The 72,089-nt window shown below is 40.2% G+C and overlaps 2 pseudogenes; both read left to right on the top strand.

Annotated features, from left to right (window-relative positions):
* Positions 1 to 45,770: 45,770 nt before the first annotated feature.
* LOC132413614 (centrosomal protein of 78 kDa-like) lies at positions 45,771 to 66,146 on the top strand (annotated as a pseudogene).
* LOC132413987 (U6 spliceosomal RNA) lies at positions 46,486 to 46,575 on the top strand (annotated as a pseudogene).
* Positions 66,147 to 72,089: the final 5,943 nt, after the last annotated feature.

Below are 72,089 nucleotides of genomic sequence, written 5' to 3'. Positions count from 1 at the left end.
ATTGATTGGAGAAAGCCAAGGACCCTGGGCGGTAGCAATGTCATGCATACATTTGGTAAAAGACAGCATTAAACTTCCAGTGGTTCAATACTTTAAGTGAAAAATACCTGCCCAGCCATTTCCACCTACAATAGTAATGTGGTATGCTGCCCAGATGTCTCCCTTCAGGAAGGAAGAACTGACTGCTTGGAATGTCGATGGCTGAAGGCTGTCTGCTTAGTTCTAAGTTCTCTCCCTGCAGTTGACCTTATCTGAAGAGAGCTGCCTTGCCCATAATTATGCTCACACCCTGGAGTGACCTGAATCCAATGACTGTCCAGTGTGGAGTAACAATATCCATGTCCCTTGCCCTAACTACAAGGAACTCTGTATGACCATCCCAGCTCCAGAACTCCCTGTGGGACTGACTGAAACTTTTTTTTTTTTTTTTTGTGGTACGCGGGCCTCTCACTGCTGTGGCCTCTCCCGTTGCACAGGCTCCAGACGCGCAGGCTCAGCGGCCATGGCTCACAGGCCCAGCCGCTCCGCGGCATGTGGGATCCTCCCGGACCGGGGCACGAACCCATGTCCCCTGCATCGGCAGGCGGACTCTCAACCACTGCGCCACCAGGGAAGCCCATGACTGAAACTTTTATTATGACTTCATTCGAATTCAACTTCTCTCTTTTCCAAATCTTGTTTTCTTCATTTTTATAGGTAATCTCCAGTAACTTCCTACATGAATCTCCTTCTGAGTCTCCTTCTCATGGATGGACCTAACCACTAAGTTAGCTGTGGGAGAGGTCCAAGAAAGACTCTAAACTAGGATTTTGAAGTTAGATCTTTGTCAGTCAGCTGACAATGAGGGCCCCATCACACTAGTCCTAGGTGTCATGTTCAGACTCCCTGGTATGTGGGAGCAGAACAATTATTCAAATGGTCACTGGACTAAGCTGCCATAATGGTAGAAGGAAATGTGCTGGTTGAGGCAACATATTGGGCATTTGAGTTGTATTAGGGGCACCAGAAATCTTAGTTAAAATGACAGTGGAATTAGATAGCTGTCACATAAAACTTTTGGAGAAAGACAACTGGAGGGTGAAAGCCAGAAGGCTTCCTTGAAATCTACAAGGAGACTCATTTCCTGTACCCACAGAGCAGAAAAAAGTGAAGTCTGGGCCTGGGCCTCGGTCATAGGAGTCAGCAGGAATCCACAGAAGCTTGAATCCTCTGTCCTGACAGGCCAGGGACTTGACTGAGAAGTAGAAGACTAACACATGTGATAGGAATATTTTCGTTGGTTTGAATTTCCAGATTTTCCTGAGAATCAAATTTCTCTACAGGTATGACCCACATCTCACTGTTAAAGCCTCCCCCTTTTTGGAAGGCAAGACCAAGACCTCTTCCTTGCGAGATACAAACTATTCCCTATTCTCAGAAACTATTTTCAATATTTAAACCAATAAATAGGATTAAGTAAAAAATAACCTTCCCAGCATAGTGAAAGACCTCCCAAGGAAGGAATGAATCTGTATCCCAAAAAAGGTACAGGAACTAGCCAAGATGCACCCATAGGAGTCAGAAAAAATACATATGGGACTGGACTGTGCAGGTGCTGAATCAAGAAAAGATGTGCAGAAAACAAAGTTAAGGGAGATTATCAATACGGAATTGAATATCCCAGCAAAGACACTTAGAGACGATGCTCTTAGGATGGCTACTAGAAGCATGAAGAAACAGATGGGCACACTAAATAAAGTAAAAATACCAGAACTGCTATGAGAGATGGTGGAAGAAAGACTCTAAAGGCCCAGATAATTGGGTATGTTAGTGTGGACTTACGATGTAAGGTTAAAAAACTCACATTATGACTATGTTCTGTGAAAGGGTCTGGAGAACATTGGATTTGTAAAATCAATAAGAGATTGTTTATTAAGAGGGGCACCAACATCACTAAGAAAATCAGAGGTGGTAGTTCTCTCTAGGTCAGGGCTGATGGTAAGAGCTGCAGTAACTGGGTTCCCTTACTAGTCATGAGGATGATAGGAATTGGAAGTAATAGAGGCATTTTATTTACTTTTATTTTTATTTATTTATTTATTTTTTGCAGTACGCGGGCCTCTCACTGTTGTGGCCTCTCCCATTGCGGAGCACAGGCTCTGGACATTCAGGTTCAGCGGTCATGGCTCACAGGCCTGCGGCATGTGGGATCTTCCCGGACTGGGGCACGAACCCATGTCCCCTGCATCAGCAGGTGGACTCTCAACCACTGTGCCACCAGGGAAGCCCAAGGCATTTTATTTTTTTAATTTTTACTTATTTAGTTTTTTAACATCTTTATTGGAGTATAATTGCTTTAAAATGGTGTGTTAGTTTCTGCTTTATAACAAAGTGAATCAGCTATACGTATACATATATACAATATCTCTTCCCCCTTGGGTCTCCTTCCCTCCCACGATCCCTATCCCACCTCTCTAGGTGGTCACAAAGCACCAAGCTGATCTCCCTGTGCTATGTGACTGCTTCCCACTAGCTATCTATTTTACATTTGGTAGTGTATATATGTCCATGCCACTCTCTCACTGCGTTCCAGCTTACCTTTTCCCCTCCAGATGTCCTCAAGTCCATACTCTAGTAGGTCTGCATCTTTATTCTGGTCCTGCCCCTAGGTCATTTATGACCTTTTTTTTTTTTTTTTAGATTCCATATATATGTGTTAGCATACAGTATTTGTTTTACTCTTTCTGAGGTACTTCACTCTGTGTGACACACACTAAGTCCATCCACCTCCACCTCACTATGAATAACTCAATTTCATTTCTTTTTATGGCTCAGTAATATTCCATTTTATATATGTGCCACATCTTCTTTATCCATTCATCTGTAGATGGACACTTAGTTGCTTCCATGTCCTGGCTATCATAAATACAGCTGCAATGAACATTGTGGTATGTGACTCTTTTTGAATTATGGTTTTCTCAGGATATATGCCCAGCAGTGGGATTACTGGGTCGTATGGTAGTTCTATTTTTAGTTTTTTAAGGAACCTCCATACTGTTCTCCATAGTGGCTGTATCAATTTACATTCCCACCAACAGTGCAAGAGTGTTCCCTTTTCTCCACATCGTCTCCAGCATTTATTGTTTCTAGATTTTTTGATGATGGCCATTCTGACTGGTGTGAGATGACATCTCATTCTAGTTTTGATTTGCATTTCCCTAATGACTAATGATGTTGGGCATCCTTTCATGTGTTTGTTGGCAATCTATATATCTTCTTTGGAGAAATGTCTATTTAGGTCTTCTGCCCATTGGTGGATTGGGTTTTTTGTTTTTTTGATATTGAGCTACATGAGTTGCTTGTAAATTTTGGAGATTAATCCTTTGTCAGTTACTTCATTTGCAAATATTTTCTCCCATTCTGAGGGGTGTCTTTTGGTCTTGTTTATGGTTACTTTGCTGTGCAAAAGCTTTTAAGTTTCATTAGGTCTCATTTGTTTATTTTTGTTTTTATTTCCATTTCTCTAGGAGGTGAGTCAAAAAGGGTCTTGCTGTGATTTATGTCATAGAGTGTTCTGCCTGTGTTTTCCTCTAAGAGTTTGATAGTGTCTGGGCTTACATTTAGGTCTTTAATCCATTTTGAGTTTATTTTTCTGTATGGTGTTAAGGAGTGTCATAATTTCATTCTTTTACATGAAGCTGTCCAGTTTTCTGAGCACCACTTATTGAAGAGGCTGTCTCTTCTCCATTGTATATTCTTGCCTCCTTTATCAAAGATAAGGTGACCATATATGTGGGGGTTTAGCTCTGTGCTTTCTATCTTGTTCCATTGATCTATATTTCTGTTTTTGTGCCAGTTCCATGTTGTCTTGAATACTGTAGCTTTGTATTATAGTCTGAAGTCAGGGAGCCTGATTCCTCCAGCTCCATTTTTCATTCTCAAGGTTGCCTAGGCTATATGGGGTCTTTTGTGTTTCCATACAAATTGTGAAAAAATTTTTTCTAGTTCTGTGAAAATGCAATTGGTAGTTTGATATGGACTGCATTGAATCTGTAGATTCCTTTGGGTAGTATAGTCATTTTCACAATACTCATTCTTCCAATCCAAGACCGTGGTATATCTCTCCATCTGTTTGTATCATCTTTCATTTCTTTCATCAGTGTCTTATACAATTTTGCATACAGGTCGTTTGTCTCCTTAGGTAGGTTTATTCCTAGGTATTTTATTATTTTGGTTGCAATTGTAAATGGGAAGGTTTCCTTAATTACTCTTTCAGATTTTTCATCATTAATATATAGGAATGCAAGAGATTTCTGTGCATTAATTTTGTATCCTGCTAATTTAACAAATTCATTCATTAGCTCTTGTAGATTTCTGGTAACATATTTAGGATTATCTATGTATAGATATATCATGTCATCTACAAACAGTGACAGTTTTACTTTTTCCTTTCTGATTTGGATTCCTTTAAATTCTTTTTCTTCTCTGATTGCTGTGGCTAAAACTTCCAAAACAGTGTTGAATAATAGTGCTAAGAATGGGCAACCTTGTCTTTTTCCTGATCTTAGTGAAAATGGTTTCAGTTTTTCAACATTGAGGATGATGATAGCTGTGGGTTTGTCATAAATGGCCTTTATTAAGTTGAGATAAGTTCCCTCTATGCCTACTTTCCAGAGGGTTTTTATCATAAATGGATGTTGAATTTTGTTAAAAGTTTTTCTGCATCTATCGAGTTGATCATGTGATTTTTATTCTTCAATTTGTTACTATGGTGTATCACATTGATTGATTTGTGTATAATGAAGAATCCTTGCGTTCCTGGGATAAATCCCATTTGGTCATGGTGTATGATCCTTTTAATGTGCTGTTGGATTCTGTTTGCTAGTATTTTGTTGAGGATTTTTGCATCTATGTTCATCAGTGATATTGGCCTGTAGTTTTCTTTCTTTGTGAAATCTTTGTCTGGTTTTGGTATCAGGGTGATGGTGGCCTCAGAGAATGAATTTGGGAGTCTTCTTCCCTCTGCTATATTTTGGAAGAGTTTGAGAAGGACGGGTGCTAGCTCTTCTCTAAATGTTTGATAGAATTCGCCTGTGAATCCATCTGGTCCTGGGCTTTTGTTTGTTGGACGAGTTTAATCACAGTTTCAATTTCAGTACTTGTGATTGGTCTGTTTATGTTTTCTATTTCTTCCCGGTTTAGTCTTGGAAAGTTGTGCTTTTCTAGGAATTTTTCCATTTCTTCCAGGTTGTCCATTTTATTGGCATATTGTTGCTTGTGGTAATCTCTCATGATCCTTTGTATTTCTGCAGTGCCAGTTGTTACTTCTCCTTTTTCATTTCTAATTCTATTGATTTGAGTCTTCTCCCTTTTTTTCTTGATGAGTCTGGCTAATGGTTTATCAATTTTGTTTATCTTCTCAAAAAACCAGCTTTTAATTTTATTGATCTTTGTTATCGTTTCCTTCATTTCTTTTTCATTTATTTGTGATCTGATCTTTATGATTTCTTCCCTTGTGCTAACTTTGGGGTTTTTTTGGTTCTTCTTTCTCTAATTGCTTTAGCTGTAAGTTTACATTGTTTATTTGAGATGTTTCTTGTTTCTTAAGGTAGAATTGTATTGTTATAAACTTCCCTCTTAGAACTGCTTTTGCTGCATCTCATAGGTTTTGGGTCATCTTGTTTCATTGTCATTTGTTTCTAGGTACTTTTTGATTTCCTCTGATTTCTTTTATTTTTTTAAAAATAAATTTATTTATTTATTTTTGGCTGCATTGGGTCCTTGTTGCTGGGTGCAGGCTTTCTCTAATTGCAGCGAGCGGGGGCTACTCTTCGTCATGGTGCTTGGGCCTCTCATTGCAGTGGTTTCTCTTGTTGTGGTGCATGGGCTCCAGGCACACGGGCTTCAGTAGTTGTGGCTCACGGGCTTAGTTGCTCCGCGGCATGTGGGATCTTCCCAGACCAGGGCTCGAACCCGTGTTCCCCACATTGGCAGGCAGATTCTTAACCACTGTGCCACCAGGGAAGTCCCTCCTCTGATTTCTTCAGTGATCTCTTGGTTATTGAGTAGTGTATTGTTTAGCCTCCATGTGTTTGTATTTTTTACAGATTTTTCCTGTAATTGATATCTAGTCTCATAGCATTGTGGTCGGAAAAGATACTTGCTACGATTTCAATTTTCTTATATTTACCAAGGCTTGATTTGTGACCCAAGATATGATCTATCCTGGAGAATGTTCCATGAGCACTTGAGAGGAAAGTGTATTCTGTTGTTTTTGGATGGAGTGTCCTATAAATATCAATGAAGTCCATCTTGTTTAATGTATCATTTAAAGCCTGTGTTTCCTTATTTATTTTAATATTGGATGATCTGTCTATTGGTGAAAGTGGGGTGTTAAATTCCCCTACTATGATTGTGTTTCTGTCAATTTCCTTTTTTATAGCTGTTAGTATTTGCCTTATTTATTGAGGTGCTCCTATGTTGGGTGCATAAATATTTACAATTGTATATCTTCTTCTTGGATTGATCCCTTGATCATTATGTAGTGTCCTTCTTTGTCTCTTGTAATAGTCATTGTTTTAAAGTCTATTTTGTCTGATATGAGAATTCCTACTCCAGCCTCTTTTGATTTCCATTTGCATGAAATATCTTTTCCGTCCCCTCACTTTCAGTCTGTATGTGTCTGTAGGTCTGAAGTGGGTCTCTTGTAGACATCATATATATGGGTCTAGTTTTTGTATCCATTCAGCCAGTCTATTTCTTTTGGTTGGAGCATTTAATCCATTTACATTTAAGGTAATTATCAATATGTATGTTTCTATTACCATTTTTTAAATTGATTTGGGTTTGTTATTGTAGGTCTTTTCCTTCTCTTGTGCTTCCTGCCTAAAGTAGTTCCTTTAGCATTTGTTATAAAGCTGGTTTGGTGGTGCTGAATTCTTTTGGCTTTTGCTTATCTGTAAAGGTTTTAATTTCTTCATCAAATCTGAATGAGATCCTTGTTGTGTAGAGTAATCTTGGTTGTAGGTTTTTCCCTTTCATCACTTTAAATATGTCTTGCCAGTCCCTTCTTGCTTGCAGAGTTTCTGCTGAAATATCAGCTGTTAACCCTATGGGGACTCCCTTGTAGGTTATTTGTTGTTTTCCCTTGCTGCTTATAATATTTTTTCTTTGTATTTAATTTTTGATTGTTTAATTAATATGTGTCTTGAAGTATTTCTCCTTGGATTTATCTTGTATGGGACTCTCTGTGCTTCCTGGACTGGATTAACTCTTTCCTTTCCCATATTAGGGAAGTTTTCATCTATAATCTCTTCAAATATTTTCCCAGTCCCTTTCTTTTTCTCTTCTTCTTCTGGGACCTCTATAATTCAAACGTTGGTGCATTTAATGTTGTCCTAGAGGTCTCTGAAACTCTCCTTAATTCTTTTCATTCATTTTTCTTTATTCTCCTGTACATTAGTTATTTCCACTATTTTATCTTCCTGGTCACTTATCCAACATTCTGCCTCAGTTATTTTGCTATTGATGCCTTCTAGAGAATTTGTAATTTCAAATATTGTGTTGTTCGTCATCGTTTGTTTGCTCTTTAGTTTTTCTAGGTCCCTGTTAAATGTTTCTTTTATTTTCTCTACTCTATTTCCAAGATTTTGGATCATCTTTACTATCAGTATTCTGAAATCTTTTTCAGGTAGACTTCCTATTTCCTCTTCATTTGTTAGGTCTGGTGGGTTTTTACCTTGCTTCTTCATCTGCTGTGTGCTTCTCTGTCTTCTTATTTTGCTTAACTTACTGTGTTTGGGGTGTCCTTTTCGCAGGCTGCAGGTCTCTAGTTCCTGTTGTTTTTGGTGTCTGCCCCCAGTGGATACAATTGGTTCAGTCGGTTCTGTAGGCTTCCTGTTGGAGGGGACTGGTGCCTGTGTTCTGGTGGATGAGGCTAGATCTTGTCTTTCTGGTGGGCAGGTTCACATCTGGTGGTGTGTTTTGGGGTGTCTGTGACCTTATTATGATTTTAGACAGCCTCTCTGCTAATGGGTGGGAGTGTGTTCCTGTGTTCCTAGTTGTTTGGCAAAGGGTGTCCATCACCGTAGCTTGCTTATCGTTGAGTGGAGCTGCGTCTTGGCGTTGAGCTGGAGATCTCTGGGAGATTTTCGCTGTTTGATATTATGTGTAGCTGGGAGGTCCCCGGTGACCAATGTCCTGAACTTGGCTCTCCCACCTCAGAGGCACAGCCCTAATGCCTGGCCGAACACCAAGACCCTGTCATCCACATGGCTCAGAATAAAAGGGAGAAAAAAAGAAAGAAAATAATAAATAAAATTAAAAGTTATTAAAATAAAAAATAATTATTAGAAATTTAAAAATATTTTAAAAGTCATTAAAAAAAAAGAAAGAACGAAGAGAGCAACCATACCAAAAAACAAACCTACCAATGATAACAAGCACTAAAAACTATACTAAAAAAAAAAGAAAAAGAGACCAGAGAGACGAAACCTAGGACAAATGGTAAAAGCAAAGCTATACAGACAAAGTCGCACACAGAAGCATACACTTAACACACTCACACAAAGAGAAAGAGGGAAAAAGTATATATATATATCGTTGCTCCAAAAGTCCACTGCCTCAATTTGGGATGATTCACTGTCTATTCAGGTATTCCACAGATGCAGGGTACATTGAGTTGATTGTGGAGATTTAATCCACTGCTCCTTAGGCTGCTGGGAGAGATTTCCCTTTCTCTTCTTTGTTAGAACAGCTCCTGGGTTCAGCTTTGGATTTCACCCCGTCTCTGTTTGTAGGCCGCCTGAGGGCGTCTGTTCCTGCTCAGACAGGACGGGGTTAAAGGAGCAACTGATTGGGGGCTCTGGCTCATTCAGGCCGTGGGTAGGGAGGGGTACGGATGTGGTGTGAGCCTGCAGTGGCAGAGACCAGCATGACATTGCAACAGCCTTAGGCACCGTGTGTTCTCCCAGGTAAGTTGTCCCTGGATCACAGGACCCTGGCAGGGGTGGACTGCACAGGCTCCCAGGAGGGGAGGTGTGGAGAGTGACCTGGGCTTGCACACAGGCTTCTTGGTGACTGCAGCAGCAGCCTTAGCGTCTCATGCCCATCTCTGGTGTCCGCACTGATAGCCGTGGCTCGCGTCCATCTCTAGTGCTCATTTAGGTGGTGCTCTGAATCCCCTTTCTTTCCGCACCAGGAAACAGAGGGAAGAAAAAGTCTCTTGCCTCTTCGGCAGCTCCAGACTTTTCCCCGGACTCCCTCCCGGCTAGCCGTGGCGCACTAACCCCTTCAGGCTGTGTTCACGCAGTCAACCCCAGTCCTCTCCCTGGGATCCGACCTCCGAAGCCCAAGCCTCAGCTTCCAGGCCCCACCCCTCCCCTGTGGGTGAGCAGACAAGCCTCTCGGGCTGGTGAGTGCCGGTCGGCACTCATCCTCTGTGCGGGAATCTCTCCGCTTTGCCCTCCACACCCCTGTTGCTGTGCTCTCCTTCGCGGCTCCGAAGCTTCCCCCCTCCGCACCCACAGTCTCCGCCTACGAAGGGGCTTCCTAGTGTGTGGAAACCTTTCCTTCTTCACAGCTCCCTTCCACTGGTGCAGGTCCCATCCCTATTCTTTTGTCTCTGTTTTTTCTTTTTTCTTTTGCCCTACCCAGGTTCGTGGGGAGTTTTTCTTGCCTTTTGGGAGGTCTGAGGTCTTCTGCCAGCGTTCAGTGGGTGTTCTGTAGGGGTTGTTCCACATGTAGATGTATCTCTGATGTATCTTTGGGGAGGAAGGTGATCTCCACGTCTTACTCTTCCGCCACCTTGAAACTTTTCCTAGAGGCCTTTTAAAATCAGCTCTATGTTATTTAGATGAGGTTCCACCTTTCTTTGAGCACTTTATTTTCTGGTGCATATTTTCCAGGTCCATCTTATATTTTTCTTCCCTAACCTAGGAATCAGTCGTTTCTCTCAGAAGTGCTGTTTACTTTTAGTATGCCAAATCAAATTTAGAAACCAATATCTGGATGCTAGGTGTGGGACTATCAGTGCTCCTCTGTCCTTTTAGTGGGCAGAGCAAGGGAATATATATATATATATATATATATATATATATATATATATATATATATATATATATATACATCTACATTAACATCTGTGCTTATTTCTATATTGAACTACATGAGTTCTAACTGATTAATTCTAATGCAACATGACAGAAATTGTTCTTGTTTTTTTCTTTTCTATATATGTAACTCCAGTAGTAAAATACCTGGCTCCCATTATCCTTAATATATTTACTTATTCATCAATCCAGCTCTATTTATTCAATCTCCCCTTGCTGAAGTTGTCCCTTCTCCTTACCACCCAGAGTTACTTTTTTCAGCCCATTTACACTCTGACAACTCATAACAGACCACCACCTCAACCTTTCTACATGACCCATGCATGTTCAGTTGGATGTTCAGTTACTCTGCACTATGATGCAATAGTTACAGTATTACAATATTACAGTCTTGAAAGGGTGATCTTTCATCAGTACATCATTATACAGACTTTGTGTGGTGTAACTAATGCCTTTGGTGGGAGAACTAGATTTGACTTTGATGTGGTTGAAGTCATGTCTTTCCTGAGGGTGTACGGGCAGCTATCACCTTCATAGGAGGTGGGGCTGGAGATGCAGGGCCTAGAGATGGATCCCAGTGTGAAGTAACACTTCCTTCTCCTTAGTGGCCATCACTACCCTATCAGGGGTGGGGTCTGATACCAAGTTGTTGGAGCAGAAACCACGAAGTCTGGGCCTGAGCTGGCTCTGTTCCCTTTAAGTGTGTGTTTTCCCCTCTCCCTTCACTGAGACCTTTGCCCCAGAGAGGTGGGAATGCTGAAGCAAGTGGGGTCTGTGTAAGCTCTCGGCTCATGGTGGCAACAGACAGAGGTCCAATGCAGCACCTGTTCAGCACCATGCCTGTGCTCAAACACAGCCTCAGGTCCAAGTCCCCTTTGCTCCTCACAACCAATCACTATCCCCAGCCTCTGCTGCCCTGTTGTGTAATCATTCAACAGGTCAGGCAGGGGGGCCTGTGTGGTCTCTCATCATGTATGGAGGGATGGTGAGCTATGGTGGAGGAGCCACCCACAGTCAGAGATCTGGGCTGCTTCTGAGGCACTGCTTGAGTAAGGGCCAACAATGACTGCTGAAGTCCCACCCAGATTCATCCCTGGTAGATTCTTTTCCCAAGAAGAAGAATCTTATCTTCCCCAGATCCAGTGCTGCTCTGTGCTGCTCTGTGGTGTGGAGTGAGTTGGGGCCTGAGTGTTCACTCGGCTCAGACTGGGGTTTGCAGTAAGGCTGGCCTGGGAAACCTGGCAGCATCTAAAGCAGGTCTTTCTCCACCGTACTTTGGGGCCAAGCCAGCACACACATGCTCCTCACAGGTGGAGTCCAGGCTCCCCACAGCCCTCCTATTAGTCCCAGCTGTCCTCCAACTAGCCAAGGGGTCCTCTCTCCCCCACTTAAGACCCCAGGACTGGGGTGTCTAAACTGTGGTTCAAACCACTACTCCCCAGAGAAGGTGTCCCCACCACAACCTTCCTTTTCCTCAGAGTCCCGTCCCAGGGCACATGTGCCAATCTGATCCCTTTTCTTCCCATCCAACCAGATTACGTGCATATATTTCTTACAGCCTTGGTCGTACAAGAATCCTTCTGTGACTTTCTAGTTAGTTTTTAGTGAGAATTGTTCCACATGTAGATGTAATTTTTTTTTAATGTTATGAAAGCTTGCCTTATTGGTCCAGATTTTCTGTAATTAATTAATCAGTTTATTTATTTATTTATTTTTGGCTGCATTGGGTCTTCGTTGCTGCGCACGGGCTTTCTCTAGTTGCGGCGAGCAGGGGCTACTATTTTTTTTTTTTTTTTTTTTTTTGCGGTACGCGGGCCTCTAGCTGTTGTGGCCTCTCCCGTTGCGGAGCACAGGCTCCGGATGCGCAGGCTCAGCGGCCATGGCTCACGGGCCCAGCCGCTCCGCGGCATGTGGGATCCCCCCCAGACCAGGGCACGAATCCGTGTCCCCTGCATCAGCAGGAGGACTCTCAACCACTGCGCCACCAGGGAAGCCCCTGTAGATGTAATTTTGATGTGTTCTTGGTGGGTGGGTGGGGTGAGGTCCATGTCCTTTTACGCTGCCATCTTTTTTTTTTTTTTTTTTTTGCGGTACACGAGCCTCTCACTGTTGTGGCCTCTCCCGCTGCGGAGCACAGGCTCTAGACGTGCAGGCTCAGCGGCCATGGCTCACGGGCCCAGCTGCTCTGCAGCATGTGGGATCTTCCCAGTTCAGGGTATGAACCCGTGTCCCCTGCATAGGCAGGCAGACTCTCAACCACTGCGCCACCAGGGAAGCCCTTACTCTGCCATCTTGATCTGAACTCCCCTATTCTCTGGATTTAGAAATCTAAGTTGAAAGTCATTCTCTTTTATCATTTATATATATATATATATATGCAGATATTCTGTCCTGATTTTGTCATTGGTAGCTTTCTTGCTTATTACCAATTCAACATGTATTAAAAATTTCAGAATGTACCTCTCCCATAACCTAGTGTTTGTGAAATATACCTAATACTAAGGAAGATGTTTACTCTTTTATTGGGCTACTGATTAAAATGTTAAATACAGGGTCTAGGATCATCCCTGCTGGATTTTTAGGTTTTTCTATTTTTCTTCATTTGACCCTGATTAAGAGCTATGTAAAAAGAGACAAAATCTTGTGGTGTGAGGGAAAGGGTGAAAAATTATGGTATTGATTTTGTTCTAATCACAAATATTCTTTATGGAATGAGAGGTTTACTTACTATAACCACTAAAAGTAGTGTATTCAAATAAAGTGATTTATTTACATTAGCATTGCTTCTTCACACTGTAATTACTCAAAGTGTAATCCATATATAAATCAAATTAATTAATACCTTAAAACAATAGCCTAACAATTCCAATTTTTCTAGCAGTCTCAATCAATAATATGAAAATGAGGAAACAAATGAAAGTATAAAACCAGCATCTGTCAAAAGAAAGTAAGCACAAAAATACAGAAAAATCAATTACCATAAAAACTTGATTTATTCAGTAGGTGACATTTCACTATTATATTTGCTTAACTACATAAAATTAATAACTGTAAGCAGAGTAACTTAAAATAATAATGAAAATATATAAATAAAATGTTACATTATTGTCCAAGCTCTTAACTGTTATTAGAAAGAGAAAGAAAGAAAGAAACAAGAGTTAAAGACACTGAGAGAAACTGAGACAGAGGGGAGGGAGGAAGAAAAGAAGGAAAGGTGGAAGGGAAGAAAGAAGGAAGGAAGGAAGGAAGGAAGGAAGGAAAGAAGGAAGGGAGGGAGGGAGGGAGAGAGGGAGGGAGGGAGGGGGAAGGGAGGGAGGAAGGAAAGGAGGAAGGGAGGAAGGAAGGGAAGAAATTCACCTAAGACTTTAATTTCTGAACATTTCAAGTTTAAATATTGTATAGCTGATATTTTTTGAACTTTCTTTAGAATTCTCAAAATATCTGCATTATTAAATAATATTAACTATTTATCAGTGTGGACCATTTTATATCAGAGCTTGTGTATTACATAAAGAAATAATTCCCCAAATTAAGAACCTATGTGAGGGACTTCCCTGGTGGCGCAGTGGTTGAGAATCTGCCTGCCAATGCAGGGGACACGGGTTCGAGCCCTGGTCTGGGAAGATCCCACATGCCACGGAGCAACTGGGCCCGTGAGCCACAATTACTTAGCCTGCGCGTCTGGAGCCTGTGCTCCGTCCGCAACAAGAGAGGCCGCAATAGTGAGAGGCCCGCGCACCGCGATGAAGAGTGGCCCCCGCTTGCCACAACTAGAGAAAGCCCTCGCACAGAAACGAAGACCCAACACAGCCATAAATAAAAATAAATAAATAAATTAAAAAAAAAAAAAAAAAGAATGAGGAGGCATCTCCCCACCTCTTAAGGAAAAAAAAAAAAAAAAAAAGAACCTATGTGAAATCTCATTAAGTAGATCTGTCTAGCTTTTAATCATACTCCTATTTGCTGAATCTTTATGGAGTTACTTTGATTTTAAATTTAGTTCCTAACAAGTTCTTTCCTGAATCATAAACATTTCATTACTCTAAGCTGTTGTTAACAAGTAATTATCAATTATCCTCTTTCTCATAAATGTTAACTTCCTTTGTCCAACTGAGTAGTTCCTATTCAAATCAAATTTGAGGCACTTTTAACGGCCTAAGTGTGGTCTTACCCTAATAAAATCGCTTAATATGCATAAGTTAACTCTCTTACTGTATCGTTTATTTGGTTTTATCTATATTATTATTTTTATTTTTATATATGGAAAATACCCCTGAAATGAAAAGGCCCTAACTTTGAATAATTGTTTTATTAAAGATGAAAAAACTGGAACTATATTACTGGTGTTAAGAGATAAAGTCCTATATTTGAAACTGTGTTTTACATCTCAGTAAGTGTTCAGAATGGGCTGGATTTGTCAAAATATATGCTAGAGGAAATACAAGCACATGATTAGTGATGTTTGTGAGGATCTGATCTAAGATGGATTTAAGTTATCTCTGATAACTATTTGTAAATAATCAAATATTTGCTCTGATGCCTATGAAAAGTACTATGAAAGATAAAATGAAACATAAGATTTGATCTCAAGTATCATATAGTTCAGAGGTTACATGGAAAGGTAAGACATATGTTTGTTTATAAATTTATATAAATAAAATCTTGATTTCAAACAGGTTAAAGATGTATCCAATGAAAGCTATAAAATGTGTTATAGATTTTTTTTTTTTTTTTTTTTTTTTTTGCTGTATGCGGGCCTCTCACTGTTGTGGCCTCTCCCATTGTGGAGCACAGGCTCCGGACGCGCAGGCTCAGCGGCCATGGCTCACAGGCCCAGCTGCTCCGCGGCATGTGGGATCTTCCCAGACCAGGGCACGAACCTGTGTTCCCTGCATCAGCAGGCGGACTCTCAACCACTGCACCACCAGGGAAGCCCTGTTATAGATTTTTGAATGAAAGATCTTCTTTCCAAGTGGGCTATTCAGTGTAAGCTTCTTGGAGGGGGAGAAACCTCAGTTTCTTAGGGAGTACTTGGCTCAGGTCTGTCTTAGTTTGCAGATGTTTGATATTAGAACTGAATCCCAGGAATCAGATCTTGGTTAGGATGTGTAATGGTAAAATGGTAGAGTGAACTTTGTCACATAGCTGAAGTGTTTCTGTAGAAAGTAATGATGGCATAAGTAAAGATATTAACATATTCTTGCACACCAAAATGTTCACAGGAAGAAATGATGACAGAAACAAAGGGACTAGAAAGGGTAATAATACAAGAAGTCTCATCCCTTATGTAAAAATTAGCTCAAAATGAATCATGCTCACAAGTACAAACAGTAAAACTATAAAATGTAAATGTAAATTTTAAAACTATAAGTTTTTTATAAAAAGCATAGAAAAAAAATCTTTGGAATTTAGGTCTAGGCAAAAAGTTCTTAGACTTAACACTAAAGCATAATTCATTAAAAAAGAAAAAAGAAAAAGTTGATGGTTTTGACTTAATCAAAATTAGAAACTTTTGCTCTCCGAAGGACTCTGTAAAGAGCCTGGAAGAAAATATACACAATCACATATTTAACAAAAGGATAGTATCTGGAATACATAAACAACTCTCAAAATTCACCAATAAAAACCCAAAAGATCCAATTACAAAGTGGGCAAAATACATGAAGAGACATTTCCCTAAAAAATTATACATATGGCAAATAAGCACATGATAAAATCCTCAATATCATTGGCTGTTAGGGAAATGCAAATTAAAGCCACACACCTATGAGATATCACCACACACCTATGAAAAGAGATAGAATAAAAAATAGTGATGACACTAAATACTGGTGAAAATGTAGAGCAAGTGGATTTTTGCTTACGGGAATATAAAATTATATAGTTATTCCTGAAAACTGATAGTTTCTTATACAACTGAACATGCAACTACCATCTGATCCAGTAATTGCACTCTTGGATATTTATCCTGAGACATCAAAATTTATGTTTACATAAAATCTGCTCATGAATGTGTTTAGCAATTTTATTCATAATAGTAAAAATATTAGAAGAAATGAACAGGATGTCCTTATATGTGTGAATGTTTAAACAAACTGTGGTACATCCATATTAAGTATTACCACTCAGTAGTATAAAGCAATCTGGAACAGATACATAATGTATGATTTTAATTATATAATATTATTAAAGGACAAAATTACAGATATGGATAAAAGCTTAGTGGTTGTTGTGGTTAAGGAAGGAATAGGGGTAGGAAGGAAATTGATAAGGCTTATAAGGGCAACATGAGGGACCCTCGTCCTGATGGAAATGTTCTCTAACTTACTGTATCACTGTCAATGTCCTAGTTGTGGTGTTGTCTTATAGTTTTACCACATGTTACCACTGGGGGAAACTGAATAATGGGGGCTACAGGAGTTCATGTTACCAAGGGAATTTAAATTGCTTACTTGATAATTCAACAGTCACACTAATACTCACATACTGTTCTAGATGTATTTCAGCCTATGTCTGCCATAGACATTTGCTGTGGATTTGATTTTCTCAGATACTTGACAAAGTTTTAGGCAAAACTTGGCATCCATTTATATAGGATGGTTGGACATAGAGATTATCACACTAAGTGAAATAAGGCAGACAGAGAAAGACAAATATATGATATCACTTATATGTGGAATTTTAAAAAGTAATACAACTGAACTTATTTAGAAAACAGAAATAGACTCACAGACATAGAAAAAAAACATATGGTTATCAAAGGGGAAAGCAGGGGCAGGGATAAATTGGGAATTTAGGATTAATAGATACACACCACTAGAAAAATAGATAAGCAATAAGGACTTACTATATAGCACAGGGAACTATATTCAATATCTTGTAATAACTTATAAGGGAAAAGAATCTGAAAAAATATTATATATATATATATCACTTTGCTGTACACCTGAAACATTGTAAATCAATAAATTTTTTTTAATTTAAAAAAATGTTTTAAATTTCAATAAAATTTTTTTCAATACTTCAATAAATTATTTTTTTAAAAAAGAACAATAGTTCGTGTGTCAAAAAATGAAAATTAAAAAAATATAGAATGGTTCTTTTGCCTTTCTATGTCAAGCTTAGAATAATCTTTTCTATACTTACAACAATCTTTGCTGGGATTTTGACATGAATTGCATTAAACTGTATGTCAGCTTTAAGAAATTGACATCCATTTTTATGTTGACTCTTCTAATTCATGCACACTGTATGTCTCTCTATTTGTTTAGATCATCTTTGGTTTCTTTCACTGGTGTTGTACAGTTCTCAGCAGACAAGTCTTGCATATGTTTTGTTAGATTCACCTCTATGTATTTGATTTATTGAATGATTGCATGTTCACATCTACATGTTCACTGGTAAAATATAGAAATACAATTTGTTTTTAATATTTCATATATATTATAATTATTTTATTATATATTATAAAATTTGCCATTTTATTCTTTTAAACAATACAATTCAGTGGCATTAATTCAATTTGCTGCTTTCTAAATAAGCTACAAGTGAAGGAATTTCCAAAGGAAATTATAAAATATTTTTAACTAACTTAAAAGAAAGACATTAAATATCAAAATTTGTGAGACATAGATAAAGCAGTGCTTCAAGAAAGTTTATAGGAATAAGTGCTTTTGTTAGAAAAAGCAATGGTCTAATATCAATAACCTAAAATTGCAACTTAAGAACCCGGGAAAAGTAAAATAAATGAACATGAAACTTAAGAACACAAATCATTAAGATAATAAATTAATGAAGTTGAAAACAGAAAATCAGTTTAGAAAATCAATGAAACCAAAAGTGGATTCTTTAAAAAATTCAATAAAATTGATAAGACCTCTAGCAAGACTGATAGAAGAAAAGACATAAATTCCCAATACCAAGACTGAGAAAATTCTCTACAGACCCAGAGACATCAAACGAATGATAAAGGAATACTGTGAAAAACTCTACACACATAAATTCAACACCTTGAATAAAACAGAGAGCAATAATTTAAAAAGTACAAATATACATAATCTGAATAACCCTAAACTGTTAAAGAAATTTAATTCATAGGTAAAGATCTGGGAAAAAAATCTCCGAGTATAGAGGATTTCATTGGTAAATTTTACCAAATCTTTAGGGAAAAAATAGTATCAGTTATATGCAATTTATTCCAGAAAGTAGAAGAGGAAAGAACATTTCCAAAAACATTTTATGAAGCCAGATTTACCCTGAAATCAAAATTTTAAAACAGTACAAAAAATAAAAGTATAGGCCAGTATCTTTGAATAATATAGATACCAATATCTTCTACAAAGTCTTAGCAAATAAAATCCAGAAATATATAAAAAGAATGCACCTCACCAAATTGAAATCCTTGCAGTTATGTACAACTGGTTCAGTTTTCACAAATCAATCAATATGATACACAATGTTAGCAAATTAAAGAAGAAAAAGCACATATATCAACAGGTGCAGAAAAACATTTGACAAAGATTCAACATCAATTCGTGATAAAAACTCTTAGCATCCAGATTTAGAAAGAAACTTCTTTAACCCAATAAAGGGTATTGACAACATTCTTACAGCAAATGTCATACTTAATGGTGAAAGATGAAATAAATGCTTTCCCCCTGAAATTGGGAGTAAGACAAGAATATTCATTCTCACCACTCCTATCTAACACAGCAATGTATGTCTTAACCAGGCTAATAGACAAGGAAAAGGATTTAAAAGCATAGGGAATGGAAAGGTAAAAATAAAACTGCTCCTATTCACAAATGACATGATTTTCCATGTAGAAATTTCAGGAATTACAAAAACCCTCCTAGAAATAATGAGTGAGTTCAATAAGGGTATGAAATACAATGTGAACACTCAAAAATTAATATTTCTAATAGTCATATTTCTATAATCAAGCAATCAACAATTGGAAATCAGAATTTTAAAATATATATTCCCTTCACAATAACTAAACAATACAAGACAAAATATTTCAGAAATCACAGAGCCTATATAAATGGAGAAGGATTCCATGAGAGACTCAACATAACAAAGATGTCAGCTTTTCCCCAAGTGATAGACTTAACGCAGTACATATCCAAATCTCAGGATGATTTTTTTAATAGATATATAGAAATAGAATCTAAAATTTATATGGAAAACAAAGGAACTTGACTAGCAACAATAATTTGAAATAGAACAACCTTTGAAGAAACACACTACCCAATTTTAAGAATATTTAAGAATAAAGGTACTGACTAAAAAAAATAGTGTGGTATAAACACATGGATAGGCATATAGGTGAAGGGAACAGAAGAGTCCAGAAATAGACCAACACAATTATGGTTATTTGGTCTTCAACAAAAGTGCAAATTTAGGGGTTTCCCTGGTGGCGCAGTGGTTGAGAGTCCGCCTGCCGAGGCAAGGGACATGGGTTCGTGCCCCAGTCCGGGAAGATCTCACATGCCGCGGAGCGGCTGTGCCCGTGAGCCATGGCCGCTGAGCCTGCGTGTCCAGAGTCTGTGCTCCGCAACGGGAGAGGCCACAACAGTGAGAGGCCCGTGTACCGCAAAAAAAAAAAAAAAAAAAAAAGTGCATATTTAGAGAAATTTTAGAAGACGTGGCAAAGCTCTCCACTTGCTCACCTGTCACTGGGATATGAGGCATGTCTCCAGGGTTGTCCATCAACAGGCAGGACATCATCATTGGAGTGTTCTAGAGGTTGTCTCTAGAGAGTGTCCTGAGCAGTAATTCTATATTCTTGCTTTTTTTTTTTTGGCCACACTCTGCGACATGCGTGAACTTAGTTCCCCAACCAGGGTTTGAACCCGTGCCCCCTGCATTGGGAGAATGGAGTCTTAACCACTGGACCACCAGGGAAGTCCCAGTAATTCTATATTCTTAATAGTCTAAGATCAACAGTGCAACTGATCCAGAAATTCCTATGTGCCATGTAGAGGGAACTCAGAAATGCAGAGAAAATCTTCATTGGAATAGGCCTGGAATTGAGATAAGAAGGATCAAATTTGGGAAATTTCTTGAATAAAGACTCCACAGGGCTTTCAGATTTCAGTAACAGCTGCCATCACAATGCCCCCATATTAGGCAGGATCTGCCACACTGTTGTAATCCAGCACCAGAAACACTGATAGAGTGGCCTGAGGCATATCTTAGCAGAGGCTCGTGAAGACCCAGAAAACAGCAATACAATAAGTGGATGATCCATGCCTCTCCCTTGTCCCTCTATGAACGTACATAAACTTTCTTCTGAATCTATATGTTACTTTGGGAAGCTGGGCAGGGGAAAGAAGAGGGGAAACCTTTCCAATGGAAAAAATAACACTGATAGGTTTGAAATTTGTATCAATATCCTGGCAACATCTGTTTGAATCTGTTTCCTTACAGTTTGGAGGAATCAAATAGTAAGATGATAATATAATTTGTGCACTAAATAATATGCGTCATACAGTTATTATTAAAAATCACCCACCAGAGTAAGTTAGTAAGTTAAAAGCAATATTTTCTTAGGGTTAAATTTGATTGTAATCATATACATTGCTAAGAGTCTATTTTATTGATTTCCACAGCTATTACAATGAAAGCAAATGAAAGCAAAAAACTTTTTTTTAAGCTTAAGCTTTTGTTTTGATAGACAATTTATCAAAGTATACAACATTTTAAAACTTAAACATGAATTAAATCACTTAAAGCAACAGTTTTTGGACAATGTGAATGCCAATTTATCCAAATTATATTTCAAATAAGTTAAAAGAAAGGAATTTTTAAGTATATTTTTGTTTCAGTTACTGGAACTTGAAAAAAATGAAAAAATATTTGAGGGGGAAACTTTACCTTTTCAAAGATAATCAAATTAAATAATCCATTTAAAATGTGCTTATATATTGAAATATTAGTAACGATATCAGGTGTCTCAACTGTGTAATACCACATACTACCACCAGATGGAGGTAGACAATCAACTAATATTAAATATCATTCATATAGTTGTGTTCCTGGCAATGTTTTAAGTTTTTGATCTTTTCAGTCTTTTTCATATCCAAATATTATGAATAATTTCCAACTTCTGTATAAATATCAACTTCTAAATATAGGACTGAAGTTACTGGGACCTTAAGTTTCCTAGACATAAAACAGTAAATAATAGAAGGAATAATTCTCAGCTTTTAAATTTTTAAAAAGCATGAACAAGAACACTTAGGAAAGAGGATTAAACAGCTAAGCAATCATTTGCTAAGTTTTCTCTTATTAAAAATATTCGGGAAAATATACTATGTACTGTATTTACATGTGCTATATATATTCTTTGTATTATGTATAATGTTCATAAAGAGAATGAAAGGATTTATTATGTGGAAGTGACTTATGAATGTACAAAAAGTTTGAAATGATTTTAATGTTATATCAATAATTTTATAGGCAGCATTGCATAAATAATTGTTTCAAAGCATAGAAAGGCTTTGTAACATTTTCATATTGGGTACAATATGCACCAGTGACCCTGTTGGGAAGAAATGTGAGTGAAACGGAGAAAGTGTCAGGCTATACACTTCCAGGGCAGGTCTTTGTCTCAAGTAAATATGAATTTCATATTTTCTGACTCTTCCACTCTTTTTAAATTATTCCTCATTTTGACACATATCTATAATTCATGATTAACTTACTCCATTTAAATTTTTAATTGTCTTCACAGATCTGTTCATATAAAATTTTAGATGTTTAAAATTTTTTCAGTGTAAAATCTGAGGTTCTTGAGAGGATTTTCTTTTCCTTTGCCAATTAAATTTCTTTAATATGTTCATTGATATTATCCTCAAGAATAAAAGAAAAATTATTGCGAGGTTTTTTTTTTTTTTTGAGAACTATCCAGTGCATTCTAGAGCAAGTTTTTTTTAGTTCTTTTTTTTATTGTATACTCTTATAAAACAGGATGTTTTAAATTTTCAAGAAGTTTCTTTTTTATATTTTTATGTTCTCTATGGACAAGAATATTCACAAATTGATCAGCTTTGGTCAATGTTCTGACAAAGAAGTTTGGGCAAAAATAGGTCGTAAAAAATAGGGTATATTTCAGATTTTACACTCTATGATATAACAGATGAGACTCATTTACATATTTATGATACTTTCTGATAAGTTTACATTTAATTTCAATAAGAATGTGTTTAATTTTATTTTAGTTCAATTGGACATGTGAAAATGATATTTGTATCATTAATCTACTGATAGAGGTATGGATATTGCCCTATATTTCTGATAAAACCTTCAAGTAAACAATAAGTATTAAAATATAATATTCCATTTCAAATACTTATATTTAATTAGCCAACTAACTAGGGCTTGACGGAAGTATTACAAACAATGGCCTATTAAAAATGAGGTGGGTCTAGATTTAAACTAGGTTTTATCCCATAAATGTAGAATAAAAAGCACTGAAATTTATTTGTCTTTGGCAATACCCGCCTTTATACCTAACTCTCCTCTTCCTTTTTATCTTTATTTTATTTTGTCTTTCTCCCATCACTATTTCCAGATACCTCCAAGCCAGCACTACATTCTCACCCCATATTTCTGTTCTGCAGCAATGTCCCATCCTGTTGACAATTTCAAACTTTGAGTCAGTGGCTCATAATGCAGACCATTAACCACTGGGCATATTTCAGTCCATCTTGTAAATGCTGCAGATAAAAATAATGTAATAATCCTCGTTTATCTTTTTTAATAAAAAAATTATCTATAAAAATGCCAAGTCTGATTTCTGCATGACAGCTATCAGCTTAGAGCTGAGTAGTTGCTGCCCTATTTAGATTGAGTATGTCTGACTAGTTCCTCAAACTTCTTATAACTGCTTTTTGGATTTCTGAAAATGGTCCTATATGTCAGTTATTACTTATTATCACATTAGTGGTGTTACTCTTCCCTAGAGAAGTGAATTCTTTCTCTGTCCTTGTGTCTCTCTCAAAAATGAATGATCAAGAAAACACAGTAGCAGAAAAATGAGAAACAGTTTATGAATTTGTGTCAGTGAACAATATTTCTGTGCACTTAATATCAAGGTAACTTCTAGGCCCCCTTAGGAACAGAAATCTGTGACTCTTATTTAAAATCTATCCAACATGATACACTTCTTCAAAATTTTTTTGTTCCAGGAAAAGTGATGTGCCTACATTTTCACTTTAAAAAGTATAATTTGACGAATAGTTCCTAAATTGTTACTTGAAAACTCAGGGGTTACAAAAATACTTCTGTGTACCTCTAGGAATTCTTGGATTCTCAATTAACGAATATCTTTTCTCCTTCATATAACAAGTAACATATACATGCATTTAAACAGTTGCTTTCTAAGTAGATTTTGGTTCCCGTTCTAAAAGCATAACTATAATAGAAGATTTCAGGTACAGTGACAGGCCCATGAGATGTCTTGTAAAAAAAATAATCATGGATTTTCATTGCATATAAGACGTGCCAATCAACTTGGAATAATATATAGGGTTCTTTATTCCTTAGTGCCAGTCTAACTCTTTGAATTTTCAAGAGCTCCTGACCTTTAAAATGCATTCTGAGCTCTAGCCAAACTACTAAATAATCCCCAGTCATGACATATACAATCATATCTTCAAGAATTGTCTTCTAGTTCTTGAAATCAGAAACCCTCCTGAATTTCTACTAACCCTTCAAGATCTAGTTCAAAGATTGTTTTCTCAAAAGTTGTTCATGTTTCACTTCCAAAAATTAGTTGTTTTCTATATGTTCATAAGTGTTTTATCTAATTCTAATTATTATAACCTTTTGCTATATATTTACTTATATAAATGTCCAGCTCACATTTCACATTATAATTTCCCAGCACTGAACATAATCTTGGGCACATGATAGTGTTTAATAAACTTCTGATATAGGACAAGGATATAATAGTACAGTAATTTATGCATCAAAATAGATTTGAGACAGAGAGGAGAAGAGGCTGTATAATGTAAAATCTGCATCCTCAGGCTTTCTGCTTGTGTAGGAGGTACAGGCTCCAGGGCCTGACGGCCTAGGTGAAAATACTGACCACTCGTCTCTAGGTGGTCAATTTTCCTAACATTTCTGTGTTGCTTCTTATTGATAAAAAGATGATAATGATAGTCTTTATCTTTTAGAATTGTAATCAGACTTAAAATATTAATTTATGTAAAGAGCTTAGACAATACCGAGCAGTAATACATGCATACAAGTATTTCCTATTATCATTAACATGGAAAAAGCTGCTCTATAAAGCAGTAAGGATTTTTCTCCCCAATTTAAAATATTAATATAAAAATAAAATATTCTGAGAATCCTCGTGCCCCCCAAAAAGTGTTATTTTAAAATTAACTAAGATACCATGGATTACAACTCAGGGATAAAAAGGAAAAATCTATTGATGTGTGGAACAACTTGGATGAATTACCAGAGAATGATGTTAAGTGAAAAAAGCCAATCTCAAAAGGTTAACTACAGTATGATTCCATTTATATAACATTCATATAATTATAAAATTATACACATGGAGAACAGATCTGTGACTTCTAGGTTTAAGGACGGGGCTAGAATGAGGTGTGTTTCATGGTGATGGGAGAGTTCTCTATCTTAACTGTGGTGGTGGATATACATACATGGACCAAACATGTGACAAATATGCATAGAATTAAGTATACACACACACACACGCGCATACATACACCACATACCATGAGTACAGATAAAGCTGGGAAATCTAAACAAGATTGGTATCTGTCAACTGTATCAATGTCAATATCCTGGTTATGAAATTGTACTGGTTTTCAAGATGTCATCATCAATGGAAACTGGGTAAAGGGTACACAAGATCTCTATAAACTTTACAAGTACATGTGTATCCACAGTGATCTCAAAATTAAAGCTGAAATTAAATTATTTAAGGTTGGACTTACGTTTGGATCCAAAAGTAGTTATGGCTAAATATCTATTTCCAGCTAGCGATTAACTTTCAGGAAGTTCTACGTATAAACAGGTAGGATCAAAACTCTCATCTCATTACCATCTCTCTTATTTTGGTTGCATTTTCATGAACAATAAAGACTAGAAAAGATAAATTTAATCACATTTATATACTTCATTAAATTATGTTATTTTAAAATAACAACCCATATTTATTAGACTTAATTTAAATACAAAGTAATCTTCTTTCCTGCACTTGTCTAGCTGATTAATTCCTTTCACATTGTACTTTTATATGAGACATCTTCATCTTTGCAGTGTGATATTTTCTCTTCTACATTTGAAGTGGGAAATGACGGAATGAAAGCTAATCCCAGACAATGGCTGGGTAGCACACAGCAGGCAATTGTTTAGAACTTAAACCAACAAAAGATTATTCTGGATGAGGAGTATTTTATTACTGACATTGTTTTAAACTACCAGGTCAAGGTGAAAAGCAGACCAGCTTTTCCCTGATTTTATTGTTGTTGTTCAATTCTGCACAGATGACAAATGGTGCCTCCACACCCCACGCCCGGCCCCCATCCTCTTCCAGACGTAGACCACTGAGTCTTGCTCCCACTCCCTTCCCTGACCTCAGTGTGCAAATGGTCCTAGATCAAAACAGGAATCCTATCTGTCCTAGAGTCAATATAATCATACTGTGGGAGACAGAAAAGGAATAGCAGATGCCTGGGCAGGAGTAGCAGATGCCTGGGCTGAGTAAAGAATGTGGCAATAAAAAGGAAAGAGAAGAATTTAAGTAATTAATTAAAAAGATTTAAAATATTACCTAAAAATGTTATAAGATCATGGGACATTTTTAGCTTTACCAGTCAGGTTATAGTCATTATGCTTTCGAGTGTTGCCTCATTCTTTGAGTCATAGACTGGGGAGATTAATGACAAATTCAGAGTTAACGAATGCAAACTCCAAACTTGGACTCAGGTCCTTTACTGTCACTGGTTCGTACCCTCTCTTTGTGCTTAGAACATGGACCTCATAAATAAATGCCATCCTATGTTTTCATATTGTTTATTCATGACACAACAGAATCAGAAAAAAATATGCTTATTAATTAACTTATTTTACTGTTGTTTTGATTACATTTGCAAACAAATACTATCACTAACTGGAGAAAGAAAAGCTCACCTACCCCTTCTGTCCTTCATCACCTGTTTATTTATTATACAGCCCCCAAGGGAAGTTTCCTTTCCCTCCGCAGTGTTCAAAACACTGACTTGCTTCAGAGCCACTTACACTTAGTTTTTTTGTCATTTGTCCCCCTGTACCTCGTTGATCTAAGTTCCGAACTAAAGTCTCCCCAATAAAACAAGTTAAAGGGTTTTAAGATCCAGAAAGACATAAATTAAATGTGTGTTGCCTCCATGGGGCAATAAAACAAGAGCTATTTGACTCTATACATTTGCTGACCTTTTGATCTGCATTTGCAAAGGAAGTGCCTCTTAGTTAGGGTTTGGTCTTAGAATTTGCCTTTGAAAGGGGCCCACTGAACCTTTAATATTGCATTAGAACTTTCTGCTACTTATTGTATGTATACATCTCTCAAGCGGTTAGAATAATTCTATGTGTGAATTTTATTTAAGTGCTCATAAAAATGCTTTTTTGCCTTTAGTTTTCTTCAAAGTGTTCTTATTTTTTTCTTAGGGTTGGTGATAACCTGCAAGACAGAAGGGGTTTATATGCTTGAATGGAGACGATATTTCTGCGATAAAATAGAAGTTCAAGAAAGAGCTAACCATCATTTACTGATATAAAATATATAAGGTCTTATTTTTAAGCATTAAAAATTGAAACAGGTTCACTGCAGGATTCCAGATAAGTTCACTTGAGGTTGATCTGTTTTAGAGAAAAATGTGGTAAAGAAATGCATCCTGAGATCACCTACCTCCATTATCAATTTTTTAATCATTAAAAACCAGTGTTTTCAGAGGCTTCTCTTGACATTTTTATAAGAACGTGGCCATAATTGACAAACAGAATAAAGGCTAAAAAGTAAAATTCCCCGTGGATTAAAATTTTTAGAAAAAGTGGGTATTACCAATGTGTTAAAATAATTTTTAACATCAAATTGCCAACACCATGGAAGCAACTTAAACTTTTATAAGGTCATTTGGTGTCATTCTCTATCATGATTGAATGGTCATACCCTCAGTGCAGACCAACAAGCTGAAAATAAAACTGGACAAAAGGTCTATGTTTCTGCAAGACAGTTCCAGAGATTTTACTGTTTTTTTAATCCTAGATATATTATAAATTATACATATATTAAAATTATACATATTACACAATGCATAATTATACTATTAATTTTCAAGTGAACAATGCAAATTAGAGTAGATATACAGCTCCCTGTCCCAAAATAAATTATTAACATAGTTAAATTCAAGAGGGCTTGTGTGATTCATAGATGGATCTGGGAGAAAGTATTGCAAAAGCTTTTTTTTTTTCTCTTCTAAATTGGCTTCTCTGCTATTCTTCAAACATCTAATATAGTCCAATATTAAAGAATGCAGATATTTTTCAAAACCAATTTGGAAGGTTTTCCTGATTTTTCTTATTGTGTCATGCCTTTTTTGAGTCATTGAATTGAAATCAAATGTTTATCTTTGATATAATTCAATGCAATGAGCATAGTAGCATAAACACTATCATTTCCTACGGTGGTATTCATTCATTCTTCCACTTAGTCTTCCATTAATTTATTCAGCACCTATATCTTGGGTGGCCACTCTGTGTCAGGAATTGTGCCAAACATGAAGGAGACAAAAAATTAGGCTGTCAAGTTCTCTTTTTTTTCATGCAGCTTCTGATATAAAAGTGTAAGCAAACTCAACAAGCAGGTAGTTTGCAGTATACGTAATAATGAAATTCAAGGGTGCTATAGAAGCAAATATGCAAAATGACTGTTGGAAATCACAAAAGGCTGACCAAAGAAAGAGGAGTCTAAGTTGGCAACTGAAGGATTACTAGGATTCTAGATAGTCAATGCTTGGGAAGAGTGTTTCAGGTAGAAAAAACAAAAACTCAAAATAAAACAATAAGTGGGAAGACACAAAGAAAGATAACTATGGTTTAAATCTGGATTTTTATGGAGGAAATGGTGAAGGCAAAGAGCAAGGGCCAGATCACAATTATTTTGTATGGACTTTAAGGCAGGAACGATTAATTAAATACACAGGAACTTAGGAGAGTATGACCTTTCATTCAGCTAACAGGTACACACATTGGGCCACTTGTGTCTGTGATACACGTACTACACATGATATTTAAATATCACATTGGCATTGAGAAAACACACATCTATCCAGCATTCTACATTGCTAAGTGGGAAAAAAAATATCCCTTCAGGAGCTTAGCTCTAGGTCAGCCTTTGAAAGCTGAAAGTTACATTTAGAGGTACCAAAGGAGAAAGATGGAAACAATAGAAGAAAATTCTTAGAAAAAAGTAAGGCATGCTAGTACCCAGATCAACACATTTTTCTATATTATTTTTTTCTTCTGCAAATAAAAAGGCAATTAGAAAAAAGATATTTTTTATCTCCTGGATTCTATTTATTTCCTCCACGAACCCTCCACTATTCTTGTTTTTATAGTTATATGCATAATTCATTTATATATAATTATATAATGTATATTATTTATATAAAATCATATAGATATATAGAGAGATGTATGCAACATTTCGTAGATATATGCAGACTTCAGGAAGGGAAAACTGTCATTTGAATTAGCTGATAAGAAATAAAACTTATCTGTTCACTATGCTTTGGGGAATAAAATATTACAATTTTAAACTTTTATTAATTTAGGAGTTGTAAAGTACAATTTTTTGAAACTGATTTACAGTGATATGTCCAGCATTAGTGACAATTCAGTGTGCAAATTCAGAAAGCTCACTTTATAAATTGTCCAGAGTTTTTTCATTTTGTAACTTAAAGCTATCTATTAGGGCTATTGTCAGGCTTTTTTGGTTTTACCTAAGGCTGCTTCTAACCTCTATTTTCAAGACTCCTGGAATTAGACAATTAACAGCATTAGTATAGTTGATGGTCTTGTCTGCAGGAATGGTAATAGGCTTCAGAAGATTAATAACATGAGTAAGGTTTTACAATGGAACATCTGCAGAATAACCATTAAGCATATTTGTCATGGTAATTTTATTTGTGGCTCCTATAGCGGAGTTATCAGTAACCAGCTAATACTTTGTACTGACCAAATATGTATTTGAAAACCTGGTTTTCCCATGGATATGTGCTACAGAATGAGGCATTTGTATTTGGGTTATGAATAATTCAAGCAGAACATAATTGACCATTATAGTAGTAACATTACAATTTCAATTCACCTGTATTGTGCCTTGAATTGAATATTTAACAGAACCCAATAAACTTAACTAGCTAATTAATACTAATCAGTAAGAAAATTATATTAACACATTAATTCATTATAAATATGAACTGAACCAATATTTTAATGTTTTCTGATCATTTTAACAAGGGAAATATACTTTCAAGGTGAATTACATTTTCATTTCGTTAGGAATATAGATAGTAGCCACACCTTATATGATCCTTTCAAGCTCAGTAGGGTACAGTGATGCATGGTACCAGACAACACAAAGTAGCAAAGCCTCCATTTCTGAGCATCCCAAGTAATCACTGATGAATCCATTTCACATGTCCACCTGCAGATGAAAGGTCTGCCTTCACTTGAGTCCATTTTTTCTGTTTCAATTCAATAGTAGAAGCTGATGTTAAATCAGCAGAGAAAATGACTGTGGTAGTACAGGAAGCCTCATACATGAACACAAATTCTAATCCTTGACTCTCATTTTGTCTTGGGTCCATATTTGTGGCTTCCCAATAAGAGATCTGTACCATTTTCCAACACCTTCTTAGTTTCCTTGTGAAGTCACAAAATGTATTATCTGGGAGGAGATATTTGAGCTGAGTCAGGCTTTGCAGTGGTAAATCCAGATTCATGAAGTACTGGGTAGGTTTGTGAGGATGATGAGAAGTTCAGTAGGGTGGGGTGACTCTGTGAGTGGCAAGTTGAAGAGAGGATGATGGCATGGTAAAGAGTTTATGATAAAGAAGTGGGCTGAGTGTAGAATATGAATATTTCTCTTTGCTGCATTAATGGGATTTGATATTAACTTGGAGGTAATGAGCATGATTATAAGGTAGGGTATTAACCATTCTGGTGGCTATATGAAAAATGACCTGAGAAAAGATTAGTAACCAAGAAAAATTTTAGGAAACTGCTGACTTCAACAAGATTGTAAATTGGAGAGATTGAGGGCCTAGGAAGGCAATAAATAGGGATTAAGAGATTCTAAGGCTCCTAGTGAGGTAGACTAGATAGGATTTGATGATGTAGGAAGTAGAAGTGAGGAATGGAGAATCTAAGATGCAGCCAGTTTTTCCAGCGTAGGAGAGAGTGGAATGATCACTTTACTAGTATAACTGAAATTATAAACTGAAGAAAATGCTTAAGTGAGAGAAAAATAAGTTTGGTTTTTGATTTCAGTTTGAGGTCCCTATATAGAATATTTAAGTAAATAGGGACAGTTAATCCTATGTGGCAATGAAATTTGGGATAAAGATTGGATACTGAGATATAATCACAGCCATGGGAATGGATGACATCTTCCAAGAAGAACCAAGAGTAAAAACAGAGGAGTGGGAAATTTCACCTTAAATGTCACCTTGAAAGGGTGGGCAGAGGTAGGGGAACAGAAGGGGAGACCATGGTAGAATAGTCAGAGGTATTGAAGTAAAGGAGAAAAAAACTACTTTGAAAACAAAGAGTAGAATAAAGACTTTTAGGAATAACGTGAGTCAATACTGTTAGAGACTCTTAAGTCCTTTAGGATAATTAAATAAAACACAATTTTAGCCTTTGGCTATAGTAATTAGCAGAAAATAACATTAACAAAAACATTTTCTGTAAAGTGGTGATGGCAGTCAGTCAGTTTTTATCTGACTTATGGCTTCTAGCTTCTTTTATCAAAGAAAATTGTGAAATTTCTTTTTCAAATTAGACACATTGTTTTCAAAGCAGACACATGGCTCAAATAAACTGAATTATTTGGAATAGTTTAGATAGACATGGGAATAATTCTTAGGCTTACCAAGGACATATTTTGTTTAAATTTACCTGTTTGACAGTCTAGGACAATACAAATGATTTAAATAATAATTCAACCTTTTGTGTATTAGAGCTGACTTGATATTTATAGAACAAGAATGCCAGAAAGTATCAATAGGCCATTCCCTATGTCCCTATAATATGGCACAGCTAAGCAATTTGTATGCACATTACATTGACTTTTAACCTTGCAAAATTTATTTAGCACATTTATCAAACTAGTAGATGAATATACTACCTGAACTACAAGAAAGACTTTAGAATTAAAAACACAGAATGTTAAGGAATAAAAAGAAACTGAAAAAATCAACTTCCCAAAATATCAGATGTAGAAGGTTTAATTTACTAGATTAAGGGAACATATTTATTTATGGGAGAGTCAGACCTGGAACCTACATTGCTACCCTTCATATGTTCTTATTTCTTCTAAAGAAAAGATACAAATCTTGGTGTCCCAATCAAGTTATTTAATTTAATACAAATGATTTTCTTCCACTCATTTGCACAAATGTGTATCATTTGTCTTAAAAATGCTTAAAAGTTAACACTCACTTTCTCAATGTACTTCCATTTTTTAAAAGGTGCTCTAATAGCAAAGTACTGTGATTTTAAAGCAAATTTAGATCAAAGTATTGACCAGTAATGAAAGACTACCTTTGCATAAAATTTACCAAACTAGAAATAGAGGTATAGTGTTAATTCTGTTGTGCTAAGCCTTCAAACATACAGAGCTGGAGAATATATCCAAAAAGTTTAAGGTGCAAATAACAGAGTATGAGATTTCCCTAGAGTGCAATGCTTGAGTCACCTGTTTCCAAAAATATCAAGAAGACCCAGTGTCTCTATTTACCCACTGTCTCTGTTTACCCCTTTCCTATTATGAACTCAGGGTTCCCATAGTACTTATAAATGTCTTGAAGGGGAAATTAATTCAGCTCAATTCTATCTTAATACATGTTCTGGTGAAATAGAATTGGCTACTAAAGAAAGAGGCAGGCCATGGTCAATCATGTCTAAAATCACAAATTTCCTTATGCCGTCCCTGTTCCAGTAGAACCATGGATTGTCTCCTTGTGGTCATGAATCTTAGAGGGTGGAATTCCTACTCACCAGTGTTATATTTACTGGATGAGATCTGAGTCTGACCAACCACAGTACTATAAACAAAAGAGGAAAGGAGGCCAGCATCATTTAAATTCCAGCTCTGTCAGTTCCCTTTATTACAGGAATAAGAGGGCAGGGACTGGGTTTTGCCAAGCCTGTTGCACTGTGTCAACACGGTAGATGATATCCAAAGTGGCTCAGGAATGTGAGTTTGACTGTTGCTAGGAGAATTCCAGATCCTTGAGCAGTTAGGGCATCAATGAATTTAGAGCAAGTGGCTGAGGCCCAAGGCTTCAAAGCTACCAGGAGGCATGGGGAATGTTGTTGACCAGGGTTCCTGGCCTCCTTAATGAATAGAAATTGATAAGAGACCAGGCAAAAAATTCAGGCAAGGCTTTATTGGGACTCCTGCTGCAGCAGGAGGGAAGGAGAACAAGCAACATGTTAACATGTTCCCTTGCTCACTTGCTCCCTGAGGTGGGTTGAGCTGCCTCCTTATATGGGGTGATGGTAGGGGTGGGTCTGGGAGTCGAGCTGGAGGTCTACTTAGGTAGTTTGCCCAAATCATCGGTGATACTGTGTGCAGGGTGCATGTACAGTGCCCTGCTTTTGCTCCAGGCTCCTCAGAAGTGGTAGAGTTTTTGATCTTTTTGTATCTTGTTGTTCATAATTTGCCCCAACTGGGCATGCACACAGTTATTTTTAAGCCCTTATAGTTTCTTTGTAGTTTGTTGCTCAAGAAAATGTTTGTCCCGGTGCCAGCACTGCAGCAAATGGTCCCAGGTCCCAGCCTGCCTCAGGAACACTCTTCAGAGCCCTGTTCATGTTGAAGCTCCTATGTCCTCATGAACATGAGCCTAAAGTGTTTCTATCAGTTTTAATAATCACCTTCTTCAGTTTACATAGAGAAACATTGATGCAAGATTGTCCCTGGTCTTGGGCCAGACCAGATTCTATGTTACCAGTCTACAGATTCTGAAGGATGATTTTTATCTTCCTCTCAAAAGACTACACAACACATTCAAGAGGTACAGTGGCTTTTGAAATAGCTTGAATCACAAAAGGACTTGTTACACACCCATCTCCCAGAGGCATGTTCCACAAATATGTAAGCATAGATCAAGAAAAAGCAAAAGCAGCTTCTTCAATCCTAAAATTAAGGGAAAACATATCAAAATAAATTATCAGTAGGCATTAGATGCAGAGTCTTTCTCATCCAAGATCTGGAAAGACATACAAGCCCACATGTAAAAAGGCCACAATGGCAGACAGCTAACATCAGCATAGCTCTTGAACAGACCCTACTCAGTGTCTGTGCCAGTATCAGTATCTCCCTCATAAGGGTCTGAACCTCATTGTGTCCTATTGTCTATATTTTTAAATCATTTTCTCTGATTCACAGCTTTGTTTCTTAATTGCTTTATTCTCCTCTGATTTGCATAATACAAATTGCCAATACAGCAATTGACTTTCGTCTTCCAACTCTCACCCCAATCTGAATGCTTATTGCTTATGATTAAACAAAATACTTTGAAATCATCTAAAATACACTGGTTGAAAACTTGCACTGAATAATTAAGGTTATATTAACAGAATGATTCAAAACTTACAATAAAATTCTTCCCTAACCCTGCTTATTTGGAATAATGGGTGTAGAACTCTGCAGATGAAAGGAAAATAGTTATGATAAATGTTTTCTAGTTTTTAACATCTTTATTGGAATATAATTGCTTCACAATGTTGTGTGAGTTTCTGTTATATAACAAAGTGAATCAGCTATATGTATACATATATCCCCATATCCCCTCCCTCTTGAGCCTCCCTCCCACCCTCCCTATCCCACCTTTCTAGGTCTTTCAAAGCACCGAGCTGATCTCTCTGTGCTGTGCTGCTGCTTTCCACTAGCTATCTATTTCACATTCAGTAGTGTATATAACTCCATGCTACTCTCACTTCGCCCCAGCTTCCCCCTCCCCTCATCTCCTCAAGTCCACTCTCTATGTCTATGTCTTTATTCCTGCCCTGCCACTAGGTTCATCAGTACCATTTTTTTTTTTTAGATTCCATATATATGTGTTAGCATACAGTATTTATTTTTCTCCTTCTGTCTTACTTCATTCTGTATGACAGACCGTAAGTCCATCCACATCTCTACAAAATCTCAATTTCAGTTCTTTTTATGGCTGAGTAATATTCCATTGTATATATGTGCCACAACTTCTTTATCCATTCATCTGTCGATGGACATGTAGATTGCTTCCTTGTCCTGGCTATTGTAAACAGTGCTGCAATGAACATTGAGGTACATGTCTCTTTCTGAATTATGGTTTTCTCAGGGTATAGGCCCAGTAGTGGGACTGCTGGGTCATATGGCAGTTCCATTTTTAGAATTTTAAGGACCTCCGTACTGTTCTCCATAGTGGCTGTATCAATTTACATTCCCATCAACAGTGCAAGAGGGTTCCCTTTTCTCCACACCCACTCCAGCATTTATTGTTTATAGATATTTGATAATGACCATTCTGACCAGTGTGATGTGTAACCTCGTTGTGGTTTTGTTTTGCATTTCTCTAATTATTAGTGATGTGGAGCATCCTTTCATGTGTTTGCTGGCAATCTGTATATCTTCTTTGGAGAAATGTCTATTTAGGTCTTCCACCCATTTTTGGATTCGGTGGTTTGTTTTATTGATATTGAGCTACATGAGCTGCTTGTATATTTTGGAGATTGATCCTTTGTCAGTTGCTTTGTTGGCAAATATTTTCTCTCATTCTGAGGGGTGTCTTTTCGTCTTGTTTATGGTTTCCTTTGCTGTGCAAAAGCTTTGAAGTTTCATTAGGTCCCATTTGTTTATTTTTGTTTTTATTTCCACTTTTCTAGGAGGTGGGTCAAAAAGGATCTTGCTGTGATTTACGTCATAGAGTGTTCTGCCTATGTTTTCCTCTAAGAGTTTTATAGTGCCTGGCCTTACATTTAGGTCTTTAATCGATTTTGAGTATGGTGTTAGGAAGTGTTCTAATTTCATTCTTTTACATGTAGTTGTCCAGTTTTCCTAGCACCACTTATTGAAGAGGCTGTCTTTTTTCCATTGTATATTCTTGCCTCCTTTGTCAAAGATAAGTTGACCATATATGTGTGGGTTTATCTCTGGGCTTTCTATCCTGTTCCATTGATCCATATTTTTGTTTTTGTGCCAGCACCATACTGGCACAAAAGACAGGCCCCTGTCTTCCCAGGTCTGTGTGATGCGGCCTGAGACGCGGTGGCTCAGCCAGGGCTGCGGCCCGCGTGCCGTGAGGGCCCCTGCTGCCCCTGCAGGAGGAGAGTCTCTGGGGCACGTCCAGCCTCCTGAGGGGGCTGACGGAGGGAGCGCAGAACCAACCGGCACGGGGCTGCCACGCGGCTCATGCTCAGGCACACGCATGTGCTCACGGGGTCCTTTCAGAGAGCACACGCTGTTTTGTAACTCCACAGTGGTGACCAAAATGAGACTCTCCTGGGTACTGTCACGTCCTCCCGTGGCTCTAAGACTTGTTCTTACGGGCCGTGCCCGCAGGGTAGTGTATCGGCCTAAACGCAGACATGAATTTAGCAGCTTGAGACGACGCACACTGATGACCTCCCGTGGTTTCTGAGGGCAGGGATTCAGAGCAGGCGGGCCAGGGGATTCCGGCCGAGGGTCTCTCAGGAGGCTGCAGTAGGGGCTTCAGCCGGGGCTTCCCCATCCGAAGGCCGGACCGGGCGGGATGCCTGGCTTCCAGGAGGCCCCTCCTGTGGCTCCTCTGCACGTGGGCCCCGCAGGGCTGCTGAGGCTCCTCAGTGCACGGGGCCCGGCTCCCCTCAGGAGGAGTGTGACACGGGAGAGCGTTGGTGGAAAGTTCTAGACCCCCCTCCTCATCCTGTGGCTACCTCAGCATCTTGTACACTGTGCTGTGTGCGTTTGTCTCTGAGCAGACCCTGCGGGAAGCGTGGCATCTTCTCTGCTTTCAGTGGGTACAGGAGCCTAGGGAATTCAGGGCTGCCAGGACTGTCTGTCTGGACTCACTGAATGTTGTGGACCAGGAACAGAGTCCGTCGGCCACATGAGTGTCTTAGATGCTCAGTATTTTCCTATTGAGGTGGAGGTGCTTTTAACAATGCCTCGCATTTCCTCCTATAGATTGTGTTGTAGTTTTTTGTTTGTTTTTTGCCGTGCCGTGCAGCTTGTGCGATCTTAGTTCCCCAACCAGGGATTGAACCTGGGCCCTCGGCAGTGAAAGCACAGAGTCCTAACCACTGGACCGCCAGGGAAGTCCCTGTTGCTGTTGTTGTTTTTGATAGCTATTTTGAGGTGTAATTCCCACACTCTTCACCTCATCCACCTAAAGCGTGCTGTTCCCTGCTTTGTAGTGTATTCATTGAGTGCACTCGTCACTACTACCAATTTTAGAACATTCCATCACCCCGAGAGGAAACCCCATCCCCATTAGCATCCCTCCCATCCCCCTCCCCAGCCCCTGACAACCAGGAACTCACTCTCTGTCTCTGTGCACTTGCCTGTTCTGGACGTTTCCCATCAATGGAATCACACACCCTGTGTGTCTTCCGTCTGGCTCCTCTCACTGAGCATTGTGTTCTCAGGGTCCATCCATGTTGTAGCGAGTGTCATTGCTTCACTCTTTTTCGTGGATGGATAATATTTCAGTGTGTGGAGGGACACATTTGTTTATTCGTTCATCTGTTGATGGACATTTGGGTGGTTTCCACATTTTGGCGGTTGTGAATCACGCCTCTGTGAACATTAATGTTCGGGTTTTTGGTGTGGTATTTTTTTGGCTGCGTTGGGTCTTCATTGTTATGCGCGGGCTTTCTCTAGTTGTGGCGAGTGGGCTCTAGTCTTTGTTGCAGTGCGCGAACTTCTCGTTGCAGTGATGTTGCGGAGCACAGGCTCTAGGCACGTGGGCTTCAGTAGTTGCAGCACATGGGCTCTGTAGTTGTGGCACATGGGCTTCGTTGCTCCGTGGCATGTGGGATCTTCCCGGACCAGGGCTCGAACCTGTGTTCCCTGCACTGGTAGGCAGATTCATAATCACTGCGCCACCAAGGAAGCCCAATGTTCAGGGTTTTGTGTGGACGAATATTCTCATTTCTCTTGGGCAGACACCCAGGAGAGGAATTGCTGGGTCATTTGCTAACTGTTTAACTTTTGAGGAGCTGCCAGACTGTTTTCCAAACCCAGCTGTCCTCACTGTTTTCTGTCGTTTGCCAGGAGGTCTTGGGGCCGATTGTTCCCATCAGTGGTTCTTCCCCAGGGTTTCTGGGTCAGCAGTGGTGCTGAAGCTGCGGGTCGGTTCCCCCGTGTTGGGAACCACTGGTCTGCAGGGCTGTCCTGTGCTGGACCGCACATGCTCCATCTCCCGCCCCCGGCCTTGTCTAAGTAATATGAGTTCAATGGATATTTACTGCTCCGTCCTTGGTAAGTTGGAGGATATTATTAAGAACGATAGAAGATTGTTTTTTTCCTTTGCCTTAAAAAATAAGATTCTGGGCAAAAGGTCACATACCATAATTCTATTTACAAACGTCCAGAACGGGCAAGTCCACAGAAACAGAGAGTGGATTAGTGTGGGCAGGGGCCGGGGAGGGGATTGGGGCACGTCTACTAATGGGGTGATGGGATGTTCTGGAACTAGATAGAGGGGGTGGTTGCCCAGCTCTGAATGTATTAAAACCCACTGAACTGTATACTTGAAGCGGGGGCCCATTCTGTGTGAATTATAGCTCAGTAGGGCTGCTGTTGCAAAGATGAGGCTTAGGACACAAAGGGTGTTTCCAGAGTTGTTTGACCTGTTAGGACCGCTGCACCGTGGGGGGCCCTGTCCTGGGACCTTCCGGGCATCCATGCCCCGGCCCGGCCCGTAGGGGCTCTGCCCGCGTTGCCGTCCTCCACTGTGAAGCGTGGAAATGGTGGCCTGGTCTGAGAGAGGCAGTCGCTGTCCCGGGGCAGGGCTGGCAGCTCTGGGCCTGACCATCTCACCTCCGGCTTCAGTCCGTGCTCTTCGCGGGCCCTCCTCTCGCTGTGCATCCTCTTCGAGGCCCCTCCTCACCGCGATAGGAACCTTCACCGGCGGGGCGGAGGTGCAGTCTAGAGTTACAGACCGTCCACACGATGCATCGTCCTCACTTGGTTTCTGCGAGGTCTTGGGTTAGCTGGCCGCCAAGACCCCGGCAAAAAGCCAGAGCGACCCCTGACGTGCTCCTCGGGGAAAGTGGCGAGGCCAGCCCTCGGGTGCAGTGAGGCCAGGAGAGCGTCGCCGTGGCCGGGAGGGAGGACCGCTGCTCGCCCGTTCCCGGTGGTTGCACGAGTGGTGTTTCCCCATTTTACAGATGGAGACCGAGGCCTGCGGCAGTTCAGGGACTCAGAGGCAGGCCTGTGGCTTCCAGGCTACAGGAGCGCCTGGGGGAAGTCCTGGGGCAGACGGGTCGGGGGCTTAGAGTCCTTCCCGGTCCCTTCCCCGCAGCCCGCTGGGCGGCAGGGCGCTGCAGGAACAGGCGCTCCCGGAGCCAGCGTGTCCCACGTGGCAGGACATGGCCCCAGCGCTGTGGGTGGAGCTCTCTGGTAGGTCCCGCGGGTCGGGGAGTCCCGGGGGCTGCAGCACCTGCCTCCTCTGGTCGCCCCCATCACCGGAGCGGGGAGGGACGGCTCTGAACCCTGTCCCGTTGTCTTTCAGGACAAACTCCACGATGCCGCTCACGAAATCATGGAGACCATCCGGTGAGTGTGGCGCCTGCTGGCGCGGGGCCTCGGGGTGGGCCAGTCCTGAGTGCCCAGCAGCCCCCAGCCGTGCAGTCCCCCATTCCTCCGTGCCAATCCGCGTCAGCATCGTCAGCATCGAGGAGGCTTGGGAATCGGGGCTGTGGGGTCAGGGGTTAAGTCCTCTAAGTGTGACCCAGGACAGGCCTTGGTGCTTCGTGAGCTGGCTTCCTGTGGAAGAGGCTGGAAATCCTGAGTGGCCAGCTTCCAGAGGGACCCCTCCCCTCTCCACTCATCACCTTGGTTTACTCTTCTCCTGTGGGGTTTGGTGTGACCTTTGGGTTTGGGCCGCTTTTCCCTCTGTGAGCCTGCCCCGTGCTGTGCAGAGGAGGCTGGGTGCCCGGGAGGCTGACCCGGGTGAGATCTGGGAGGAGGGCCGCCTGCTGTGTTCTAGTGGGCTGTCTCCTCACGTGGGACCTGAGGGTCTGCGACGGCCTCCAGAGTGCCCTTGGGGGCCCATGCGCAGAATCCTGCGACTGCTCTTGGCTTTAGAATGTTTCACGTGTGTGACCGTGGCCCTGGCATCTCGCTGCATTGTGCCTTAAAATCCTTAGCTGTGTAGCCACTGCCTGGGCCACACGCCATTATATCTGCTTGAACCTGGGGCGGCCGGGCTGGCAGCAGCACAGAAGGCTGTTTGGTACATAGGGGTGGTGCTCCCCCCTCTCCGTCCTGTCCTTCCTGCGAGAGGCAAGCATGTATCAGTTTCTTCTGTATTGTTTCAGATTATATGTATATATATATTACTGTAGTATATTAGTATAAAATCTATCGTAGGGTTCTCCAGAGAAACAGACCCAGTGATGTCTGTGTATATGAGATTAATTTAAGCAGCTGAGTCACACGACTTCAGGCTGGCGAGTCTGAAATATGCAGGACAGGCCAAGAGAGGCAGACTCAGGGAAGAGTTGATGTTGTAGCTCAAGTCCAAAGGCAGTCTGGAGGCAGAATTTTATATATACACATACAGATTAATTCCATATAATATAGTACAGAGGGGTTCTGTGTAGTTTACCCAAATTTCTCCAATGGTGACATCGCACATGACTGTAATAGCAAAACCAGAAAATGGACATCGGCATAATCTACAGACTTTATTCACTGTGCATGTATGGTCACGTGTATGCACGCATGCATTCTTGTAACCTCCACCTCAGACAAGACATAGATCGGTTTCATCACGACAATATTTTTATCCCTCTTAAATACATAAATACAGATATCCTGGAGATGGCAAGTGTTGTGAACTTAGGGAAGTAGTGTACTAAGGTATTCATCAGAGAAGAGCTGGTGTCCAGTTTAGGTTGTAATCATCACTTCCTGATGTGAATCCCAAATTACTCCTTTGGTTCTTTTCTAGTGTTAACAAATTCCTGACATGAGGTGGATCTTTGACTTTACGTAGCATCACTAGATGACCTGTAGTGCACAGACGTGTGCCGGGACAGCTCCTGGGCCTCTCTTTGTTTTGAGGGTGGTGGGACATCAACACCAGACTGAAGGTTGCCCAGATCTCCCCCAAACCGAGATTACCCCAACCCCTGTTTTTAACCACGTCAAATGTATTTATTTAATACTTTGACTCATGCTTTTTTTTTTTTTTTTTTTTGTGGTACGCGGGCCTCTCACCGTTGTGGCTTCTCCCGTTGTGGAGCACAGGCTCCAGACACACAGGCTCAGCGGCCATGGCTCACGGGCCTAGCCGTTCTGTGGCATGTGGGATCTTCCCGGACTGGGGCACGAACCCGCGTCCCCTGCATCGGCAGGTGGACTCTCAACCACTGCGCCACCAGGGAAGCCCTTTGCTTTTGGTTTTGATCTTCTTTTGAAATATTGTTTTTCTCTTTTTCCCTTCTCTCCACATAGGAGGAAAAGAGACGTAGAGTTACATCCGGAGAACGGTAAGAATAATAAAGCTTTTTTTTCTGTGCAATATGTAATCGTGATGACTGAAATTACTTTTCTGAAGTCTTTTAAAAAGAAGAACTTTATAGTGAGTTGCCAGGGTGACCATAGATAGCTTAAGGATGCTGGGTTTGCAGTCAGGTTATTAACCTTGTGATTCAGGTAGAATTCTCTTGCAAAGAGTGAATTGGGGCAACTGGCAGTTACCAGAACTACATCTAAAGGTTGTATTAAATATTAAATCTTGAGGTAATATGTGCCTTTTAGGGCTCCTGAGATGAAGATTGATTTTTTGGGGGGTGGGGAGGTGTGTAGGTAAGAAGGAAGACCTTTTGAAAACTGCCTCCACGGGAGGAGTCTGTGATAGTCATCCTTAGGGTGTGTGATTTTGCTTGACAGGGTTGCTGGACCGCTCCCTGCAGAAGAACCAGGAAGAGTAACACCAGGAACACACGTGGAAGAAGAAGAAAGAGATGATAAAGTAAAGCCTGGTCACCCCCAGGTTTGTCACTTCCACTTTAATCTCAGAACCCATTTGGTTCTAGGAAGGGGGATCAGGGTGTGGGCAGCGTGTAGGAACAGAATGACTTTCACTAATGATCAAAATGACCTTGAATTTAGCTAAAATCCTCTTCAAACTCATTTTTCTGCTGGTTCTCTATGTGGAAGGTGTGTTACGTGGCTCTGGTGATAGTAAATCAGCGGTAGGCCTGGAAGTCAGCTGGACCTCTTCTACTTGATCAGTCAGTCACAGAGCTTCAGTTTGTCCCCTCTCCTGCCTGCGTCTCCTGCCCATGAGGTCTTTGTGAAGATCTCTTTCAAACACATGAGGTGCTAAAGTGCTCTAGTATCGTCCAGGTGTAAAGTTGCATTCTTAACTGAGAACAGACGAGTTCTTTCCCCAGAGCTCCAACTCCTTTGTAAAATCAGAGTTTCAGGTTCTATGAAATACAGATGTACCCACTGAACCCCCATAGGAGGGGGTAGGAGAAGGGATTGGGGATCTGATAGTGGAAGCTTTACCATTAAACAGCACTGCCCCATATGACTAACATTGGGCTAACATTGGTCGGGCACAGGTGGTAGAACAATATCACGTCCCTTTTGGTTTTATTAAGACATTGATTAGAAGTTTCAGCTCAGCAGAGGGGCAGCACCCTGGGTGGGGACTGGGCCTCCACCATCTATGGCTCTTCCCCTCCAGCACCCAGGCTAGGTACTCAGTTACCAGCAGCCCAGAGGGCAGGAACAGAGCTCTGCCAGGCTGGCCTTCTCAAAGGGCAAGTGTAAGCAGCACAGCCAGGAATGCGAGCGACAGGCTTTGCTGGGTTGTCGGGAAGGAGGGCGACGTCTGGCTCGGCATGGCTGGAGTCAGCGCTAGCCTCCCCTCGGCCATGGGCACTGGGCCCCCGGGGTGGCGCTCAGACCCTCCACCCAGTCCACCCTCCCGCCCCAAACACCAGCAGGTCAAGCACCACTCAGAGAAGGGGGCCTTTAAAAGGCTTTAGAAAATCTTAGAATCCGGATGTGGAAGCTACTATGTTTCACTTCTGGGTGAGAGCTCTGTTCCCAGAGCACAGGATGGCCCAGAGGGGCGAGATGGGAGGGTATCGCTGTGACCCCCGCAGGCACTGCTGGCCTTTTTAGCCACATGCCTGCATTCCTTGGAAATACATTTCATTAACAGCCAAACGGAACACCCTGAGAAACGGGAGGAATTATTGGTTCGTTTCAACCCTTAACAACAGGGAGTTTTCACCACCGTGTGTGTACTTCGTCTGCTCTCTGCGATGCGCTGGAACTTACCTTTGGGCAAAATGTGCCTCAGCTGTCCACGGCACCCGACACACTTGGCGACTCCGCCTGACCCGGGAACGCCCTGAGCCCCAGGGACAGGGTCCCTCCTTCCTGACCACCCCCTCGTGGGAGTGCTGAGGCCGGTCAGCCCCCAGCCCTGGGGGCTCAGCGTCCCCTCGGAAGTGACTGCGAGTCAACCTCCCCACCGACCCCCTCCCCCCTGGTCTCCCTCCCGCCAGGGCCGCTTCGTGCGCGGTGCCGGTCTGACCCTCCTCAGGGGCTAGGTGTCGGGGAAGCCCCGAGGGCGGGACCTCTCCCGCACCCTCACGACTCGGTGCTGCTACGGGTGGATCCCGCGGCCGGGGGGCAAGAGGCGCGACGGGGGTGGGAAGGAGACGGTGCCACGGGAAGCCCACCCCGGGCCAGGGCGCAGAGGCAGGAGGCGGCGAGGAGGGCCGGCCCAGCCGCGAAGCCCGTGCCTCCGCCCCGCCCGGCCCGAGCGGCCCTCAGACCTCCCTGCCGGCCCCTGGGCTCGGAGTGGGTGACGGGCACGCCGAAGAAGCCGTCCCGCTCGAGCCGTCCGGAGAGGCCGGCCCAGGGCTTGTGCCTGTTCCCGGCGTGGGGCGAGCACCGGGGCGTGAGGGTGTGGAGCTGTCCGGCCGCAAGTCACAGTCTTTGCCTGTTGGAAGGGAGGGCTGCGATGGGCCTGTGCCGACGGAAGGGGAGGATGGAGCCGCCCACAGTCCCCGTTTGCCAGGCAGAGCTTCATCACGGACCCTGTTCTCAGCAGCCGTGCGCCAGGGACATCCAGGCCTGGCGAGTCTGCGCCCCACCCAGGGCCGCTGGGTTTCTGCGCAGCAGCCCCGGCATCTCCTGCTGAGAAACCCAGGAGACCGTGCTCCTTCCCCCGAGCCCACCGCCCCGCTGCAGAGCCCAAGGGGGCTGGGGGCTTCACCCCAAACTTGAGGAAGCCACACCTGGGGGACAGGACACAAGCGGGGGTCCCACCTTTCCCGCAGGAGCAGACGCCGCGGAGGGTCTATCTTTTGGAAATAAATTTAGACTAACAGGTTTTACACACAGAATCTTAGAGCTGGGAAAAGTCCTTTGTGTCATTCATGTAGCTTCGTAAGATTTTTTTTTAATGAGAGGATGGATTTCCTTGAGCAAGAGTGAATTTCCAGGAATGGGTCCCTGGTTACCAAGGGCTGTTTTCGGGAAGAAAGATGAATCTATTCTGTGAACGCCTTATAGAACTTATTCTATATTGTCGTTCTCTCTGGAAACACATGTACCGTTGATCTTTGTAGCAGCCCTTAACATCCTCAAGAGAAGCTCTCATTTCCCCGTTAGTACTTGTTATAGACTGAATATTTGGGTCCCCCCAGCATTCACATGTTGACACCCTACCTCCAATGTGATGGTATTAGAAGGTGGGTCTTTTGGGATTTTATGAGCTCATCGGGATGGAGCCCTCATGATGAGATTCTTACCCTTGTGAGAGTTATGAGAGAGCTGGCTTTTTCTCTCTGCTCTCTGCCCTGTGAGGACACAATGAGAAGTGGACAGTCTGCAACCCGGAAGATAGTCCTCACCAGAAGGCGATGATCCCAGCACCTAGATCTCAGACTTCCAGCCTCCAGGACTGAGAAATACATTTTTGTTGTTTACAGGCCCCCACCCCGCCCAGTTTATGGTACTTTGTGACAGCAGCCCAAACTGACTTAGCACTCTTTTCTTCAAGTACATCAAAGAATTTGTGGAGCCCATCCATTTTATGATACAATTTCCCAAATAACCAATATTCTCTCTATACACTGATTTGTCAACTTTTTTATCAAAATTGTTATTAAAAAAAGCTTCCATATTTTTTCCTAATAAATTTCCAATCCAAGTTGTCACTGTAATGGTTCTATGATATTAGTAATTTGAGCCCTAATACCCTGCTTAAAATAATCATTCATTTGTCTTATGAATAAGTTCAGGGTTCAAATGCAAAAGTTTTAAAAGGATATACTGTGTAAAACATCTATGTCATCCCTCTGAAGGAAAAACAGAGGGAAGAAAGGAAGGAGGGAAGAAGGAAGGAAGGAAGGAAGGAAGGAAGGAAGGAAGGAAAAAACATTGAATTTGCCCTCAGTTTAGCTGCCACTTCCTAAGGGAAGCCCTTTCCAACTCCAGACCCCCAGGCATCACAAATAAGCTCTCATGGGACACTGTCCATACTGTTGCATGTCATGTTTCCTGAAAAGCTGCTTCTGAGACAAGGACAGACTTTCAGGAAGTTTCTTGGGGTGTGTTTTTTGGGATAAACATAGAATTACCGTATGACTCAGCAATTCCACTCCTAAATCATTGAAAACAAACACTCAAATCTACGTACACACGTTTATAGCAGCACTATTCACAATAGAAAAATCATGGAAATAACCCAAATGTCCATCATTGGATGAATGAATAAACAAATTGTGGTATGTACATACAGTGGAATAGTAATTCAGTCATAAAAAGGAATGGAGCCATTAAATATCAGTTACACGGCCAAAAACATTTTTTTAAGGAAGGCAATACTAATACATACTACAGTGTGGGTGACTCTCACGAACATCATGCTAAGTTGAAGATGCCAGACACAAAGGTCATACACTGTATGATTCCATTTATCTGAAATATCCAGAATAAGTAAATCCATAGAGAAAGAAAGCAGATTGGTGGTCTCCAGGGCCTGATAGAGAGAGCGAAGTAGTATCTTCTCAATGGGTACAGAGTTTCCTTTTGGGGTGATAAAAATGTCTGGGGGAAAAATTTTTTAATTGGAAAATGATTGATTAAAAACAAGTCTGTGGGGTATTTCTTGGTACTGCCTTTCCCAATTTTGACAGTAAATGGTCAAGTACACAGTAAATGGTCAAGTACAGCAGCCATGGTTTGAGAGAGAAATGATGACCAGGGCTCAGAACACTCACTCGGGGACGAGCGTGAGGGTCACCGCACGAAGTAAGCCATCCATTTTAGCAGAGATATTATCCAAGGATGAGGGGAATTGAGAATGGATAGCACAGGAGGGAGACAATGACTATCAGTTGTGGCCTTGAGGCCACCTACAGTAACAGAAGCTATAGTTCGACCCATTGACCCTCCTTTCACTAGTAGTTCATCTCAACTCACCCTCTCCCCTAAAAACGATCCATGGAAACTATGAAAGAGTTGTTTCCAGAACTTATGCAAAGACGTTGATCCAAGTAAAGGCAACAAAAGCAAAAATAAAGTGGGGCTACATCCAACTAAAAAGCACAACAAAGGAAACCAACAACAAAATGAAAAGGCAACCTACCGAATGGGAGAAAATTTTTCAAATCATATATCCTATAAGGGGTTAGTATTCAAATTATATGAAGAACTCATACAAAAAAAATAGAAAAAATATCCAACTAAAAAATGGGCAGAGGATCTGAATAGACATTTTTACAAAGAAGATACAGAGATGGCCAGCAGATAGTTAAAAAGGCACCTAAAATCACTAATCAGCAGAGAAATCAAACCACAAAAGAGGTGTCACCTCATTCCTGTTGGAATGGCTAATATCAAAAAGACGGGAACGTGCTCGCTTTGGCAGCACATATACTAAAATTGGAACGACACAGAGAAGATTAGCATGGCCCCTGCACAAGGATGACACGCAAATTCGTGCAGCCGCATAGCACAGGGAGATCAGCTCCGTGCTTTGTGACCACCTAGAGGGGTGGGATAGGGAGGGTGGGAGGGTGGGAGACTCAAGAAGGAAGAGATATGGGAACATATGTATATGTATAACTGATTCACTTTGTTATAAAGCAGAAACTAACACACCATTGTAAAGCAATTATACTCCAATAAAGATGTAAAAAAAAAAAAAAGACAGGAACTAACAAGTGTTGGCAAGGGTGTGGAGAAAAGGGAAGCCTCGGACACTGTTGGTAGGAATGTAAATTGTTGCAGCCAGTATGGAAAACAGTATGGAGGTCCTCAAAAAATTAAAAATAGAACTATCATACGATCCAGCAATTCTACTACTTGGTATTTGTATGAAGGAAACAGAAACTCTTAATTCAAAATGAAATCTGTACCCCCATATTCATTGCAGCATTATTTACAGTAGCCAACACTTGGAAACCCCTGTGTTCATCGATGGATAAAGGACATTTGGCATATATATATGCCAAATTATATATATATATATATACATATATATATATATGTATATATATATATATATATATAAAATTCAGCCATGAGAAAGAAGCAAATCCTGCCATTTGTGACAGCATGAATGGACCGTGAGGGTGTTATGCTAGGTAAAATATGTCAGGCAGAGAAAGAAAAATCCTGTATGATCTCACTTTATATGGAATTTTAAAAGAAGCTCATAGAGGCAGGGGGTGGAAGGTGGGTGAAATGGGTAAAGGTGGTCAATATGTACAAACTGCAGGTGATAAAATAAATAAGTCCTGGGGATGTGACTATAGTTAATAATACCGTATTGCATTTTTAAAATTTGCTAAGAGAGTAGATCTTAAAAGTCCTCATCACAAGAAAAAAAGATTTCTACCGTGTATGGTAATGGATGTTAACTAGACATACTGTGGTGATCATTTTTTAAATTGAAGTATAGTTGATTTACAGTATTATATTGTAATAACAATATATTAGAACACAGTGATTCACTATTTTTATAGATTATACTCCATTTAAAGTTATTATAAAACATTGGCTACCCTTATAGCTTATTTATTTTATGCATAGTAGTTTGTGCCTCTTCATCCCCTCCCCTACCCCTATCTTGCCCCTCCCCCCTTCCCTCTACCCACTGGTAATCACTGCTTTGATGTCTACATCTGTGCGTTCATTTCCTTTCTGTTACATTTATTGTTTATTTTTTAGATTCCACATGCGAGTGATAACATACCGTATTTGTCTTTCTCTGTTTGACTTATTTCACTAAGCATAATAGTGTTGCAGCAAAAATAGAAATGAAGTTTTTCCTCTCCTGAAAATAAGGAAAGTAAAGGGGACAGTGAACAGGCTAGAGAAGACACATAAACTGGCCTGAAAGGGTTAATCGATCCTAGTTTTATTTAAACTGTTACTAATCTGTAGTGTCTGTAACTAGATGTGTGTTTCACAAAACTAAATTACATCCTGTTCCTATCACTCCCTAGCTGTCAATGTAAATTACATCCTGCATCTTGTGCTTAAGCTCCCTGCACTGTCTTGTAGCAAATCACCCTGTGTAGCTGTTTGCATTTCAGGAAGCAGATGGCAGGCAGATAACGCAGAGGCAAATGAACCCAATTACCGGTCCGCCGGACCCAGTTACCGGACTGCCTGACGCCAGCGATGCAGGTTTTGAAATAATGCAAGAAGAAGAATGCAGGACCTTTACCACTTTGATCCTTATTACCACTCCCTGGACTGCGATGGCCGCCCGAGGGGCCGGGAGGCCAGCCGGGGCTTCCAGGCGTGTGTGGGCATCGTGTCTGCAGCCAGTGTCCCCGAGGCCGCGCTCGGCCCATCATCACTGAGTGAAGCTGCGCCACGACAGCGCGGCCGACTTTCTTCTGGCTCTGTGAGGACCTGTGCGCATTGCAGGATTCGGTGCCTCTGCCCGCCGTGGGCGACTCCCTGCGGGAGGGCCTGCTGGACTTCAACGCCCACCGCCTGCGCGGGGTGGACTGGGTGCCGCCCCTGAGCACTCTCTGCCCCCGATCTGTATCCAGAGCTTCTTCCAGCCATGGCTTGGCGAGACGGGTTTGTACTTTACGCTTCCAGGGGCCCTCATGTGGGCGCTGCGAAGCGGAGTTTTAGATGGTACAAGGTGGAGGGTGGGCACTAGAACCGGTGCCCAGTGCCCGGGTGTGCGTGCACTAGACGGGGCGTGCGGCCTAGGACTCCTGCCGGCTCGGTGACCCCGGCCGAGTGCCTTAAGGCTTCTAGGTCTCAGTGTTCTCATCTGTAGCATGGGCTTAACTGGACTCACTCTGTATGGCTGTTAAAAGGTTACACGCTGTTAATGCTTGTACACTCTACAATGTAGAACACTTAGCACAGTTTGGAGCATCGTTCATTGTTCCACAGATGTTACCTGGTCTGTTGAATGACTTTGCCTGCTACACGCCAAAGCGATTAGGAAATTGATATATCCCAGCTTCATTTCCTTTTCATTAAAACAGGGCTCAGGAAAAAAAAATTTTTTTTCGATAGTCCTATCCTATAGTGGAAACAGCACCGGTGTGAAGGCAGCTTAGGGTTTGAATTCCAGAGTTTATGCTCTCTGTGGCCTGGGCAGGTTTCTTTTGCACTACAATCCCCACACGTGTAAAATGACATTAAAAACCACTCTTTCTGTGGGTTCTTAGAATTAATTAAGCAGGTTATGTGTGTAAAGTATCCTGGCACTTAAATGAGTTGTCAGAACGAAGGGATGCTGGAGAGGATGATTCTCCCCTAAGTACTCTCCCCTTCTACTGGGCGGCAAGTAAACACAAGCACAGTAGTCAGTGCTCTGGAAGAAGTGAGTTCTGGTGCTACAGAGCAGAGAATCTTGTTTTATTTAATTTAATTATTATTTTATATTGGAGCATAGTTGATTTACAATATTGTGTTAGTTTCAGGTGTACAGCAAAGTGATTCTGTTATACATATATCCATTCTTTTTCAGATTCTTTTCCCGTACAGGTTGTTACAGGATACAGAGTAGAGTTCCCTGTGCTATGCAGTAGGTCCTTGTTGATTATCTATTTTATATATAGTCGTGTGTATATGTTAATCCGAAACTCCTAATGTATCCCTCCCCGCCATCTTTCCCCTTTGCAGAGCACAGAATCTTGGAAGGGAAAGTTCAGGGTAGGCTTCTTGGAGGAGGTGCCATCCTTTCTAAGGTTATGTAGAAGCTCCTGGGGTGGCAGGAGGGAGCAGTGTGTGTCAAAGTTTGAGAAATATAAAAAAATATGGCAAAACTCAGGTACAGGACTGGAACTCAGGGTTTGGGAAAGCAATGAGAGTTGATACTGGAAAGCTAGTGGGGCCCCACAGAAAGGGGCCTTGTTTGTCATGTCAGAAGTTTGGATGTTTATCCTGAAGGCTGTGGGAAACACCAAAGAACAGTGAGATGGACTTCTGGTTTAGAGGCTCACTGGGACCTCCATGTGGAAGGCAGTTGATTGGGTGCAGCGTGAATTGTAATCAAAGGGTCCCACTTAAGTTATAAAAGGTGGGACTGGATTTTTCAAATCTGAGAGAGAATGGGTGAGGCCTGGTGACCAGTTAGAAAAGGGAGGGCAGCAAGCGTGGGTGACAGTTTACAGCTGCATCTTTTTGTGAGATACAGAGCACAGTAGGAAGGGATTGGGGGTGGGGAGAGGATCTTACTTCATCTTCAGTGCTTTAGAGGGGCCTGATAGAGGGGCCAGGTCTGGGCCCAAGATACAGATCTGGGCTTTTTGGAAGGACAGGTGTTTGAAGGCATGGGAGAGATTTAGGTTATCCACAAGAATATCCAAAGAATCATAGGTCTGAGAGATTTTTAAGTGGGTATATTTGAGGATGTTTATAAGCTGAGAGAAAGTAGCCAGTAGAGGAAGGGTGTGAAGATCTAGGAAAGGAAATGATTATTCATTTGTTTTCGAAAAGCTGAGTCTTCTCGTGTGCCTGGCCCTTTTCTAGGATCTGGGGTTCACACCATCTGTTATCTCTCCTGCAAGGACAGTTCAATTCATCCCCTGGTGAACAGAAGTCAGATCATTCTTTGCATCCCATTCAGGTGTAAGAACTGTTCTGTACCTCTGAAGGGACTTTACTTAAGCAGAGTAATAAGTTAGAAATCAAAAGAAATTAGAGCTGGAAGGGAACTTAAAGGCCACTGTACTTAATTTTGCCACATAGTTTACATTGAAAAATTTATTGTTGAGCCCATTCTCTTCAGAGTTCCTTCACTGAAATTCCTTTATGTCTTGCATCCAGTGGGGCTAGCTTGTAGATTTTGGCCTCCTCTTAAATTTGCTTCTGCATCCATATTACATTTTGCCCAGACTATGGCAGAAACTCCTGGGTGGTTTTGCGGCTCCTGGGCTCAGCTCCTCTAAGTTCATCTGCCTACTCTGGTTGAGTGATCTTGTAACATAAAAAGCTATGCTTCACATAATGCTGCTAATGGCTTGCCCACACAGAGTTAGTGCATACTAGCCGCCCAGCATTTGCCCTGCCCAGAGGCGTGTAGTCTGAACTGTGCTGGGCCAAGCCTCACCGGACACGCAGGCTCAGCGGCCATGGCTCACGGGCCCAGCCGCTCCGCATCATGTGGGATCTTCCCGGACCGGGGCACGAACCCGTGTCCCCTGCATCGGCAGGCGGACTCTCAACCACTGCGCCACCAGGGAAGCCCCGTCCTGGGGCTCTTTGGCCCTGAGGAAGGGGAGCTTTTTGTGGTCACTCCCTTTATCTAATTGGTCCTTCAGCAGCGGGTCGCCTTATTCTAATCAGCGGAGGCACCCTTACTCAGCCAGTGGTAGTCCCAGGCCTCATCACCTGTGGGATTCAAGTCACGCTCTCTCCCAGGCTTGCTTCGGCCAGCATCTCTATTTTCCTTTGTGTCTCTCCTCACACTTGGACCCCTGGTCTTTAGTCATCGCCACCTGCAGTATTTACAGTGCCCGGCAGGAGTCAGGCTTGAGTGTCTTTTCACAGATGTTCCCTCTGCCGTTAATGCACCTCCTACTCCAACTCTGCATAGCCTCATCTTTCTAGATTCCACTTCAGGGTTATCATGAAGCCGTCACTTAGATATAACTTTTTGCCTCCATAGGCACCTCTGTGCATAAAGGTTATGTTTATTTATCTCATGTGATTGAAATTTTGAGATTATCCATCTTCCTCCTGAATGAAGGCTTTAAGGGCAGGAGTCGTTTCTAATCCTTAGCACAGAGCAGATGCTTTTTTTCTTTTCACTTAGGTGCTTTTTAATGATGATAAAATGTATGGTTTAAATCACTCATTTTATAATATTTTGCTTTAGGTTGTGACAGAAATGAAGTTTACAGAAGTCGTGTTCCTGCGATAAGAAATAAAGATGTGACCTTCCAGTTTTGTAGAGCTCATAAATGCTGTGTAAGTGCGTCGGGTGCGCTAAGGAACCTGGAACTAAGTGGGCTAGTTCTGAGAGAGAGAGACTTAACTGTGTTAACAAAGGTAAGCCTTCATTGTGTCCTGCCAACCTTTGATAGTTGCTTTTGGGGCAAACTAAACCAATAAAATTTTAAACTGTTCCTCCCCATTAAAGGGATTGAATATTTGGCCACTTTGGTGCACCTGTGTCTTGTGAATTGTCCAGTTGGAGATGGAGGTTTAGAAAGTGAGTTTCAGTCTTGTTTAAGTCTCTTCCCATCGGACTGGTCTCGTGATTTCCTACACACCATGTCTGTCTACCTTTTCCCGTCTACCTTTTCTTGGTGGTGTTCATGCGTGGATTGTCTCCTGTACCTGCTCAAACCTTGGTCCATTCTCATTTGTACCATGGAAGTTTGTCATGCTGGATACTGTCAGAATTAATCTTACTTAAGTTTGTGTTAAGCCACAAACCACGCGTTTTCTATGTTTTCTGTTTTTTGTGTGTGTTTATATTTTTATGGTTTCTCTTCAAGAAATAGTATGGGAAGGGAAATAGCAAGACGTAAAGAGCAAAAAAGTCATCATTCTCTTTAAATTGTTAGAACGTCTATATGCAGTCATAATTATAATGCACTGTGGTATGTGTTCAAATAGGAAATATATGTAACGTCCTGTAGGAGCAGCAAATTCAGCGGTGGTGAGGGTGTGTCATGGAAGTAATCACAAAACAGGTGACTCTTCATTGGGGTCCTGAAACATTAGTGTGCGTGCCCTATGTCCAGTAGTGGTCTGGAGGGGTCAGGAAGCCTGCCTTTCAGTTTGAGGGAACAGAGGGTTTCAGGTTCTCTCTCTTCTATTGCTCTAGTATACTGCATAGCAGCTAATAAAATACTGGGTTTATAGTTGACATTTAAGTCGCTGATTGATCATCAAGATTGGCATGTATCATTGGAACTGAAAATCGGAAGAGTCTTATGCTTTTTAGGTTTCTCTTCTTTTTCCTCTGTCTCAAAAGTATGTCGTACTTTACTGAGTGGTTGGCAATAAAGTTTGCAGTATTCACTGTATTCAGTTTTAGTACCTAAATAGAATTAAAGTGTTGCTGTAAACTGGAATAAGACTTTGTTACTGACAAGTTTTAGAACACATCAGTTCATCAATTACCTGTTTGGGAAGATTGTTGTTAATGATTTTAAAAATGTGGCTGTAAACCTCCAATTGACTCAAGAAAAGCAAATAAGTCAAGATTGACAAATGTATAGGCTCTTCATCTTATTGTGTGTGTGGTTTTTTTTTTTTTCCTTGTAGTTTTTTGTCAAGATATAAAGAACTCTATCACTCTTAAGACAGTAAACTTCACGGGCTGTAATCTGACATGGCAGGGAGCAGATTACGTGGCCAAGATCTTAAAGGTGATTTTATGTTTAAACTTTCCTGAAAACATATGTGATTGAAGCACATTAATATGTTGACACAGATGGCAGTTAATTTTTGTCTTTTGATACCTGTGAGTGCATCTTTCATTTTGTTGAAAGAATATGACCAGTTGTCAGTTTGGGATTCTACCATTTAGTTAAGGTAGTCCAGTTAATTTTAGAAATAAGAGATTTAATATACAATACATAATAATACTTTTATGTATTTTTAGTTACTGAAAACACTGATTGTGATGCTGTGCAGAAACTATGCCATTATAGTCTTCAAGATTTAAATGAATCAAGTGTCTATTAGCTGCTGTAGTTTATAAACTAATAAAAATTACTACATCAGCAACTTGTAAATACAATTTTTCAACTAATGCCTTAACAAGTTTACAGTGGTTATAATTACTGTATTTAGGCCTAAATTATTTAATAATTTGGTATGAAGCCTTTTTAGTAGTTTGCTGGTGCAGATCAGGGATAGGTAAACTATGTGGGCCAGATCCAGCCTGCCACCTGATTTTGTAAAGAAAGTTTTTTTGGAACATAGTCGCACCCATTGTTTACATGGTAGCTATGGCTACTTTCAGCCTACACCAGTGGGGTTGAGTAGTTGCAACAGAAACTGTATAGCCCACAAAGCTGGAAATGTTTAAATTTAGATTTTAAAAATTGAAGAATTCTTTGAGCCTCTACAGGGCAAGTCCACTGACCCCTGGGGGAGAAAACAGTCAAGAACTTGGGTGCTGAAGCCAAATGGCCTGGGTTCAAATTCCCTTTCTCCCTTTTCATAGCTAGTGATCATGGACAAATCACTTAACTCTAGGCCTCATTTAGGTTTAAGTGAACTCATTTGTATAAATAGTGCTTGGCACATACTAAGCACTGTGTAAGTGATTGCTGTTATTTCTGCTTGGAGCTCTTATAAGCTATTGTTAATAGGAAAATGACACTAATGATTTTCCTTTTAGAGTGTCAAAGGCACTTTGAGTCTTTTATTTTTTCAAGAATGTAACAAGACTTTTCTCATTTAAAGTCAGTGTTCCCTGTTACCAGAATCTATTTTATGAATATAAAGAATTGAAAGTCTTTAAGACAAGACTTGTGGTTAAATGTCAAACCATTATTTTCCCAAGGCACATCAGACTGGCTGTGCATAGTCCAGGCCTCTGAAGTTTGTGTGCATACCCTAGGTAGCATGTGAGATCCATTTTGTGAATATAGTTTTTAAAATAATGCCTGGGAATTCCCTGACTGTCCAGCAGTTAGCACTCTGCGCTCCCAATGCAGGGGACGTCGGTTCGATCCCTGCTCAAGGAACTAGATCCCACATGCAATAAGTAAAAGATCCGGCAGGCCGCAGTTAAAGGCCCGGCACAGCCAAACAAACAAATAACTAAATATTTTTTCAAAATAAATAAAATAAAATAATGCCTTAGGAGTTAGGGCAAGAAAATATTAGAACCTATTTAGCTTTGTATCATGAAAAACTATCTGTGTAGTTTATAATGTATGTAAGTTAAATGTATAGAACTTTGTGTATATAATTTGTTAAAAAATAAGATGCATATTAAAAAGTTTTCTTATGGATTGCCCAGTCAGGTGTTTGGAGACCTTTGGAGGACAGAATGATGCAATTTAGAGCCTCAGCAATGATAGAATTTAGAACCAATTCCCTGACTTAGAAGATAAGGAAAATAATTCCCAGACTGTAATTGAGTTGTCCAACTTTACATAACTGTTCAAAAACAGGTCATCCAGTGGCTGGAATCTAATCACTGACCGACTAGAATGTGGGTCACTGGACTCGTAAAGCAGAACTGACTGTTTAATTTCTCAGCTTGATTCTCCTGGCACATATGCTTGATACGTGTGTGTGTAAATCTCTGACATAATGAGCCATACTCAGTAGGCACACCCTGTTTCCTTATTGAAGCATCTTAATTTTGTCCCATTAAATCTTTGAAGTATCAGACTATCAGAAGGCATGAAGAAACCTGGGCAGAGAGGCTTCGTTCCAGGAGACCTGATCTTGACTGTATGCCTGGTTGGAGGCGCATCACTCTGAACTGCAACAAGCTCATTGGTGACCTGGGTTCGTGCTTTTGCAGAATCTCTTAGTGAGGATTTATGGCTTGGAGGTAAATTCTAAAATTGAAGATATTGAGTTTTTAATATAATATATGCTTAGCTTTTGGCATGATACTGTTGTGATAGGATTTTTTTCAGAGCCTCATTTTTCTGATAGCTTTTATGTTGCTTTTAAACTTTCTCTAAGAGTTGCATGTATTCTTTACAGAAAATACACAGTAACAAGAGAACAATTACCTATAAGCTTAATACCCAGACATAAGCACTGTTCATTTTGGTGTATATATTTTCAGGCCTTTTTTTTATATATATAAATATATTTATACACTTAGGGATTACTAAAATAGAATTGTAGTATACTTGCTATTTCATATCCTGCTTTTTTCACTTAAGGTATCATGTAATACTCCATCATATTGATGTCCCATAGTTTAATCAATTCTTTGCAATTATATTTAGACAGTTTGCTTTTCCCTGTCACAAGCAATGTGAATACGTTGTATATACGCCTCTGTGTCCATCGGGCTTACTTGTGTAGAATAAGGTAGTACACGTGGAATGACTAAGTGTGACATATTTTTAACACTGTTGATACACATTGCCAAATCACCACCCAGAAAGGCTATGCCAATTTGTAGTCCACCCCAAGAGTGGATGTGAAGCCTGCCTCTCACAAACACTGGCTGGTAGCACTTTTAAAAAACTGAAAGACTACAAAAATGAGTACCTCTCCCTTTTTTAGGCAAGTGGGATTACTCCAAATTTTATACTTTTTTTCAGTTAATTTAGTATGACCATCTTAGCAAGTCAGTCAATTTGCATCTACTGCATCATGTTTTGTGACTGTTCAGTGTTCCGTTATATGAATATGCCACAGTACACATAGCTTATCCAATCTTCTATAAAAGGTATGTCCAGTTTTTCAGTTACAAAAAGTACTCTGATATATATCCTTACCTATATCTCTGACTATTTCTTTTGGTTAAATTCTTAGAAAGAGAGTTGTTGCATCAAAAGGGTATAGACATTTTGAAGACTTTTCTTACAGAATCGTGGCTTAATCTGATAGGACAATAACCACATTTTGTTTTATTTTGTATTCATTCGAATTACTGGTGAGGTTTACTGGCTGCTTGTATTCATTTGGCTAGTTGGTTAATGACACCGTGTGTCCATTCTTCTGTAGTGACAGTTTGTAAGGGTTGTATCATATCCTGCCAGATCCATATGTCTGACTTGCTATTTTTGTATGTCACGGGGTGTTGAAAGACTCCAGTTATTTTAATGTGATGGTCCACACAACACTTAAATAAATGACTCATGATAGTTTCCTTTCATGTAATAGTTTTTAATACCTGTGCTTTTGTGATGATCCCTTTTGTTTGAATGAGTAGGTTGTTCAGCCCCAGAACTACTAGAAGTCATGATCATTTGTTCTGGTTTTTGTCTGACGTTTTACCGCGAGAGTTCTTGACCGTCATACTTTGATGAAAGGTTCTTAGTATGTATTCTCTATTCTCTGTCATTATTTGTATCCTAGAAAACGGTACTTTTGGGCTTCCCTGGTGGCGCAGTGGTTGAGAGTCCGCCTGCCGATGCAGGGGACACGGGTTCGTGCCCCGGTCCGGGAAGATCCCACATGCCGCGGAGCAGCTGTGCTGTGAGCCATGACCGCTGAGCCTGCGCGTCCGGAGCCTGTTGCTCCGCAACGGGAGAGGCCACAACAGTGAGAGGCCCGCGTACCCCCCCCAAAAAACCCCCCAAAAAACAAAAAACGGCACTTTTCTAATGTTGTACGTCCCTTATGTTTTTAGCAGATAATTTACCAATTAAAGTGAGTTATACTTGTAAATTGTTCTCAACACTACTCAGAAAGAGGTGAACCTAGATACTAAGCCTGCTTCCACCAAGAGCATTGTTTCCTTCTTGTGCGACCTCTGAATTCTTGCAAGGAGTACTTTATTCATTTGTCAGTTTCACAAGTAATTATTTTAATACCTATTGTGTGCCAGATATGTGTTTAGGCACTAGGGATAAAGCAGTGAACCAGACACACAAAAGTCTTGCCCTCATGGAGCTTACATTCTAGGGAAGGAGTTCAGATAGAAATGAGTAAACAGATAAGTAATATAATTTTAGATAGTAGGAGGTGCAAAAATATCTTAATGTAAAGAGAGTGAGCAGGGGCAGGTAGGACTCCATTGGACAGGTTTGTTAGGGGACAGCTTCACTGGAGAAGTGTCATTTGAAAGGAGACCTGAATGAAGAGAGGAGCAAGCCATGGAAGATCTGGGGTAAGCACATTCCAGGACAAGGAGCCCATGAGTATGCAGGCATATAGGTGGGTGGAGTATTTAAGGAAAAGCAAGGAGGCAATGAGTATGCAGGCAGGTAGGTGGGTGGAGTATTTAAGGAAAAGCAAGGAGACCAACATGGTCAGAGGACTGAGTGCAGAAGATGTGGTATGACATGAGGTCAAGGAGCTAGCCAGGGGTCTGATCTTGTAAAGTCTTGAAGGCCAGAGTAAAGATTTGGATTATTCTAAATGAGTAGAGGGTTTTGAACTTGTAAATGGCATGATCCAAATAGTATCTGAATAAGGGAACCTGGTATAGAGGATGGACTTGGGAGGATAAAGAAGAGAAACAGGGAGAGCAGTTAGGAGACTATCACAGTGGTCCAAAAAAGAGATGTCTATGGCTTAGTTTAGGCTGGAAGTTTGGAGCAAGTGAAAAGTGGTTGAATTCAGGTTGTGGTTTGAGGGTGTAGCTAACAAGGCTTGCCGATAGATTAGATGTGGGGTATGAAGGGAATAGTAACAAGGAGACAAGTCGTTGATGATTATGTGTGCAACTGGGTGGTATCACTTAGAAAAGGGGAGCTGATGGGAGGAGCAGCTTTTGAGGGAATATCAGGACTTTGGTTTGTTATCTTAGATGCCCTTTAGGTATCTAAGTGTCTGGACAGTGCTCAGACTGTACTTTCTATCCAAAGCCACTTTAGATGCAAAATGTTTAAAGTTGACCTTTGCTGCTGCCAAAATAGTAGCCACTGGAGGCAGTCTGCAAGATGGCATCTTAGGTTTCTGAGGAAGAAAACTAGAATACACAAAGGGGGAGATAAGTGTATAATTACATAATGTAGATTTCATATTTAAATTTATGGGAAAAGCAATAATTAGTTGGCTTTTGGTTTTAAATGGAAATAGCCACTCATTGGGAACTAATTACTCTAACTTCAATTTATTTTACTTTAGATCATTGTGTGATGAAAGCAGTTATCAAAAAAGTTCTCCAGATGGAAGGAGTGCCAAGTCAGAGGTATATCACACGTTTCAGTTCTCTCGGAAGAATTTCTCTTTAATGGCTTGTTTTTCTTTCTTTCTTAAAAGAAAATTATCAAGGTACTTTCTGCCATCTTAAAACTAAGTTTTCAGTCAAATGAAATGGCTTTTCTGTTTTTGAAAATGTTGTGTGATGCTTTAATTTAGGTTCCCAGAAATGCAGATTGAAAACCTTTTATTAATTTAAAGTATCTTAATTTCCAATGAAGATCAAACCCTCCTAAATTACCTGAAACTTAAATGGCATATTTATCATTTCTGTCTCAGTACCAGTGGATAACTTCTCCATCGTGAAGGAACCATCCAAAGCTGCTAGACAGAAAAAGAGAACTCTAATTTGGGGAAGTGATCGAAAAGGAAAAGCTACGATTAGAGTTGGTAACTCTTTCTGAACTTATACCCCTTATGTTTTCTGGTGTGCTAAAATTAAAGCAGCCAATATTAACCACATGCATATTAGGAAGCCTATGATTATTTTGAGACTTATGAGAATTTATAGAATATAGATATAATAAATGAATTTAAAGAGATGTTAATATTAACCAACATTATTGTTTGGATCTCATAAAAACTTCGTTATTTTGAAAATATTTCCTGGTTGATAATTACTTCTGACACTTTGCAATTGAAATTTGGGGTGCACTTTGATGATAATTTTAGTAGTGGTGCTTTTGAGGAATGATTTTTTTTAAATGCAGAATTACCTTTTGCGCTACAAGAAACAAAATTTCTTCTCAGTTCCAACCTTCCCATTGTTTCCTGCTTCTTTCTTAGAAATGCTTACCTAAATTTTTGAATCAGGTAATATCTTGTTTCTCTGAATGATTAAAAAAAACTTGAAATATGTATGACCCTTATAAAAGACTTCTACAGACAAGTTTATTTACCTAGATTGGACATTTTAGAAAACCATTTTCTAAATGTTTACTGTAATGTATATTTAATTTTCCAAATGGCAGTTAACCCAGGATTTTACAACTAAGCCTATTATTTTGTTACGAAATGTAATTGTAATGAAAAGCTTTTAAAAGCCTTTAACAATCAGTGGTGTAAGTTTCACATTCTCCTGAATATATAAATTTCCTAGAATTCACTTCTACTGATAACGTTTGTATTGTTTCTAAGAGACCTTAACTTATTTTCTGGAACATATTATGGTTAGTCACAAATTGTCTTTTTTTGTTGGTGATAAGAATGAATAGCAGGAGCAGCATTTGTGAAACCAAATCTAATATGAAACTGACTCTTTCTTGTGAGTAACTTTGAATTTTGAAACAGCAGAACAATAAGGTTGAATATAAAGCAAAATAAATGTTTTATGTTTATGATCTGCCAATTTCCCAGAAAGAGTTTTGTGGTGACTTTAGTTATATACCAGATACATTAAAATCCCCAATGGACAACACATCTTTTATTCAGGTGCCCTCTGAAAGTTTTAAAAATTTGTTGACTTAATATCACTGAACGGTCCACTTTAAAATGGTTAAAATGATAAATTTTCTGTTTTGTGTAGTTTACCACAATCTTTTTTAAATGTGTTGTTTGAAGATTTGGGGGTTTTATAAAGGTATTGTATTAGCGTAAAAATGAAAAATTTAAAAGATCACCTCTAATCCCATTGTCCTATCAAGCAATATTTACATTTTTCTTTTCTCTTCCTGCTGTCTATAAACATAATTCCCCATAGCTTCAATATAATTTGCCATTCTTGTCTTTTCATACTACATTTAAATTCTATGATTCATAGTTATACTTTTTAACATTGTAGTCACAAGGTTTTAATTGAGTTGGTCAATTTTTTAAATTGGTGAAAAACTGGAAATAACCTAAAATAAACTATTGTAAACATCTTCATAAATACAACTTTTTTTTTTTCCTACTTAAAGATGTATTTTTGTTTTTGTTTTTGTTTCTTGCGGTACGCGGGCCTCTCACTGTTGTGGCCTACTCCCGTTGCGGAGCACAGGCTCCGGATGCGCAGGCTCAGCGGCCATGGCCCACGGGCCCAGCCGCTCCGCGGCATGTGGGATTTTCCCGGACCGGGGCACGAACCCGTGTCCCCTGCATCGGCAGGCGGACTCTCAACCGCTGCGCCACCAGGGAAGCCCAATGTTTTTGATTCTCTATTAATCAACTTGCTTGGACAATAGCGTATTAAATAGAAGTTCTTAAGAGTGTTTATGAAGTCAAAAAAAAGCTTATGATCGTCTGCCAATTGTTATTTCAAGAGAGTGATATTTTAATAATGAAATAGTACATACAAAGAAGTTAAGATTTGTGGTATCACACTGATTAGTTATTATTATTAAAAATTTATATCATGTGTAAAGTATTCTTAAAATAGCTAAGTTGACTTTTGCTATGATATTAGAAATGGAAATATATACAGATAAAGCATGTATATTAGGAATTCTGTAAAATTAGTACCTGGCGGTATATAATAGGGCATCATGGAATGAGAAGAAAACAGTTAAACTTTTTTTTTATTTAGCATGATTAAACAAAGTGGAAATGTAACTGAGATATACAAACTCATTGAGCTATTTTAAGAGTAATTTTATTTCTTGGGCTTTTTTTTTTGTATTTGCCTCAGTTATTTGGAGACATAGAGGTAAGCCAAATCAGTATCTGGCTATATACCTAGGTCCAGGTGAGTGTAGGGGTGAAATAATGGTTTGAATTGTGTCACATTTATATTGTAATTATGTATGCCTAAAAAAAAGATGGGAACTTTTATTAGAAATTTTTTTTATCTTCTAACAAGAAAAGTGTAATTAAAAAAAATTTTAATACAAATGTATTTGCATTCGTTTCTGAAAGTAAAGGAAGGGTATACACATACAAACCACATGCATACAAACATTTTTTTTGACGGTAATTAAGTTAAAAAACACAATAAAATAGCACAAAATGAACTGAGCTCCTATATATTTTTAAGAGACATGTAAATCACACAGGATCGTGTGGTGATTATCAATAAGCTACACTCTATGAAATATTTGTCCTATATTACCACATACACTCCATTTTACCCTGCATCCTAATGCTGCTAAAATATAGTAGAAAGCAACAGCATAGCACAGGGAGATCAGCTCGGTGCTTTGCGATGACCTAGAGGGGTGGGATAGGGAGGGTGGGAGGGAGGCTCAAGAGGGAGGGGATATGGGGACATGTGTATGCATATGGCTGATTCGCTCTGTTGTGTAACAGAAACTAACACAGAATTGTGAAGCGATTATACTCCAATAAAGATCTATTAAAATAAATAAATAAAATAACACAAAATATAGTAGCTTTGAAGGATAAATATAACCCTTTTAACCTATGATGTTTGTTTTCAGTAAATTCAAATTAAATATTTAAATGTGAATTTTAATATGTGGCTTGTTCTAAATAAAATATTAACATGTAGGTCTAGTTTTTGCAACCAAATATTTCATATAAAGATACTTGCCTCTTTACTACTGAAATATAGGATAAGTCTCCACACTTCACTCTTTTATCCCGTGGGTTTCATTTGTATTTTTTGTGTATTTTCTATATGAAATCAAAGGAGCAGTGAAGGTTGACAGGCTTATCGGAGAGTAACATTGACTCACCTACCACCCAGCAACTTGCAGCCTTACAACTCTTATTGTTTTTACATAGAAAAATTCATCTTAAATTGAAATTTTGGTCTAATTCTGAAGATTCTGTTTGGCCAAAGTCATGGGTATATCTGTGTTTCTGTGTCCTTGAGATTCAGAAATGCCAAAGGTGTTCTAAGATTCAGTAAACTTGAGTGTTTCTGCATAATATATAAAATGTATCATACTTTGGGATTATTTTAAAAATTTATTTTTGCATTTCTGCACATCACAATACTTTTGTTTTAGTTAAAATAACTTGTTACTGTAGAGAACTTACATTTTTTAAAAATGCTGGCTTATGTAAAACCTTTGTACAAAACGATCCTCTTTTTTTTAATGGCCTTGGCATCATTGTCAAGTGCCTGTTTGATTCCTTTTGAAGTGTACATGTGTGACAGTTGCTCTGTAGACCTTTGGTGCATCTTGATTCCTTCTTTTCGTGCTTTGTCAAACATAGGCTTGGCCGCAAAGCAACCTGTAAGTAATGGAAGGAAACACTCTGCTGGTAAGGAATGTTATGGTCCTGAACGTCTACCACCTGTTGTGTCTGGTTTCTGGCCGTGGCGTACTGCAGAACGTGCAAAAAGCAGCAGGTAACGTGCTTGGATTCCCTGTCTTTTTCAGTCGTTCAGAATCCTTTATTTTGGAACTGCTATTATGTGGGTGGTCTCTGGTGCTTTCTATAGAGGAAAAAATATAACTCACACATGGCTTCTGCCTAATGAACACTCTAAGGAAGAAAAAACAAATACAATTGGGAGCTTCAAGTTGTTTCTCAAGTGTCACAACACAGGTAACCCCTTGGGAGTCTTGAGGAGACTAAAATTATCTCCGATTGTGCAGGTGAGGAAAGTTTCACTAAAGGCAGGTGTAGTTGTGCGAAGCCCTACCGCACAGAAGTAGGAATTCGGATATGTACGAATGGGAAAAAAGACATTTTAGGCATGGGAAATAGTTTAATGCAGAATGGATGAGAAATATGCATTAGACCTATTCTAAATCAACAGGCTTATTAACTCAGTAAATCAGATTTAGTGAGTCAAACTAGCTTTAGCTGATTACTTATCCAGGGGATAGCTGTTCAGAGTAATTTTTGTCACAGAACAGTAAATAAAATTGTTGAACTATAGCTTTAGGCTTGCTAAGTGAAATAGATTGCTCTAGATGAGTTTCAAGTGACTTACTTGGTAGTATTCACGAAATTGGGGATTAACAATTGCTTAAGAAAACAAAGAGAATTGATTTTAAATAGTACTTGAAGTAGTTACTGTGTAAAATATATCTGTTCAGTTGCTCATGTTAAATGGATGTTTATAATCCCCATTGGACAACCGACTACTTTTTTGCAAATGGTAATGTGAATTGCTGTTGCATAAACTATAGTGTTGAATCCCCAGTCTTTGCACTTGAGTTTAACACCTCTGTGGTTTCCTGTCTTCTTCTTGAGACACTTAATCTCAGGTCCATCCTCGTCACACAGAGTGGTAAATTAGAGAACGATTAATATCACAATTTAAAGAAGTGAGACTGAAATCTCAACCATCCTGAACATAGGAACTGAAGGGGCCTCTCAGCAGTTCACAGTTATTAATTACCAAGCCAGTCGGCTGAATTCTGTTCAGTTTTCTCTGCAGCAGAGCCCTCCAGGTCCTTGTTTTGAGCTTATTTGTATACACAATTCTGTATGGATACTGTACATAATACTAAATAGTTGTATTAACTGGGTTTAACTGGTGACGTATTTACATCAAGATCTAACTTTGTTTTGTTGATATCTTTTTAGGGGCTTTGCATTCATCAAAGCTTGTGATGTATGTAATCAGTTGCTTGTGTGTAGCTATCATATTGATGATACATAGGGCGTGAATTGGGAAAGGTGGATGGGCATTCTCCTTGCTTTTTAAACTGACAGAGCCTTACAAGAAGCATTTCCCGCTCTGAAATAAATCCATGGAAAGTATGTTTGGTCGCTCTCCCAGTGCAACTGTGTAGTTGTGTGGATTTGGCACACAACTGGCAGCCTTGTGGTTATGTCTGTAAACAAGGAAGCCTGTTCTCCGGTCCGCAAATCGGCTGTTACCCAGTGAAAAGAACTTGACTGCCATTTCTGACCCCTCACATGGAGCTCTCACACTCAAGAACGTTCACATGTTTGCAAAAAATGTTGTTTGCAGGCTATGTGTACAAATTTCCTGATCTGAAAGCCAATATAAAGCAACATCTCCCACACTTCTGCTCTCTCACCAAGGCCACACACATTTCCTCGCTTATGGCCTCATGGCAAGCTAATACTGTCAGTATCAGATTCTCCTTCCCAGCGGTTCTGGGAGACTGCATCGTTGCTCTGTGAAAGGCACCACTGCTGAGGTTGAGAGAAGAGCATCCTGGGTGTCAGTCCTGCCCTTGCATGCCCAGAGAGAGGGGTGTGCACCTCGTTCTCCTGTTCAGATTTTCCTATGCTGCAGGTTTGCTGCTTGTTGTCAAAATGATGTCCTAATGACTTGTCTCCTGCGTAGTTACATAATCCCAGCACACTTCTTTATGATCTGTAGACTTTTATGGGGTTGTGGCCAGGTCAAGTTTTAAATGTTTGGAAATGTCCAATTGAACAACATTGCAGTGGCAGTGAAGCTTGACAGGAGAATTGTATTACTGTTACCCTAGTTTTGGCTTCAGGGTGATGAGAAGATGAAATTTTTGATGGGTCAGTTTTAGTTATGTATGTGTATGTGATTTCTCATTTTTAAATGGTAACATCTATTATACACAGCTTACATATGTTGACTTTCTGGTTATTCTTCTGATTCTTTGTCAGTCCCTTTACTGATGTATTTTCCTCTGAAAAACTACATTTTCTTCCAGACTGTTTTTGTCTGATGGTGGAAAATAAATTTTTCATTTGCAGTATAAAGTTGATCTGAGAAAAAATGTTTACCTTGGCTCTTCACTTGGCTTCTGTGAAAGAAACTTAATAAAATAATATGGGCAATTCCCATTACTAATCCTAACCATGTACAACAGAGGTCTGTGCAGTAACATAGCAAAAATAAGTTCCTGTAATTTTACTTAGTCATTGCCTGTTTTAGACTAAGGAGCAGTGAGAGACGTTTATAAATAATGATACCTCAGATCACTTTTGTTAAATGTCCTCTAATATTTGGATATTCGGTATCTGGCTTGTGTTATGTTTTATACAGTCTTGTTTTCTTTCTTTGCCCTTTAGTTTAACAACTCTGTGGTTTCCTATCTTCTTGTGACACTCAGGTCCATCAGAATTTCCTGCGACTGTGACAGTAGAGAGTCCTTCCTCCTCAGAAATCAGAGGTCGATGATTCCTCAGAAAGTGTTCAGGAAGAGCCAGAGAAAATCCATTTGAAACAAGAAGCATTGCCGGGACAAAGTTATCACTTGAAAGCTATAGAGAAGATTATTTTTCAAACGGAAGCCTGATTGCAACACGCCACAGCTTGTGTGAGGGTTCTGTTTTCCCCTCTCATCTGCATTGTATCCCCGTGAATGGTTCCTTAAGCTTAGACCAGGGTGAATGGTGGACACTTGAACTCTAAGAAATAAAAATCAAAACATGTCATTAGTACTATATTTTCCTTTGCTTAGAACTTTAGTATATTAGATTTAGGGAGAACCTTAGTGATCATACGATAAAGAAATTGAGTTCTGAATGAATGTAGTCAGCTGATTCAGTGCTCTTGTTTTACAGATGAGAAAATTGACAGTTCTAGTTGAACTCTCTTTTTACAAGAGGAAAATATGGTCTCATTTTAAATAAAAGTAAAGTTGAAAAAAGTTTTCATGTTGATATTCTCCTTTCCTAAAATAAAAAATATCAAGAAGCTACATTCTATTACCAAATAAACCTGACCTCTAATGTCATTCCATACTTTTGTTTGTATCGACAGAAAAGAAAAATTGATTTTCATAAGAAATTTTTGTACCTCAAAAATAATATATTTATTTTATTTCAACTGTAATGCAGAGCTGAACATTTCTAGTAAATAAAGGAACACCATTTGGGGGGACCTTGTCTTTGTGCTACAAAGTCCATGTTTAACTTTTTAAAATTATTTAATATGATTTTCCTTTTGTATGAAACATGAAACTTGACAGGTTTCAGAACTAATTATCCCATTATTGTAGGACTATGGGAATTACTCTTTGATTTTCAAAAGAGAAAGTTAGATTTTTGTTTTCTTAATTAAAATTAATGATAATGTAGAGAATTTTAAAAAAGAACTTAGAAAATTATGTTAGAGTAGGAGAAATCTATAGTTCATGTAGAGTTACCCCCTTTATTTTATAAATGAGCACCTACAATTTGTAGCACGTAGTGGTTTATTAGTAAATGGCAGAGTACGACAAGACCCTAGAGCATCTAACCCGCCTTCCTTGTCATTTTAGATGTGATGTATTCATTTCCTTCACGAGTAGACCAGGAGATTGTGTTTCTAAAAGCAATGATAGACACTGGGGAAGACCAAGAAGTTTAAACACTGGGACCACAGAATAGCAGATTCAGAATGCACTGAGAACCCTTTCTTTCAGCTCTTCTCCGTTTTCACAAGACACTACAATGATGGTATCAAAGTGTTTAAGTATATAAGCCCACAACAATCAAGAGGTTTCAACATAGTTTTGAAAGACGGAAGACAAGTGGAAGAGTGTGAAACTGAAGCAGTAGAACAGAGGAAAAGCATCACCTAGAATATGCACGGGGACCACCTGAAACTGAGGAGGATTCTGACCCCACCTGCAGAAGTAGCCCCATGTGTGGGAAGCAGTCAGCCTTGCGAGCAGGCTGCGGACGTGCCAGGCATGCCGCCGCTGCTCGAAGGGACTGTCCCTACTTGTTCCCCTCCTTGTTCCATTCCATGGGAGATAAATCACCAGGGCCCAGAGATCAGAAAGAATGTAAAATGAGACAAGCAAAGCTGTCTCCCCGCCTGCACGTGCAGGTTATTTTTGATGATTGTGGGTTTATCGGTTTTCTCCCAGGGCAGTTAACCCTGAGCCGAGACAGTCTTTATATGATGTAAACCACTGTCTGGCAACCTTCCTTTTTCTAGTCTATATAATCTGCCACTGTAGCGCAATAAAATTTGCCTTGCAACCGTCAGTTGTGTAAGGTCGGATCTTAACAAACGGCACGGCGAAACAGAGGAAAGCTTCAAGTGAGCTTTATTAGGGAGCGCTCCCGGGCGAGGTTCACTGGTCCGAGAGAAAGGGGGCCAGAGAAGTCGCGCCCAGGCAAGGGTTGGGCAAGATTTTATAGGGGAAGAAGGGAAAGGGGTGTGGTGAATCTGGGAGGGCGCAGGGTATTCCTTATTTGGTGGTCTTTTCGGGTATCCTGGGGGACCGTTAGTCCCGCCCCTCGAAAGGCGGGAAAGCTGGGCTGGGTTCAAAGTCCCCAGGTCAGTTCCTGGAACTGGGTGGTCCGGAATGTCTCCAGGGCAGTTTCTGGAACTGGGTGGTCCAGAGGATGCAACCTGTGAATCTGATTGTGTTCCCCTGCCTCGGGCCAGTTGGCCTTACAAGTTGTCTTGGTCCTTCTGACCCCATTCGTCGGTGCTATGTCAGTTCCTTACCCCTTCCCTTCTGACCCTGGGTGGTGAGAGCCTCTTTTTCCGTGTGGTCCTCGGCAAGTGGCGCCGGAACAGGGACCTGAAGCGTGAAGGCAATTAAAAGAAAAAGAAAGGGCAGGTAAGAGAACCCTTATGCAAAATATGTGTGGCCACGAGTAAAAGTGAAACTAATAGAGGCATAAGGCAATAGTCAGAAGTAAAATAGGATGGGACAAAAGGTCTCAAAGGAGCGTGAATTATTTGCTCAGGTTTTACTTTCGATGCTTAAAGCTCGGGGTAATAAAGTTTCTACCTCACAGTTAACTGCGTTTTTGCAGCATATCCGTGATGTATCTCCCTGGTTTCCCGATGGCGGCTCTGTTGACATAGAAATCTGGCAGAAAGTTGGAGAAGATTTAAAAAATTATTCTGAGTCTCAAGGGCCTACTCATACTCCTATTGTTATTTAGTTTGTGGAATCTGATCAAAGAATGTTTAGATTCTTCTCATGATAGTGTTGATTTGAATGTAAAGTCAGAAAAACAAAAGCCTTCTTCAGAAGATAAAACTGCCTTAATGGCTTCTACACCGTCACTTCCTAAATCTAGGGAACTGATTAATTTTAACATATCAGATGAAGAGGAACATTTCGATTTAACAGATGAGGCTTTTAAACACGGAAGAGAAAAAATATCTCGAGGGTGATTTTCTAATGGCTATGATAGATAAGTCAGTGAAAAAGCTGCAGGTTAATAAGGACTGTCTTCCTCAAAAATCTACATCTGTAAAAATGCTCAGTCCCTTGCAGCGCGCTGTACAAGGAGCAATAACACGAGGAAAAGATCCTATTTTCTGTTGTCCTGTCATAGAAAGACCTGATCCTAATAATCCTCAACAAGCTATTAGGGAGCATTGGGCTCTTCCTTTTAAAGTTTTGAAAGATTTAAAATCTGCCTGTGCTCGATATGGGCCCACTGCTCCTTGTACTACTGCTATGGTTGACAGGAGAAGCTATTGCAGGAGAAGCTCTTCCCCCCGCTGATTGGAAGTCTATTGCACGAGCTGGTTTAGATGGTGGAGATTATTTAATATGGAAGTCTAATTTTTATGAACGGGCTGCTGAACAAGCAGAAAAGAATGCTACCCATAATATTCCAGTTGATTATCGTATGCTGCTTGGGGAAGGACAATATATTTCTGTACAAGATCAATTAACTTATCCCTTTGTTGCTTATCCTCAAATACATCATTTGGCATTACAAGCCTGGAGGAAATTACCTTATACACACACAACTGAGGATCTTTCAAAAATTAGATAGAGACCTGATGAACCATTGTGGGACTCGAGGGACATTGTTCCAGCTAATGATTAAGAACTCTCCAGACAATAGGGGCTTCTTAGACAATGGGTGAATTTCCAGGATGTCCGGCCCCCTTCCGAGAAGGAGGGAGATAACAAAATGTAAAAAAGGTGTCTGTCAAAGACCAATCAGGCAGCTGGGGAGAAGGAGGGAGATAAACAAAATAGGTGTCTGTCAAAGACCAATCAGGCAGCTGGGGAGAAGGAGGGAGATAAACAAAATAGGTGTCTGTCAAAGACCAATCAGACAGCTGGGGATAAGTTCCCTCTCTGGTCCGAGCCTAAGCCGGGACCAATCAGCAGGAGAACACAACCAAATCTATAATTTACATACGGGGAAGTGGGAACCTATAAAACTGACATATTCCCGCCCAAAAGGGGTTCCTTCTTCGACCTCCTGCGTGAGGACCAAGGAACCCCGGTGCACCGGCCTTCAATAAACCTCTTGCGTTTTGCATCGACTTCCGACTCTTGTTGTTTCCTGGGCGAGTCGAAACTCCTAGGAGACCGCGCAGGTCTAACACCATATGCTGATTTTGTAGATAGATTGTCACTGGCGGTGGGGGAGACTCATTTTGGATGGACCCACCGGTACAATTGTAGTTAAGCAACTTGCTTTTGGAAACGCTACTAATGCATGTCAGGCTGCGATTCGACCTTGGAGAAAACGGGGAACACTGGAGGGCTATATTCGCCTTTGTGCGGACATTGGGCCTGCTTATATACAGGGTGTTGCTATGGCTGCAGCATTAACTAAAGTGGGGTTTAAAAACAATCAAAAGAAAACAAAGACTTGTTTTAAATGCAGAAAGGCAGGTCATTTTGCTAGAGAATGTAGATCTTTTAATTCTAACCCTAGTCCTTCCTTCCCTGTTCAAAAACCTCCAGATGGTCGGAAGATCCCTGGTTTATGCCCTAGATGCAATAGGGGAAAACATTGGGCACGAGATTGTCGCTCACTGACCCACAAGGATGGGACACCACTGTCGGGAAACTCCTCCCGGGGCCTTCCCCAGCCCCAACAAACAATAGGGCCGATGTCTGGGTATCCTCCTCAAATGATCACTCAGACATTAACCAAAAACAGAAACATACAATATCCTCGCTCTCCAGAGCAACACCAGGAAGCGCAGGACTGGACCTCAGTACCTCCGCCCGATATGTATTAACTCCTGAAATGGGTCCTCAGGCCCTCTCTACGGACATCTATGTTCCTTTACCCAAGGGTTGGATGGGACTATTATTGGGAAGAAGTAGTGTCACTATGAAAGGTTTAACTATTAGGCCAGGAGTCACAGATTCTGACTACGAAGGAGAAATAAAACTCATGGCACAAACTACTGAAAATATAATAACTATTTCTCCTGGCAATAAAATTGCACAACTGCTACTTTTGCCCTTTGTACATCATGGACAAATTTTACAACATCAAAAGAGAGGAACAAAGGCTTTTGGATCATCTAATGCTGCCTACTAGATTCAGAAGATAGAGAAAGAACGTCCAGAAATGAAATGAACCATTAATGGAAAGGTTTTTTCAGGTTTGTTAGACACTGGAGCTGATGTCTCTGTTACGACGCAGATGCACTGGCCTAAACGTTGGCCCATTAGTCCTACTATTACACAACTTCAAGGAATAGGACAAAGTTCTTCTCCTGTGCAAAGTAGTCAGTTATTATTATGGCAAGATAGTGAGGGCCATTCAGGATACTTCCAGCCTTATGTTTTGCCTGGGCTGCCTTTAAACCCCTGGGGCCGAGATATATTAAAAGAAATGGGAGTACTGCTTTATAGTCCAAATTCTCAAGTCTCTAATAGGATGTTGGATCAAGGATTTCTTCCCACAAAAGGGCTGGGAACAAATCAACAAGGAACTGTCTATCCTATTGATGTGAAAATAAAAAATGATAGACAAGGTTTGGGTTTTTCTTAGGGACCTTGGATTCTCCTCCACTCACAGCTGATCCAATTACTTGGCTGACTGATGACCCTGTATGGGTGGACCAATGGCCCCTCACAAAGGAGAAATTAGAAGCTGCAGAACAATTAGTACTGGAACAATTAGGGCATTTAGAAATATCCAATAGCCCTTGGAATACTCCTATTTTTATTACCAAGCAAAAGTCTGGAAAATATAGGTTATTACAGGATCTAAGAGCTGTTGATAAAACTATGCTAATAATGGGAGCTCTTCAACCAGGCCTACCCTCTCCAGCAGCCATAGCACACAATTACCATCTTTTAGTTATAGATTTAAAAGATTGTTTTTTCACTATTCCTTTGTTTCCTGAAGATAGAAAACATTTTGCTTTTAGCTTGCCTTCCTTAAATTTCAATGGAAAGTATTGCCTCAGGGCACGGCAAATAGTCCTACATTTTGCCAAAAATAGGTGTCTCAGGCCTTGACTCCTGTGAGAAAAAGGTTTCCAACGTTATACTTCATACATTATATGGATGATATACTTTTAGCCACTGATAATATTTCTTTATTAGAGACTGCTTTTCAATTTTTACAACAATCCTTACGATCATTTGGCTTGGTCACTGCCTCAGAAAAAGTTCAAAGACAATCTCCATTTTTATATTTGTGAAAATGTATTGATAACACTACTATTAGGCCTCAAGAACTGCAAATTCGAGTTG

Source organism: Delphinus delphis, chromosome 18 (assembly GCF_949987515.2).
Source record: "Delphinus delphis chromosome 18, mDelDel1.2, whole genome shotgun sequence".
NCBI classification, from domain to species: Eukaryota; Metazoa; Chordata; class Mammalia; order Artiodactyla; family Delphinidae; genus Delphinus; species Delphinus delphis.
This window is presented reverse-complemented; position numbering and strand designations above follow the sequence as displayed.